At 36.6% G+C, this 60,343-nt stretch overlaps 9 protein-coding genes and 1 pseudogene across 19 annotated transcripts; 2 read left to right on the forward strand and 8 right to left on the reverse strand.

Moving 5' to 3' along the window:
* The first annotated feature begins 1,640 nt into the window (after positions 1 to 1,640).
* LOC120001357 (S-adenosylmethionine decarboxylase proenzyme-like) lies at positions 1,641 to 4,752 on the forward strand. The gene is made up of 4 exons (XM_038849638.1): positions 1,641 to 1,790; positions 1,888 to 1,948; positions 2,747 to 2,895; positions 3,204 to 4,752. Exon 4 carries the CDS (start codon positions 3,492 to 3,494, stop codon positions 4,557 to 4,559), a length of 1,068 nt encoding a protein of 355 aa, XP_038705566.1. The 5' UTR covers positions 1,641 to 1,790; positions 1,888 to 1,948; positions 2,747 to 2,895; positions 3,204 to 3,491; the 3' UTR covers positions 4,560 to 4,752.
* Positions 4,753 to 4,905: 153 nt separating this feature from the next.
* LOC120001355 (serine carboxypeptidase-like 47) lies at positions 4,906 to 8,230 on the reverse strand. Of its 7 annotated transcripts, none has more exons than XM_038849633.1 (9): positions 8,082 to 8,230; positions 7,123 to 7,297; positions 6,852 to 7,020; positions 6,634 to 6,753; positions 6,411 to 6,554; positions 5,971 to 6,333; positions 5,606 to 5,867; positions 5,362 to 5,495; positions 4,906 to 5,279 (listed from the first exon to the last, which is right to left on the reverse strand). In XM_038849633.1, exons 3-9 carry the CDS (start codon positions 7,017 to 7,019, stop codon positions 5,160 to 5,162), a joined length of 1,311 nt encoding a protein of 436 aa, XP_038705561.1. In that variant the 5' UTR covers position 7,020; positions 7,123 to 7,297; positions 8,082 to 8,230; the 3' UTR covers positions 4,906 to 5,159. The 7 variants fall into 7 exon arrangements, with proteins under 7 accessions (XP_038705561.1, XP_038705560.1, XP_038705564.1 ...); XM_038849632.1 differs by having other exon boundaries at positions 7,123 to 7,289; positions 8,082 to 8,211; XM_038849636.1 differs by having other exon boundaries at positions 7,123 to 7,289; positions 8,026 to 8,191.
* Positions 8,231 to 8,418: 188 nt separating this feature from the next.
* LOC120002515 lies at positions 8,419 to 11,348 on the reverse strand (annotated as a pseudogene).
* A 2,028-nt stretch (positions 11,349 to 13,376) lies between these two features.
* On the reverse strand, positions 13,377 to 15,736 carry LOC120001341 (F-box/FBD/LRR-repeat protein At1g13570-like). Its single transcript, XM_038849613.1, has 4 exons — positions 15,615 to 15,736; positions 14,182 to 15,048; positions 13,936 to 14,094; positions 13,377 to 13,846 (listed from the first exon to the last, which is right to left on the reverse strand). The coding sequence occupies exons 1-4, from the start codon at positions 15,624 to 15,626 to the stop codon at positions 13,547 to 13,549; spliced, it is 1,338 nt and encodes a 445-aa protein (XP_038705541.1). The 5' UTR covers positions 15,627 to 15,736; the 3' UTR covers positions 13,377 to 13,546.
* Positions 15,737 to 18,148: 2,412 nt separating this feature from the next.
* LOC120001833 (coatomer subunit beta-1-like) lies at positions 18,149 to 23,984 on the forward strand. 2 transcript variants are annotated; one of them, XM_038850316.1, is made up of 6 exons: positions 18,149 to 18,375; positions 19,427 to 21,485; positions 21,977 to 22,486; positions 22,698 to 22,783; positions 23,320 to 23,566; positions 23,687 to 23,984. In XM_038850316.1, the coding sequence occupies exons 2-5, from the start codon at positions 19,440 to 19,442 to the stop codon at positions 23,522 to 23,524; spliced, it is 2,847 nt and encodes a 948-aa protein (XP_038706244.1). In that variant the 5' UTR covers positions 18,149 to 18,375; positions 19,427 to 19,439; the 3' UTR covers positions 23,525 to 23,566; positions 23,687 to 23,984. The 2 variants fall into 2 exon arrangements, with proteins under 2 accessions (XP_038706244.1, XP_038706245.1); XM_038850317.1 differs by having other exon boundaries at positions 18,149 to 18,341.
* A 776-nt stretch (positions 23,985 to 24,760) lies between these two features.
* Positions 24,761 to 32,405, reverse strand: LOC120001409 (inorganic pyrophosphatase TTM2-like). 2 transcript variants are annotated; one of them, XM_038849728.1, is made up of 12 exons: positions 32,197 to 32,405; positions 30,164 to 30,524; positions 28,567 to 28,681; positions 28,080 to 28,275; positions 27,866 to 27,979; positions 27,548 to 27,721; positions 26,858 to 27,052; positions 26,553 to 26,675; positions 26,362 to 26,483; positions 26,030 to 26,150; positions 25,625 to 25,897; positions 24,761 to 25,448 (listed from the first exon to the last, which is right to left on the reverse strand). In XM_038849728.1, exons 2-12 carry the CDS (start codon positions 30,498 to 30,500, stop codon positions 25,230 to 25,232), a joined length of 1,989 nt encoding a protein of 662 aa, XP_038705656.1. In that variant the 5' UTR covers positions 30,501 to 30,524; positions 32,197 to 32,405; the 3' UTR covers positions 24,761 to 25,229. The 2 variants fall into 2 exon arrangements, with proteins under 2 accessions (XP_038705656.1, XP_038705657.1); XM_038849729.1 differs by lacking the exon at positions 32,197 to 32,405 and having other exon boundaries at positions 28,567 to 28,646; positions 30,164 to 30,291.
* A 4,927-nt stretch (positions 32,406 to 37,332) lies between these two features.
* On the reverse strand, positions 37,333 to 39,433 carry LOC120002899 (peroxidase 11). The gene is made up of 4 exons (XM_038851758.1): positions 38,688 to 39,433; positions 38,407 to 38,598; positions 38,150 to 38,315; positions 37,333 to 38,076 (listed from the first exon to the last, which is right to left on the reverse strand). The coding sequence occupies exons 1-4, from the start codon at positions 38,907 to 38,909 to the stop codon at positions 37,652 to 37,654; spliced, it is 1,005 nt and encodes a 334-aa protein (XP_038707686.1). The 5' UTR covers positions 38,910 to 39,433; the 3' UTR covers positions 37,333 to 37,651.
* A 10,827-nt stretch (positions 39,434 to 50,260) lies between these two features.
* LOC120002738 lies at positions 50,261 to 51,357 on the reverse strand. The gene is made up of 2 exons (XM_038851524.1): positions 50,998 to 51,357; positions 50,261 to 50,540 (listed from the first exon to the last, which is right to left on the reverse strand). The coding sequence occupies exons 1-2, from the start codon at positions 51,272 to 51,274 to the stop codon at positions 50,485 to 50,487; spliced, it is 333 nt and encodes a 110-aa protein (XP_038707452.1). The 5' UTR covers positions 51,275 to 51,357; the 3' UTR covers positions 50,261 to 50,484.
* A 312-nt stretch (positions 51,358 to 51,669) lies between these two features.
* LOC120001496 (chaperonin 60 subunit beta 4, chloroplastic-like) lies at positions 51,670 to 57,715 on the reverse strand. Of its 3 annotated transcripts, none has more exons than XM_038849856.1 (14): positions 57,638 to 57,715; positions 56,878 to 57,003; positions 56,128 to 56,265; positions 55,848 to 55,943; positions 55,420 to 55,662; positions 55,109 to 55,343; positions 54,415 to 54,584; positions 53,882 to 53,959; positions 53,708 to 53,779; positions 53,526 to 53,630; positions 53,174 to 53,266; positions 52,962 to 53,054; positions 52,257 to 52,404; positions 51,670 to 52,170 (listed from the first exon to the last, which is right to left on the reverse strand). In XM_038849856.1, the coding sequence occupies exons 1-14, from the start codon at positions 57,683 to 57,685 to the stop codon at positions 52,106 to 52,108; spliced, it is 1,710 nt and encodes a 569-aa protein (XP_038705784.1). In that variant the 5' UTR covers positions 57,686 to 57,715; the 3' UTR covers positions 51,670 to 52,105. The 3 variants fall into 3 exon arrangements, with proteins under 3 accessions (XP_038705784.1, XP_038705783.1, XP_038705785.1); XM_038849855.1 differs by lacking the exon at positions 57,638 to 57,715 and adding an exon at positions 57,102 to 57,318; XM_038849857.1 differs by lacking the exons at positions 51,670 to 52,170; positions 52,257 to 52,404; positions 57,638 to 57,715 and adding an exon at positions 57,102 to 57,318 and having other exon boundaries at positions 52,962 to 53,072.
* A 1,399-nt stretch (positions 57,716 to 59,114) lies between these two features.
* LOC120002970 (basic leucine zipper 43-like) lies at positions 59,115 to 59,918 on the reverse strand. Its single transcript, XM_038851849.1, has one exon. It carries the CDS (start codon positions 59,867 to 59,869, stop codon positions 59,255 to 59,257), a length of 615 nt encoding a protein of 204 aa, XP_038707777.1. The 5' UTR covers positions 59,870 to 59,918; the 3' UTR covers positions 59,115 to 59,254.
* Between the last annotated feature and the right edge of the window lie 425 nt (positions 59,919 to 60,343).

A 60,343-nucleotide genomic window follows, 5' to 3' on the forward strand; every position in this document is an offset into this window, starting at 1 on the left:
GACTCATAGACAGCCGTAAGTAAGCAGCAAAATGTGTTTTTCACGTGACAATAAGAAAGTTGAGCCAAAATACAAAACGTGATCACAAATGTATTGTTCTTAGTGAGAATTGAACTGAAGATGTCCCAAGTCGAAACAGTTTGACCCTAAAAAAATCCACCAACTAGTTTAACACCCAACTGTTATTAATGAACACACAAACATGAGCAAACGAGCTAAGGTCTTGTTTGGTATCACCACTGTTTTTTATTTTCTGTTTTGGTTTTCAAAAAAAAAGAAAACAGGAATTAAAAATAGTGTTTGTTTGTTTTTTTTTTTTTTTTTTTTTCGTTTTTTATGAAAACCTACAACAGTTTTTAAAACACCACACATATGATGACCTCCTTTCTCTCTCACATGACATGTGTACCGACCTTTACCTCATTTTTGGGTTGGGTTCGACCCGGGCTTTGGGCGTGGGTTTGTCCCGGGCCAAATTTCTAGCCAGGTCGAGTTTCCGGCTCAAGTTGATCCTAGGCCTGGCTATGGGTTTGGGCGGGGATTCCAGGTCTGGTGTATCATGGGATGATCTTCGGGTCCGCGAGGTCTCTGGGGTAGGGTTGGTCTTGGGGTGGGTTTCAGGGTTGGGTTGGTCCCGGGACAGTCTTTGGGGTTGGTCGATCCCGCGACGGGTTTCAGGTCGGGTTTGTCCCGAGAACATCATTAGGGTCTGGTTTGTCTTGAGAAGATCTTTGGGTCGGGTGGGCTACGGGCCTGGGACAGTCGTCGGGGTCGACCCGACCCCGGGGTGATCTACGGGCTCGGGGCAGGCTTCGGGGTCTTGTCGGGCTTGGTCCGAACTTCGAGCATTGATTTTTTCTTTGAATCAATAGTAGAACTTCACGACAGCTCGCATGACTATCTCATATTGAATCATTTTTATGTTTTGATTTTTTTGTTTTAAATACGTAACCAAACAGGTGGTCAAATTTATATTTTTATGATTAATTTTATATTTTATGTTTTTGTTTTCATAATCCGTGGAAGTAATACCAAACAAGATTTAAATTATTGGTTGTTTTTTTCAATTAGACAAGGGGATGAGACAAGAAACTTGGGGTTGGTGATTATATACGATCCAACTCGTGAATTCAGCTACTCGGGATTGATAAATTATTGGTTAGCTAAATAATTGAAAAGAAAGAGAGTGGTCACTCTTCATGCAGGCCCTACCTTCAAAATCTTATCATTATCAATTCATGTCACAACCATATCTTTATTTGCCATAAAAAAAAAAAAACAACCTTATCTTTATTTATTTTGTCCTTTTCTACAATAATGAAAGATTTTTTCCCTTGCCCTTTCTCCACCATTCAAAGTTCTGCATGCAAAAGCTAAATCTCTATATTACCCTTACGTTTCAGTGGCTCTGACAAAAACCCAAATTTTAATAATTTTATAATTAATATTTACCCTTACGTTTTACTGGCTCTGAAAAATACCAAATTTTAATAATTTATAATTAATATTCCTGTCGAAACTCCAAAGGACTTCCACTCCAGACTCCAGATGATTGAGCAACGGAAATTTCCGAGTAAGTAAGGAGTGGAGGGACAAGACGGTAATTCTAGCTATTGTGGTGACATCACATACTCGTTCTACAATAGCTGGCCCTAGAACACGACGCCTATTTAAAACAACAAAATACTCTCAGAGCCACCCACGAATCGTTCACGCATATAATCGATTCCTCTCGATTACTCGGAGTTCTGTTGAATCTTTTATGCAAATCGCTTGATCACAGAATTTGTGTGAGTGCTCATCCGGCATTTTTCTCGTTATCGTCTTGTATTTTAGTTTGTTGTAAGTGTTGATTCTGATTCTGATTTGGATTTACGATGTCTCTAGGCTTTGCTGGGAAGATTAAACGTCTGGTTTTCTGGAGTAAGGGTTTAGAATTTTTAGATCTGTAAGTGCTGTTACTCCCCGATTCTCTTTTTTTTTTGCATTGTGTATTGTTTAGTTTTAATTAAGCGAGGTTAGGGTTATTTCTTTCTTAAACGTTTGTGATCGTGATGGATTATTCTTGTTGCTCATAATGCGGATTTATGTGAGAGTTGTTTGAACTAATGTTTGTTGCTGATACTTTGTGTTGTATATACCATCTTTATTGTGTTTATTGTTTTTGTTTGCTTGTGATACAAGCGATATATGTTAATTTCTTTTGTTGCGTTTTTCTAAATAGAATTTTAACATGAATTGATTTTATCTTTGCGAGATCTGAGTTCCTTTCATTTGCTCTTGTAAGGAGTTAACCTGAGCAGATGTTATGATTGAGATCTGGGTTGGTTGGGGTTAGATCTGATTGGATTTGCAGATCCAAGCCTTTTTTAAACCTTGTTATTTTTTAGTTATAATATAAACATTTATGCAGTTGTATAATTTTATTAGTTGTGAAATTTATTTTTCTTCACCTTATATCCTAGTTTTCTTATGTTTCGGAGATCAAACTACAGCAGGAGATGGCATGTATTTTGTTTTATCTCATGTTGTGTTTGTTGTGAGCACATGCAGATGTTTATAATTGATTGCGTGTGGTGGTTATACATGTAATGTGTTAAATTTCTCTTCAAACTTATGTTTATGAGACCTTTAGCTGTTATGCTGTAATTATTCTGGACAAATCCTCAATGTTGATATACTAATTTACATCTTGTCTGTTAGCAGCCACTCTAATATTTGATTTTCTGCTTGAGAATTTGTGCAGCTAGGACTGAATGTTCTAATCTAATGGAGTCTAAAGGCGGGAAAAAGACGTCTAGCAGTAGATTCTACGAGGCGCCCCTTGGTTATAGCATTGAAGACATTCGACCCAACGGTGGAATCAAGAAATTCAGATCTGCTGCCTACTCCAACGTGAGTGTCTTTCCCAATAGTATATTGGAAAATGCTTTGTCCCCCCATTTTTTTTTTACCCCCATTTTAAACCCCATTCAGCTGGCCGGTTGGATGTTTAGGGTGACCTACATCTGTGTTTACAATCAATGGTATCCCACGTTTCACATGGATTGGGGGTTAAAGTGGGGGACAATATTTGTGGGGCTGTACCATTACTCTAGGATTTTTAGCATTATAATTATATGCTTTTATGTGTTATTCTATAGGAATTCTTGCAAGATGACATAATTTTAACATATTCTTTATGTTGTCTTATATCTTTGCAGTGCGCTCGCAAGCCATCCTGATATTCTCTAGCTAGCCATCTCACCACTTAGTGTGGTTACTAAGCTTTTTTTTTTTCTTTCAGTTAGTTTGATTTCCTTTTTCGAGTATTGCGTCCTCTTCCTCACTCTCCCTTTCCCTTTTATCTCTCCCCTCACTATCTCTCACAACTCTCATATCTTGCAATTGTGACCTCCTTGCATATTGAGCTTGCTTGCGACTTGGATTTCTTTGCCATTGCTACTTTGTTGCTGTGATATCCTAGAAGTTCCAGTCAATTTGTTTTCAACATGGCTGTAGAATCCTCGGCAATTGGTTTTGAAGGTTATGAGAAAAGGCTAGAAATTTCTTTTTCTGAGCCTAGTATTTTTGTTGATCCTGAAGGAAAAGGACTTCGACGTCTGTCCAGGTCCCAGTTGGATGAGATTCTAGGACCAGCTGAGTGCACTATAGTTTCTTCATTGTCAAATGACCATGTTGACTCCTATGTCCTATCGGAATCTAGCCTCTTTGTTTATCCTTACAAAATCATCATCAAAACCTGTGGGACTACAAGGCTACTCCTCTCAATCCCACCCATATTGAAGTTGGCAGACACGCTCGAACTTTCTGTGAGGTCTGTGAAATATACTCGTGGGAGTTTTAATTTCCCTGGCGCTCAACCATATCCTCATCGTAATTTCTCTGAAGAAGTAGCTATCCTTGATAGTTATTTCAACAAGCTTGGTTTGGGCAGCATGGCTTATGTGTTGGGTGGGTTGGATAAACCACAGAAATGGCATGTCTACTCTGCATCTGCAGAGGCAATGGACTATAATTATGCTGTTTACACACTGGAGATGTGCATGACTGGCTTGGATAGGGAAAAATCTCGTGTCTTTTACAAATCCGAGTCAGGCTCAGCTGCGACAATGACTGTTGAATCTGGTATTAGAAAAATTCTTCCAGGGTCAAAGATCTGTGATTTTGAGTTTGATCCTTGTGGCTATTCCATGAATTCTGTTGAAGGAGCTGCAATTTCTACAATTCATGTGACCCCAGAAGATGGTTTCAGTTACGCAAGCTTTGAAACTGTGGGATACAATCCAAAAATTGTGAACCTGAACCAGTTGGTTGATAGGGTTTTGGCATGCTTCAGTCCAAGCGAGTTCTCCATTGCTGTGCATACAGATCTCGCAGGTCAGCAATTTGTGAGGAACTGCAGTCTAGAAGTGAAGGGATATTGTTGTGGAGAGAGGAGCCATGAAGAACTTGGAATGGGTGGTTCCATTGTCTACCAAAAGTTTGCTAGGATTGGGGACTGTGGGTCTCCTAGATCGACTCTGAAATGCTGCTGTGGCGAGGAGGAAGAGGATTAGTTTGTTTCCTTTGTCGTTTTAATCCAATAAAGTAATCATTGCTGTCTTTGGCATGATTGTCTGTGTTCTTTATTGTCGCTGGAGGCAGTATTTGCCTTTGGCTGTCGTGTTATTTCGTTTCTTTTGAAGAGATTGGCCTTGTATGCTGAAACTCTATTGCTAATAATATGTTAATCTTCCGTTCTTTGTTGTAGTTTTCAGCTCCAATGCTTGCTGTCATGTGTTGTCAAATGACAGCAACTTCAATATTACCCTCAACAATCTGCATAGTGCAAACAATCAAACCCAGAGCCAGATTTTCCTGCACATCACTGAAGTTTTGGCCTCACAGAGCAAAACCTCCGAATAGCAATGAACAGAACCGGTATATTGGGAAACTCCTTTATTCGTTCAATAAGAGGGCATTTGGAAATTAAAGCGTGAAAAGTAGTAGCAGCAATGGAGACAAGGAGCTGAACACTTATGAGCTTGCTAAACCCCCTTGAATTCATGTGGAAGCTTGAATTTACAATACGACAGATACTTTTTTTTTTATTAGTTTTAATACAGAAAAACAGAGCTGGAGGTACTTTGCAAAAGCCATCATCAGTCGGAAAATATCTATGAAGAAGAAAAAAAAACGTGTTTACTTACTGAAAGACGGTCTTGCATCCAGGTTTCTATCATTTGTAGAGCTGCCTTTGGTTGATCCATCGGTACCAAGTGACCAGCTTTATTTATCTAAAGGTACAATCAAGTTAGAATATTAATTTATCAACTAAGCATGCACTCATTTACACAAACTGTGAGACCAATTATTAACCTTAACAAAAGACAGATGTTTGTGAGTTCTTAACTCGCCTACTTTGTCTCCATCGACAAAAAAATCAACAGGTCTTAATGCTTTGAAAATTTTGTCGCCATACCATTTCATTCCAAGGACCCACTTCAAGTTTCCTAATCCAACAGAAAAGAGACCAAATAATATGTGAAATTATAATCATTTACCCTAAAAGCTCGAGCAGTCGAGCTTAAGCCTTTGGTCTTTCGTGTGGAGGCTTGCTTACCTTGCCAATTGCACAAAACATCTTTATCTCCCGCATAAATAAGAATCTTGATCCCATTTTCAAGTAGTGCAGGTATTCCTACTTGATAATTCTTCATGAAATCCCCCTTCATGTTGTCTGATACGGTAGAGTTGCATGAAACAAAGTGTATATCTGCACCTACTCCCAGGGATTTCTTTATTGATTCATCATTCATTAGTTTCTCCATGTTTGAGAAGTCATAGCATAAGCGGCCTTCACAGTCTTTCCGAATATCGTAATACTTCAAATTTCAAATATATTATGCTCAAAGTCTTCCAATTTTTCTTAAGAAATAACGTATAGTCATGCTTTTTTTTTTCTTGTTTTTTTAAAAAGTTTCTTACATTGATATTTCCAGTAACACTTAGAATCTCATCCATTATTTTACTGCAAACATCATATGCAGCAAGAAGACATCTAACATGATCACCATCAGCATCTAAAAAGAAAGAAACAGGCTGCAGGGTATAAATACCAAACAAATAATAGTCTTGACTAAAGAACACCAAAAATAAACGGAAAACATAAAGAAGATTAAAAGAATACGCACCGCAAGTTTTTAAAGAAAGTTTACATTTTCTAACAATACCCCTAATCCGTAAGTAATCAGAACTACCATCAATAATTAAAGTTTGACTCAAAGCATAAGATAGTTGTTCTGGGTATTGAATTCCAGGATTTATCAATCCATTACCAATGGCAATTCCCTGTAAAACAACAAAGTTAAAAAATATAATACTGTAAAATCATTAGAATTTAGAACCTATGGATAGCAAATAAATACCTTCAGGTGTATGTATATTCTCCTTTTGTCTTTGTTTTCTTGAAGAATTTTAGAAGCAAGAGCAGGAGCGTAATGCCCAGCATATGATTCTCCAGTTATAAAAAAATCATGTTTATCAAATTCACGATACTCCGTAAAGAAATCCTATTATTATAGAGAGAGAAAAAAAGAATCAAATACAATTCAAGCGAAAAAAAAGAATACAATAAGCTAAAACGTCAACCTGTAAAAAGTCATACAAATCATTGGTGACATCGTTTTGATTTTTTCTTAAATCACTATCATTTGTTGTATAGCTAAAGCCTGTTCCGATAGGTTGATCAACGTATAGAAGGTTCGACACCTATATTGCAAAATAATTAGCATTTGATATACTTAAGAGGGAAATACTCTAAAAGGACTAAAACAAGACGGGGAGACAATTATTTTAAGACATAGCACCTTGTCCCAGCCATACTTATTCCAAACAAGAGACAAGTTTTTTGCAAAATGGAAAGGACCATTTTCATAAAACAATGCTATTTCACCACCGCATCCAGGCCCTCCAGCCAACCAAATCACAACTGGGTCATTCTTGTTGGTCCGTGATTCAAAGAAGAAGTAAAACATCCTAAAAATCAACATATATAGCAATTCCTCAATGGAAACATCAAAATCCTTGATATTCAAGTTGGTATAAAATAACAAAATCCAGAAAGGCTGGCTCAATTACCTTGCTCCTCTAGTATGAGGAAGATGATAGTAGCCAGCATAATGACCACGTTCTTCTACAGGAGGGCCAGAATCAACAGCAAAAGGAAGCCGCAGTCGCTTCTGAACTAGCCTTGGATGAGCATTATTGGTAATGTTGATATCAGCTTCCGAAAACAATTCGAGCCTCTGTAGTTCTTGCGTAGTCAAGAACAAGTGAAAAAGGAACAGAAAAGGGAAGATATGAGAAAATTGTGATGCCAATGCCATTGTTGTTGACAGATTTCTGGTTTGCCTGCCTAGCTACAACAATTTAAAGATGCTATTAGCTGGTGGATTTCGACATAATTTGTTGATTTCGATGTTTAATTAATAAATTAATGAATGGAATTTCTTTGAGGCCACCGAAGCATTTGGTCTGCATGTGAAGAATGAAAATGCGAAACTGTTGGCATCAATTCAGTCCAGTTTTTCTTGGCGTGACTGCCTTTGGATAGTTTCTCAAAGCAAACACAAAACGTGTGAAGTAATTTCGTTTGTTCTGTTCTTTTGGCCTAATCACAGTATCAGAAAATTCCATTAGAGGACAGCCGATCGAACGGATTTAACCGCTGATTTTTATTAAAAGATGGAAGTCGTGAAGAATAACCACTAAACCAACATGAAACAAATAAGGTAAATCAACAGTGTGATCATGGCGCAGTCCCCGTAGGAACTGACTATCAAGCCAGCAAGCTGGAACCAGGGATTCGAAATAGCAGAGTTTAGTAACAGATATAAGGCACTCCAACAAGAACTCAGTAGCAGTAAGACCAAGCCAACTATAACTCACACCATGGTACTAAGGGCCAACACTATATAACTTCCAATTGTTCAAAACAAGGAATCAACTCCAGCAAATACGTACATATCCATAGATACTAACCCTCGAAATACCATAACGAGGAGATGCAAAATCAAGAGAGGAAGGAAATTACGAACCAACGGGGAAGACCCCCAATACCGATGGACTCTTGATGCAGCTCGAAGGGTAGAGAACCGAGAAGAAACTAAGAAGAACTAAACTTTACCAAGATATTTATCCAAGCTTCCCCTTCCACGCCCGACTCCCCTCTTGTGTGATGGAGACTGCTAAACTTCCTGGGCCTGGGCCTGGGCCTGGGCCTGGAGTACTAACCAAACCGAATTGCAACCGATTTTCATTCTCAAATTGGCTTTAAAAACATAAGCACATAAGCCCACTGCATCAGGATTGCGGTGGCTTTTCATATAAACAATGCATTTCATCATTTCCACCCACCAGCAACTATACTTTTAAGAACATAAACATCTCATGAATAAAAAAAGATAAACAATTCTCGTGCATAAAACTCCTGCATTGCAATGACCAGAGTCGTGATAAACATGATATAGTCGCCATCATCGCTTTCTATCACAACAGTTAAAAGTGGAAAATTTCTCAGCATAAATGTAAAGCACAAGTCCCTCAGAAAATTCCCACATTGCTACAAGCCCGCATCATTTGTTTCCCGAATGAGATACAATGATACGCTATCAATGGAAACCCCAAGTTCCTGTTGCTGTTAATTCTTCAATTAGGAGATATATATCACTTGCTATTTTGCTGAAAATCAATATCATTAAAAGAACAATCACTAATATCCAAATTTCTAGATCCGTAGAATACTCTACACATTTCTATTGATGCGTAATGTGTTCCAATCTAACCAACAAATTTTGTTTTTTAACTACTTTATATAAAGACACAGTTTTTAATTTACATGGCAGCACTATCACAACTTACTATGAAAAAAGAAAAACCATGTTTACTTCGAGAGGTGTACTGAAAGACGGTTTTGCATCCAGGAATCTATCATTTGCAGAGCTGCATTTGGTTGATCCATCACACCATGTGACCAGCTTCATTTACCTGCGGCACAAATCAAGTTAGATTAAAATTTGTCTACCAAAATTGCACTCATTTACACAAATTGTGACAATAATTATTAACCTTAATAAAAGACAGATTTTTGTGACTTCTTAACTCCCCTACTTTGTCCCCATCGACAAAAAAATCAACAGGTTTTAATCCTTTGAAGATTTCATCGCCATCCCATTTCATTCCACGGACCCACTTCAAGTTTCCTAATCCAACACAAAGAGACCAAATAATAGAAAATCAATCATTTACCCTACAAGCTGCTCGAGCTTAATCCTTGGCTCTTTCGTTGGAGGAGGCTTACCTTTCCAATTGCACAAAAGATCTTGATCTCCAGCATAAATAAGAATCTTGATTCCATTCTTAAGTAGTGCAGGTATTCCTACTTCATAATTTATCATGAAATCCCCCTTCATGTTGTCTAATATGGTAGAGCTACATGGAACAAAGTGTATATCTGCACCTACTCCCAGGGATTTCTTTATTGATTCGTCATTCATTAGTTTCTCCATGTTTGAGTAGTCATAGCATAGGGGGCCCACACAGTCTTCCCGAATATTGTAATACTGCAAATTTCAAATATATTATGCTTAAAGTTTTTCAATTTTTCTTCAAAAAAAAAAAATATACGCAAGTGTATAATAGTTAGGGGTGACAAAATTCTGTCTGGTTCGGATGATCGAATTTGTCCGACCCGAATTAAACCAAGTTTGGACATAAGTTATATGTCCGATAGCTGAGTCCAAACACAAAATTATTGTCCGGTTTAAAACAATGTTAGGGTCCAACACACAGAAATCTTGTCTGATTTATTTGTTTGAACTCTAATCCGGATTAGGTTATTGTCCGTATTAAAAACAATCTGGGTTTGGTCAATTAAGTACATCCGAAATCTAATCCGGATTAGGGTCTAAACATGTAAATAATTTATAAATATGTGCTGTTGTCTGACCTAGAACTGACCCGATATTGATTTTTTGCCACCCCTAATAATAGTCAGGCTGTTTTTTTTCTTACATTGATATTTTCAGTAACTTTTAGAATCTCCTTCATTATGGTCATGCAATCATAAAATGCCTCAAGACAAGCAACTCCACCATCAGTCTCTAATAGACAAAAAGAAGAAGAAAAAAAAAACAAGTATCTTTAACATTTTAGTAGTCTTGATTAGTTTAGTCAATTATGAGATATTTGGTGTTCTTTAATTTACCAAATAAATATGCCAAAACAAAGATGGAAATGTAAAGCATAAGAAGATTAAAAAGCACACACCACATATGTCTATAGATGCTTTACAATTTCGAACAACATTCTTATAAATCCGTAAGTAATCAGAACTTTCAATTAAATTTTCATCCAAAGCATAAGATAGTTGTTCTGGGTATTGAATTCCAGGATTTATCAATCCATTACCAATGGCAATTCCCTGTAAAACAACAAAGTTAAAAAATATAATACTGAAAAATCATTAGAATTTAGAACCTATGGATAGCAAATAAATACCTTCAGGTGTACGTATATTCTCCTTTCGTCTTTGTTTTCTTGAAGAATTTTAGAAGCAAGAGCAGGAGCATAATGCCCAGCATATGATTCTCCAGTTATAAAAAAAATCATGTTTATCAAATTCACGATACTCCGTAAAGAAATCCTATTATTATAGAGAAAAAAATAAGAATCAAATACAGTTCAAGAGTAAAAAATGAATACAATAAGCTAAAAGGCAACCTGTAAAAAGTCATACAAATCATTGGTGACATCGTTTTGATTTTTTCTTAAATCACTATCATTTGTCGAATAGCTAAAGCCTGTTCCGGTAGGTTGATCAACGTATAGAAGGTTCGATACCTATATTGCAAAATAATTAAAATTTGATATACTTAAGAGGGAAATACTCTAGAAAGACTAAAACAAGACAGCGAGACAATTATTTTAAGACATATCACCTTGTCCCAGCCATACTCATTCCAAACAAGAGATAAGTTTTTCTTGATATGGAAAGGACCATTTTCATAAAACAATGCTATTTCACTACCGCATCCAGGCCCTCCAGCCAACCAAATCACAACTGGGTGACTCTTGTTGGTCCGTGATTCAAAGAAGAAGTAAAACATCCTAAAAATTAACAAATATAGCAATCCCTCGATAGAAACATCAAAATCTTCAATATTCAAGTTGGTATAAAAATAATATAAATTCAGAAGGGAAAAAAATATACAAGGCTGGCTCAATTACCTTTCCCCTCTAGTCAGAACTAAATTTTTGCCAACCCTAATAATGGTCAGGCTCTTCTTTTTTTTTCCTTCTTGCATTGATATTTTCTGTAACTTTTACAAGCTCCTCCAGTATGGAAATGCAATCATAGTATGCATCAACACAAGCAACTCCACCATCAGTCTTTAAGAGACGAAGAAGAAAAAAAAAAGCAAGCATCTTTTACATTATAATAGTCTTGATTAATTTAGTCAATTGTGAGATTGTTTGTGTTCTTTAATTTACCAAATAAATATGTCAAAACAAAGATGGAAATGGAAAGCATAAGAAGATTAAAAAGCACACACCACAAATTTTTATAGAAGCTTTACAATTTTGAACAATAGCCTTAATCTAAGAATTTTCAATTAAATTTTCATCCAAAGCATAAGATAGTTGTTCTGGGTATTTAATTCCAGGATTTACCAATGACAAGTCCCTATAAAACAACAAAGTTAAGAAAATGTAATACTGTAAAATCGTTAGAACTTATGGATAGAAGCAAACAAATACCTTCAGGTTTATGCGAATTCTCAATTGCTTTTTGCTTTCTTCAAGGATTTTAGAAGCAAGAGGAGGAGCATAATGTCCAGCATATAATCATTTTTAGCAAATTGATGGTACTCTTTAAAGAATTCCTATCATTGTAGAGAATTTTTGTTAAAACAAAAAACATATGGAGTGATTTTTATTTTTTATTTTCTTTTTTGCCTAATTAACATGTCAGATTATCAGGGATTCCATTTATCGATATTCTCCTTTTAAAAAATATATATTTTTCAAATCCATCTCATTAAATTTCTTTTGTTCTAAATCCGTTAAACATACCCTTAAAACTCACTTTGACCTCTCTGCAAAATCCACAAAAACCAAAAACCTAAACCCACTTACCCTTGCTCAATTGCTCTCTAGCCTTTCTCTCTCGACTCTCAACACTCAAGTCTCAAATACAACAAACTGATAAAATAAGTCAAATGACGATGACGAGTGAGTTGTGGGTTTATAAAAATAAGTCTTCGTCCTAAAAAAAATTTCGAGAGCGTTGCCTCTAAACTCGTGCACAATTTTTTTGTTCCCCTTGTCTAAAATCTTGACTCCAACCCTATCGATCGATGGGTTAATAAGCCAAGTCCACCAACACAAAACCGTGCAAGTCCAATATATTCACGGGAATCGAATAACTCAAAATGGACAATAATGAAATTCACAATATTAAACCGCGACTATTACGCTGACGTTTGGCGTGGCAACAACTTTTCGTCGACACACAAGTAGGGTAAAGATATAGCCATTTCCTAGACAAAAAAACTTGTCCTCACCGCATCCGCATGTCGTATTGGCAAGCATGAAAGGATGTTATCTATGAATCATGATGCAGCTGGGTAGGTCACTTATTACATCAGACTAACAAGCACAAATTCTTTTCGATGATTATGAAGACTTTGATCATCGATCGCATTTACACTATAAGGTAACCTCGAAACACAATACCTTGATGAGGCTAGCTATGAAGCTTTGACGACTCCTCTCTTGAGCTCTGTTCTGTTGTTGACTACTCGAATTTGAAGGTTTCGTCCCCAACCCTACACACTCACAAACTGGGGCTGTGTTGTGTTGTCTTTGAATGACTGGGAATCGGCAATTTGAAATTGAGGTACCTAATAGTTTTATTCTGCATTCCAGTGGAACGACGCCGTCTAGCTTCTATGCCATTAGCTGCTGATATTAATTAATTAATTAATTGCGTATTAGTTTATGCTTAATTAGACGTCTGATGGCCGAGAATGAAATGCAGCAACGCCTGGGTTTGGAGGCCGAAAGAATCTCACTTAGAAATACTCCGCTCCGAGGTAAACCAACATCTCTAACGTCCTTCAACACTTCTAGCCCAATAAGGGCAGCAGATTCGGCTCATCTGTTGGAAAAAGAAGGTGCACAAGGAATTACTATAAGCTTATTCTTGGCAGGAGGGAAGCCTTCTGAACCCTCCTCAACCAGCCCAAACCCTCAGGCAAGCATGGCCAACAGTTTATTTATCACGTATTAGGGGCGACCACCGTAGGATGCTTGAGGAAAAGACCACAGGGTGTAAATGATTTCTCTATATAAGGAAATAGCAACAAACAAAAGACAACAAATTCTCTTACATATTTAAAATAGAAATAAATGTTTTGGCAACGAGTTCAAAAAATGCAGTGAAAAGGATGGCTTTTTACTCTTTGGAAACACTATTATGTCTTCATCAAGATCGTTAGAATCACCAAAATTCCACGTACATAATCTTTGCCCTTGGCGATGCTCGTTCAAGTTGAGTTACCTCCTTCAAAATCTTTAATGATTTGCGAGGTTCAGTTCCAAAAGGTGGTTTAATGTATATATTTTCAAGCGTCAACGATTTGGCTAATAAGAGTTCGAGAAACTTCAATTCAGTAATTGCACCTCTGAAGCATTCCATCCTCAGTTCTCGAAGCCGATTAAAGGTATAGTCTCCACGGCAGAATTGAGCTTCCAAAAGTTGGAGTATGGGATCTATATTATCATCCACGCTTTGGAAAAGCTGCAGATAATGAGTATAAGGCCAACATTAACATAACTTTCCAAGGCACACAGCATAAAAAGCAGTTACATAATGAAGCAATATCTGACCTCAATTTTAAGCTTCTTCAGATTAGGAGAGCTTTTAATCAAGCAAAGTGCAAACCGGACGTCATCAATGGAATTGAAATATATTTCAGGCAGCTCCAGAGATTTCAGGCGGTTGAGAGTAGTCGGGAGCCTCAATGGTATATTGCCTACAGACAAGTACTTCAACCAAATGGCAGAACAACTAAATAAGATTCATGGTTTGCAAACCATATGGGGAAAAAAAAAGGAGTAAAGAAGTTAGCTTACCTTCAGAAAGCTGCAGCTAACAAAAAGTTTCTTTATAGCGGGTAGACAACCCAAAACCTCAACTGCATTAGAGTTTCCCCTCCTCTTCCACTTTCTGTACTTTACATTCCCATTATCAACACATTGGATACTAACAGTCGCGAGAAGGGGGGCATTTTTGAAAGAAATAGGCTTAAAAGTGCCAGAGAAGCAAAAGAACTTGAGATTGGGAGCATCAATCTCAAGGTGACCAATGTCAGCTGCATTGTCCAGCTTTAGTTGTTGAAGTTGAGGGCATTTTGATATGAAATTATTAAAAGCATTGGCATCAATTATATAGACATCATCGAGTTCAAGACTAATGAGGTTGCTAAGCCCCTGGAATGCATGTGGAGGTTTGAACATGCAAGAGTATAGGTTTAAATGCCTCAGATGCATACATGAAAACAGAGTTGAAGGCAATTCATAATAGTCATGATCTGAGACACAGAGAGTGAAATCCTGAACATTCTTTGCAGTCAAGAAATTTATCACATGATTTATCTGATGACAGCTATCCAGCTCCGGAATTGACAGATCAAATTTATTTATTGATCCGCGATGAAGTAAGAGGACTTGATAAATCCTAAAAGCGATTTCACTTTTTGAGAGTGATGCTCTTCCAGCTGATCTTTTTCTGAAGTTGTAGTCAAACACAAGTTGCGAAAGATCTCGCCACTTAAATCTCCATTTCCTAGACAAAATACTAGTCCTGACAGCATCTCGAATTGGCAAGCATGTCAGGATGTTATCTATAATGTTGCCTGGTAAGTCACTGATTATATCTGAAGCTGACAGACAAGAAGCACGCATCCTTTTCCGACGATAATGAAGATTTGAATTGCCCGACTACAAATCAAAATCAACCCAATATTTTCAAAACAAAAAGACTTGGTGTATTTTCAAAACAAAAAGAATGTATACATGTATAATTCATTTAAAAACATCAAGCCATTACCAGAATTAACTAAACCTAAATTGAGTTTTCCCCCAATCCCCACATAAAACTGAAATGTTTTACGCCCCTCAGAAGACTTTCCCAGTTAAAATACACCAAAATTCCTCTCAAGGCAAATTACACCATGAAATTGGCATATATAGTTATCAAAGACATTGATCTGGAACACAAAGAAAGACCCTTTCGTGTAAAATCTGCAATTTTCCAAGACCTATATGACATGCTGCTTTCAAGAACTTATCTTTCTCAATCAAAATTATGGATTTTGTTCAAATAGCTCACAGATTCTATACAGAACCTAACCCAATTGCAAAAAAACTACTGAAGCGCAAAGCAAGGGAATCGAACATCAAAAACATAAACTTGATTCACATATCTAATGAACTTCAAAGGCTTGTGATTGGCGATTAATACACAAACAAATAACCAAAAACAAGTAATAAAGACGTAGTAATACCATTAACACCATGATAAAGCCTCACGATGAAGCATTGATCGAAGTCCCTCTTTGTTCTCGGCCTCCTTGTCCGCTTTCTCTTCTTTCTTGAAGAGTGTCCCTATCCAACTCGGAACCGTCGGATTTATCAATCACTGAATTATTTTAGTTTAATAATTTTACTATAATTTAATTAATTAATTATAAAATTATTTTAATTTCCTTTCTAGTCTTACATGATTTTAGATTAAGAACTTTAGTGTCCTACGTGGAAACATTTATTTCTTAAAATGTAACTATATTTTTTTTTTTAAAAAAAAGAAAGATAAATTGAGCGACTCTAACTTGGTTCTGGTGGTTTAGGCACAAAGAATTCAGAATTGGGTGCCGGTTTGGATTCCTAGGACACCCTTAAGCTAGTTTTTGTCTCCTGCGCTTCTCTGGTTGTGGCTTCTGCTTGGTGTTTTCCTGTCTTGGTTTGTTTCCTTCGTCTTACCTGTGCGAAGAGAAGGTGTGTTGGTGTGTTTGCTGGTTGGGTTTGTTCCCAGTCATAGACCTTCCAACAAAAAAAAAGGTCTATATGCTGCTACTTTCACATAGTTGACTGGAACATCAGACCGATTAGAATTTAGGACTGCCGATGAGCCGAGCTTATAAGGCGAAGAGATTCATATGATCAAAAATATTCTCAAAAAAGATGAACACCAAAGGTCCAAAACCTAAGACAATCAAATCAGCTATCTATGAAGGTGTATGGAGGATTCCTTATTGTTGAAGAATCTATTATTCCTTTCAAGTCAAATCATCCACGTAACAGACATTGAAAACCAATTGAATGAAGCTCTTTTCATGTTTGTCCCCGCTTTTAGACTTTCAAGCCATTAATTTCTTGTCCACTTAAAGAGCTTGAGACCTAAGAAATGTAAAATATCATCATAGCATTTGTCCAAATTTTTGTAGACCGCCGGAAATACAAAGAAAAGATGGCTAATTGATTCCATACTTGGCTTACAAAGACTGACATCTATTCACCAGAGAATAGTCCCTCCTTTGTAAATCACTGTTCTGCTGTATGGACCAACCACTGTTATCTGTGCCATACATACAAGCAATTACTTTTCGCCCAAGTGATATTTGTTGATGGCAAACCTTACCATTTACCAAGTAAAGCCTTGTTAAAAGTGATCATACATTTGATCCCAAGGCCTCCAGTCTCTTTTGGGAGCTTGACACGGTTCCAATTTACAAAGTGCACTTTCCTATTCTCCATAGAATCATCCCTTAGAAATCTGTACATGATTTATTCGATTCTACCCACAATGGAGAATGAGATGGGGAGAGTAGACAACATATATAAACAGGGAGGTTAGATAGCCTTTTTTTAATAAGTGTCAACCTCCTAGTTTTTGAGAGACAATTTCTCCTCCAACTTGAAAGTTTTTTGTTGAAGTTTGCTATCAAGGGATTCCAAATATTTTGGTCTTTATATTTAGCACTCAAAGGAATGATCTTATTTTTGCTCAAGTTTACCTCAAACTCGGATAACTTCAAAGCCTAACAGGATGGCACAAAGGTTGACAACTTAATCCACACTTCCTCTACAAAAACACAATGTATCATCAGTGTACACAAGATTTGAGATTAAGACCGAATTTGACTACTGTTGATTTTGACCCCATCAAGCTGATCATTTGAGATTGTTCCATTCAGCATAAAACTCAAGATATCCATACGAAGGGCGATAAAAGGTCACCCTGCCTAACCCCCTTGGAGGAATGAAAGAAGTCAATTGTAATACGATTTACTAAAATAGGAAAGGATGCATAAGTCACACACTTTATGATCCATGAGATCTATTTTGATCCAAAACTCTTCTCTCGAGACCTTTGAATAGAAAATTCCAGTTCATATTGTCGAACGCTTTCTCCATATCAAGCTTGCACATAATACCAAATATCTTGAGCTTACAGTAATGATCCACGATCTCGTTTGCTATCAAGAAAGCATCAAGAACCTGTATAGGTTCTATTTACGCATGTTGAGCATTGTTGATGATATCTCCCAGAACTTTTCTTAATCTTTTGGCAAAGACCTTTGCTAATCATTGTTACCAAGCAAACTAATGGGTCTAAAGTCTCTTATGTAATGAACATTAGTTTTTTTTACAATCAAGGTGATAAAAGTGGGTTCAATGACTCAATGAAAGTCGCATTCCTTGTGAAATTTATTGAAGAAATCCATTATATCAACCTTTATGATAGGTCCAGAATTTTATGTACAGGCTCACAAACTTGAACCTAAAACCTCCAAAACTTGAACCTAAAACCTCCAAAAAGGAAAAGTTTTCTCCTAACCAAGTAGGCTAAGAGTTAATTCATGCTACAATATAACCCCTTGCATCTTTGGTCCCCCTTTTTTTTCCAAGTATAGGTTTTTCTTTTCTAGTTCAAACAATATGCTTGTTAAATAGCCCTTTTTCGAGTGGGCCTTTTATATATGGGCTTTTATACATGGCTTATGATGGCTGACCCACTACAGATGAGAACCATTTCCTCATGTTGACGAGTAGAGATCCACCTTTCCAAATCTAACCATCAGTAACGAATATCAGACCTCCGATCCACTTCTTCGCTTTCGCCATAGACTCCTCCAACCTCTCTCTGTGCTCCACAGATTTTGGGGCATCGATTCACAGATCGGAGAGTTCTCTTCCTTTTCAAGCTTTTCGGCGGTATTGCGAGGGAAAAGGTGAGCTGCTTTGTTAGATCTACGCGCCATTCAGGTATCGAGCGATCCCGATACACTTCTTCCGTATGTCTGATCTATAACCGCCGTTCTGGATCATGTACATAAAAATTTTAGGGGTTGGTATTTGGTGCGTCTCGTATGTAAACTACGATGCCGAGAACATAACATTTTAAAGCAATTAACATTTGTAGGTTGGATTGGTTGGGAAGCTGTATGTTGTATAGTTTCAGTTTCGATTTTCTCTGGTCTGAAATTGGATAATTTAAATCTATTGCGAGGAAACAGCGTAATTGTTAGAAGTATTTTCAGTTCCTACATTTTGCTGGTGATTGTGCAGATCTATAATGTGTGTGTGTTTTGAGTTCTTACCTTTTGCTAGTGATTGTGCAGATCCATAATGTGTCTGTTTAGTAATAATGAGGATCTGAAGTTAGGATGGTTTTGCTTGTTCGCTTTAATGGTTGATCTCATTTTGTTAGCACTTAGCAGTGTAGAATTGGACGTGCATTGTCTTACAAACATTTCCATTGTTTCTTGACTTAGAGCGGGCAATGTTAATGTGGGGCAATGTTAATGTGATACCCTGGCACGTCGGGGTAACTGGTCATTCTGACTTCCTAATGCATGGGATCGGTTAGGCATGCCGAATATATAATTGTTTTTATTTCTTTACACCTATGATTCTTATAGCAAAAATGTCAGAAGTGATGGTATGGTAATTTTTGAACTGTAAGACCCACGATGTTTAGCCCAGGGACTAGAGATGGTGAGGAGTGAGGACTGAGGATGCAGGGACAGTTACTATCTAAATTCACAATACTATATGTAAAGCCATTCGGTTTTCCTTCTTTTTCTCATATGCTAAACAAAGTTGATGCATGTATGATATATTATAAATATTGACTTGTAAGGTGTATGGTATATTCTGAAGTTGTAAGGTTATATGAAGGATTATGTTGTTTTGTTTATCTATTTTCATCAGAATTATGTATTTTCTTTCTACTTTTATTCGCAAGTTGTACTTCTTGTGATATGATTATCTTGTTAATGCGTCATTGACTTGATAAAATCACATGTAACACCAGCAACCCAGCAAGAATGGAGAAATCTTGTCCACTACTCATTCACTTTGACAAAGGAACACCAGCTATTGCAAATGAAATCAAGGAAGCTCTTGAAGGCAATGATGTGCCTGCAAAGATTGATGCAATGAAAAAGGCAATTATGTTGTTACTGAATGGTGAAACATTACCTCAGCTTTTCATCACGATAGTTAGGTATGTTTTACCTTCTGATGATCACACTGTCCAAAAGCTTTTGCTCAATTACTTGGAGATCATTGAGAAAACCGACTCCAAGGGGAGAGTCTTACCTGAAATGATCCTGATATGCCAAAATTTGAGGAACAATTTACAACATCCAAATGAATATATTCGTGGGGTGACATTGAGGTTTCTTTGCCGCCTGAATGAGACAGAAATAATTGAACCGTTAATCCCTTCAGTTTTGCAAAACTTGGAGCATCGACATCCTTATATCAGAAGGAGTGCTATATTAGCTGTGATGTCTATATATAAGCTTCCTCAAGGTGAACAGATTTTGGTAGATGCGCCTGAAATGATTGAGAAAGTTCTTTCAACAGAGCAGGATCAATCAGCCAAGAGGAATGCATTTCTCATGCTCTTTAATTGTGCCCAGGATCGAGCTATCAACTACCTCTTGACTCATGTTGACAGGGTAGCTGAATGGGGTGAATTGCTTCAAATGGTTGTGTTGGAGTTAATTCGGAAAGTGTGCAGAACAAATCGGGGAGAGAAGGGGAAGTATATTAAAATCATCATTTCTTTGTTGAATGCCCCATCAAGTGCAGTAATTTACGAATGTGCTGGTACACTTGTCTCTCTTTCATCGGCCCCTACAGCTATAAGAGCTGCTGCTAACACATATTGTCAGCTTCTCCATTCTCAGAGTGATAACAATGTGAAGCTTATTGTGCTTGATCGGCTGAATGAGCTCAAGTCTTCCCATAGAGAGATTATGGTTGATATGATAATGGATGTGCTTAGGGAACTCTCCAGCCCTAATCTTGACATCAGGAGAAAGACACTTGATATTGTTCTTGAGTTGATAACTCCTCGGAACATTAATGAAGTCGTCCTCACGCTAAAGAAGGAAGTGGTTAAGACTCAGAGTGGAGAGCTTGAGAAGAATGGTGAATATCGGCAGATGTTGATTCAAGCGATTCATTCCTGTGCAATTAAGTTCCCTGAAGTTGCAAGCACAGTTGTTCATATTTTGATGGATTTCTTGGGAGATAGCAATGTCGCTTCAGCTGTTGATGTGGCCGTTTTTGTCCGAGAGATTATTGAAACCAACTCTAAATTGAGGGTTTCCATAATAACAAGGTTGCTGGACACTTTCTACCAAATTCGAGCTGCCCGGGTTTGCTCTTGTGCTCTTTGGATAATCGGAGAGCATTGCTTGTCCCTTTCAGAAGTTGAAAGTGGCCTAGCAACTATTAAGCAGTGTCTTGGGGAGTTACCCTTTTTCTCCATGTCAGAAGAAGGGGAAGCTACTGATTCTACAAAAAAGGTTCAGCCTGTGAATTCCATGGCTGTTTCTTCTAGAAGGCCAGCTATTCTTGCTGATGGGACTTATGCTACACAAAGTGCTGCCTCTGAAAGTGCTTTCTCCCCTCCTACTATTGTTCAGGGGTCCTTGGCTTCTGGGAATTTGAGATCCCTTCTTCTAACTGGCGATTTTTTCCTGGGGGCAGTTGTGTCGTGCACTTTGACAAAACTTTTACTGAGATTGGAAGAGGTGCAGCCTTCAAAAGTTGAAGTAAATAAAGCAACCTCTCAGGCACTGCTGATCATGGCCTCCATGCTGCAATTAGGTCAATCTCCAGTTCTTCCGCACCCTATTGATAATGACTCCTATGATAGGATTGTCCTGTGCATCCGACTTCTATGCAACACCGGCGATGAGATTAGGAAAATATGGTTGCAGTCTTGCCGCCAGAGTTTTGTAAAGATGCTATCAGAAAAGCAGTTACGTGAAACTGAGGAATTAAAGGCGAAGGCTCAAGTTTCTTATGCTCAACCGGACGACCTTATTGATTTCTACCATTTAAAGAGCAGGAAGGTAAGAAATATATTTAATTGTTTAGAAGTGGATTGTGAACCTTGTGGAACTCCTATTTCTTTAGAAATACATTTTGTTGCTTTCATATTAAAGTGTAATTTATTTTCCAAACTATGCTATATAACTCAATTTATTTTTCTTCACCCAGCCCACCTGCCCCCTGTGGGTGGCCTTATCTGCACATGATCCTTTTTGCTTTATCATAGATCATAATATCAGTACCTGTTGATACTTCACCATCTTATTCACTTCATTCAGTAATTAGGCATTTCCTTTCCCTTCCTTTAATTCAGTCTTCCTTGCATGCCCAAATTAATTTTGCATGTTTGCTTATTTTTTTCTTTTCGTGGGGAGGGGGATGTGAACCTGGAACCAACAGTTCAAGGGCAACCAGTGGACCATGGTTTCCATGGAGGTTCCCTTTTGATCTGTCTTGAATTTTTGTTCTAAAATTGTGTCATGCTATTGACTAATTTGTAATTAAATTCCAGGGTATGAGTCAGCTGGAGTTGGAAGATGAGGTTCAAGATGATTTAAAGCGTGCGACTGGAGAGTTTGTCAAGGATGGGGATGATGCAAATAAGCTTAACCGCATCCTGCAGCTCACCGGGTTCAGTGACCCCGTATATGCTGAAGCTTATGTAACAGTGCATCACTATGACATAGTGTTAGATGTCACTGTTATCAATAGAACCAAGGAAACACTCCAGAATTTATGTTTGGAATTAGCAACAATGGGAGATCTGAAACTCGTTGAGCGTCCACAGAATTACACCCTTGCTCCCGAATCAAGCAAGCAAATAAAGGCCAACATCAAGGTGTCTTCAACTGAGACTGGAGTCATTTTTGGAAATATTGTCTATGAGACTTCAAATGTGCACGAGCGAACAGTTGTTGTTCTCAATGACATCCATATTGATATTATGGACTATATCTCTCCTGCCGTTTGCAGTGATGCAGCTTTCAGAACCATGTGGGCAGAGTTTGAGTGGGAAAACAAGGTATTTATTTTATAATTTGAGTTATGTTATATGATGTTTTGTTCCATTTCCATCTACATGCAATTGATCTTTAATTTGTCTTAATTTCTTTTCTTTTTACATGAGTGCTTCTCATTTTTAACTTCCCTGTGTTCAAATGATCATTGTGATTTTATTTTGCATTTGTTGGCATCTTGGTTTCTAACTTCTAGTTATCTATTTTGTGTTGCAGGTTGCCGTTAACACTGTAATTCAGGATGAGAAAGAATTCCTTGGCCATATTATTAAATCCACAAACATGAAGTGTCTAACAGCACCGTAAGTTTTTAATTGTTTTCTGGGTTGCTTTGTCCTTCAATGACCTATTTCATTCTAAACTGAAAGGGCGGATATTATTCATGAAGTCTAATTCAAGCTCTCGTCAATGCATTCTTCACAGTTAACTAATTTGTAAACGTAAGAAACCACTTGATATTGGACCATGTGTCAGAGTTTTGGTTAAAAAATGTTGCATTACACTTACAAACTTGTTAAGTACTTTTTAGGCTTCAATCTCGGTGGTTGGCACCATAGGAGGCCCACTACTGATGCAAGTTGGGGGTTTGAGAATAATTGTGGCCGGATGTTAACAATTGCGTGATTCAGGGATTCTGGCCGTATATGAACAATAGATAATGAAGGCACACATCACAATTGTATTTGTTTGTGGCCTTCAATTCAGTTTCCTTCTTGACTTTCTTTTTATAAACAGATTAAATCTTGAAGCTGGTCTTAATCTTTTGATCTTTGTGCGCATTTGTACTTAAAAGTGATCAACTTCTCTTCCTATTCTTGTTGGCTGGGTTAAACTTCAGGTCCGCCCTAGATGGTGAGTGTGGATTCCTTGCAGCTAACCTCTATGCGAAGAGTGTCTTTGGCGAGGATGCCTTGGTAAATGTCAGTATTGAGAAACAGGTGGATGGGAAGTTGAACGGGTATATCAGGATAAGAAGCAAAACCCAGGGTATTGCTTTAAGTCTCGGTGACAAGATAACTCTAAAACAAAAGGGAAGCAGTTGATACCGAAATCACAGCTTCATTTTATTATTCTTTACCATAAAGGTAAGTAATTGCCTTTCCTTTCATTGGCTCATTGTTTGCGTTTCAATTGCACATCATACATCATCCTCAATGCAGATTTGTTTATAGGTTTTTATATTTCTCGCTTCGAAACTAATGCAGGTTCCTCATGTTTAAATTGAGAGATTGCTGGCATTTTGAAGATCACTCTTTACCTAAAGCAGGTAGTGACATTGTGGAGATGGCCTTGGTGTAGTTGCAGGGATTCTTTTACAGTTAAAAGCGCATAGAAGGATCATCGGATTCCTACATTTTGACTTTGTTTAAAACAGTATTTTGCTTTAATTTTCTTATACCACCATTGAATGTAAGCTTTGTTGAGCATGTTATTGGTAACACTCAGATGTTTATGTTTGAATGACGCGGCAACTTCAATTTTGATGTCCATTTCTGGTTTTAATTCTGATGCTTATGGCTGGTTTTGGATTTCAGACTAAAATAGCAGCCTTGACACGAAGTGCTACCTGCATATTTGTGATAAAACACATAAGAGTTTATGGACAGAGAGAAGTAATGATAATAAAACAGAGAATTGCCAACTATAGTTCATAGATTATCAAGTAGCAGCAATGTTAGGTAGGCTGCTAGAAGAATTCAGCAATATGTTACTACAATCCAATACTATTATGTCCCAATCGAGTGTACTACGTTTAAGGTTAGGAACAACACTGGGTGGAGGTGGAAACCCTAATCATGATTTGTTCGAACAATGCAACTTTCTGGTATTGACAATTTGACTCTATATATGAATACACAGACAGACAGACAGACAGCCCTCGTAGTTTACGCTATTTTTAGGTACACCTCCTGTCAAAAATTTTGACAACCATCCCCCATCCCTTTCTTTATTCATTGTCAGAGGTTAAAATCACCTCCCTCATATAGATGGAAGGACCTCACAGGAGATAAATTTAACCATTGAGATGTTTCTCTAACTCTTAGAAGTTGCACTTAGAATTGACCAAAACCAGAAGTATTTGGCATTGAGAGATCTATAACAGTATAGTGTGTGACAATATAGGTGTTATAGCTTAAAACAAAGAATCTCGTTATCCTGGTAAAAGAAAACATATTGAGCGTAAATTCCACCTCATCAGAAAGTTCGTTCTGCGAAAGGAATTGGATATAACATAGGGTGTTTGTAACATCTATCCAAATATAATTTAGAGAATTTAGTTTGTTACTCTTTTAATAATAACGGATAACCCTTTTTTTTTAGCAAGAATTGCCTTAAAAAATAAACATGTACAAAGTCCGAGGGACATACCCCAGTTAAAGCCGAAGGCAAAGGGTGGCTACAGGCCTAATAAAATGAGTAATAAACCAACCCAAAGAGAAGGCAGGCTCACGGCCCAATGAAACCAACGCCCCGCAAGCACATGAGCCCAACGACGAATAACCCATCCAACACACTGTTACCCGTCCTACATGGTAAACCCTGGACACTTTAATCTGCAGAGCTATTATTTTCATTCTTTTCCTCTCATAGACATAAATTAGTCCAGTCAGTCAAAAGGACCAGACCAATTGGTATGACTGTCTTCCCCGCACAGAAGAAGGGCATTAGTGCAAAACATTTAATGGGACCTAATTGCCAAAGGACAATCAAGAGACCAAGAATCTGAAGCTGAACCTTTTGCAGAAGTCAATTTCGGTTTAGAAAACCCCTCAACAAATAAATTCCTAAACCACCAATCGCTAGCGTTAGCAAGAAAGGAACGTTGATAGGTTCGCTGTCGTGAATTATGCTTTTCCGGTTTGATCTTACTTGGCAATGCCTCTCCCCCATACTCTCACGTATCAGATTGCTCAGATTGTCCAGTTGATGTGTAACTTGCCGCTGTCCTCGTGCAATTCCAGATATCTGATTGAATGAGAAAAAGATCAGAAAATTGTGGGCAACCAACAGGACATGTAATTGGAAAGTGACTACTTATGCAACTAAGTTGAAAACTATATATATCACACCCAAATCGCCAAGGATGCTGAATAGGGAATGAAAATTTCAAACAGGAGGAATAGAGAGAGTAGCTACTGCACCTCTTCAATTAAAGGCAATTCATTTGCCAATTGAGAGGAAGATAAAGAATTGGACATTTTGGATCCTGTCAAGGAGCCATTGCCCAGACCAGTTATAAAGTAAGATGTGGGACCAGAACCATTGCAGGCTTCAGCTTGGAGAGCCATGTTTTGTTGGCTGGGAGAATTTCTCTTGCTTGTTAATTTAGAGCTCAATTCTTCAATACGGGTCGTAAACTCATCCATTCGATCATTCAGTGAGGACATCTGCTCTGAAAGTTGAGTGATGACTCCCTACAAAGTGAAAACTTAGATGCTCAACAGTAGAGATCCAACTTGTTTCACCACTCCCGTGGCAAAACAGCAAAGAACAAATTGTAAAAGACCTAAAAAACAATACAAACCGAAGATATCTCAAGTACATACCTGATTTGCTAGTGTTGCAGCTTCTGTGGTCCTGTCACCAAACCTTCGGTTGTTTGAAGAAAATTCAGTAAGCTTGGACATATTCTTGTCCCTTTGAGTTGAGTACGAATGTGACATTCCACTATTCAATGTCAATAGTGATCATTAGAAAGGAAGCCAGCTTGTAAAGCAGAAGCGTTACAAGTAATAGCAGAACACAAAAAGAAAGAATAACAAGGGGGAAAAAGAGAGAGAGGATAAAATTCAATGCTGGAGGAGGTGGGTTGAGAGAAAGGAGAAGTAAAAAATGCTTGGTACACCGTACACCTATGGAGATGGGACAATGAACACACCTTTTGAGATTCTTATTTCGCATGGAAGCTCTTTCAGCAGAGGCTCGCGAAAGTGCTTCTTTGGGGCTTGATACAATATCCTCATCGAGGCTTAGCTTTGTCTTCAGATCATCTGGCAATGCCTGCAAAATGACCAAGGATCAGGACTATAAAAGTAGAGAGAGGCATAATAAGGGTGGAAGTCATCTTACCATAACTTCATTTACAAGTTTTTCCAGTTGAATCTGTTCTATATAGGTACGGGGAATGTATGAGCCCTCCAAACCTAGCTGCTCCGCAATATATTGTACAACTAAACGATCTTTCCCTTGCACCTTTTTGTAAAACATTTGGTCATATTAGATGTTGAAAATAGCAAGGGAAAAAAAAAAGGAAGCAAAGTACCTTTTGATTCATAGACTAGATAAAATAGCTCAGAACTGGTTTTACAATGGTAAAAATTTTCATGGTAACAACCTGTTAGAAAGTAGATACAACTGAAGAAACTATTTAGTACCTGAATATACTGACGCTTTAGTTGCTCAAGCCAATCAATTTTCACACACACCCTTTCATCAGAGAATACATGAGAGCTCCTTTTCAGGATCGTTGCTATTGTATATCCTAATGCCATTAGCCCACCAAGTAGACGCACACTTACTTCAAATGTGATCCTTGGTGATATGACAAATGGACTATCTGTTACCCATTCCTGAAAATCGAAAGTACAGCTAATCTTATCAGATAATACTATCAACATTCTGGTCAAATCCAACATTTAGGCATCCAGATCAACCCACAAGGACTAGGCAGTATATTTCGAATACACAGACATCCTCCCAAAGTGAAGACGAGGGATCTTTTGCAATCAACTACAAATTCATGCCACCCTATGTTGTCAATCAATTTAAGATATGTATACATGATTGTATCATGTACAGTACATTAGGACTGAATACGAGCGTGCACACACACATACAAAACAGATCTGATTATATGAACTCCTTAAATGTTATCATGTCTGTTATTTTGCTGGAGAAGCCACTAACTGCTCAAATAACAAATAAGAGAGACCTCTAAGACCTCAGGTTGACTGGTGAGCTTGTGCATGTCTACTTTTAAGGACCTCATTATTCCTCAAAGTAAGATGCTTACTCAAGTTTGCTGAACCAGAAATTTTGATAGGGGTGAAAATTTGGAGACAAACCTCAAACATGAGACTGTATTTTCCATCTTTATTTCGCATCCTTAGATATGATTGACAAGATTCTGGATCTTCACCAGGTGGCAAAAGATATATGTCATAAGTCTGTTCTGTTGTTTCTGTACCTTCTTCAGACAAAATAGCCTTGATTTGATCAGGTTTTACATCTCTTGCTGACTACAAAGAAATAAATCAGATATCATCGTCGATAAAGAAATATCCACCAAAATTACTGATTAGTTAGTAGAAAAGACCAGTATAAGCATGAAAATTTGATAAGATAAAGAAATAGAAAACCAAAGGGGATATTAAGTCATTAACCTTTAAGATGTAAGTTGGGCTCTGGAATCCAGTGAATGGATTGAACTTGTTTCTAATTTTAATATGAGCTGTCTCCAGATCTGGCTCAATGAAGGCCTTGTACATTGGATATACCTGTATAAGTGAGAAAAATATGTATTTCAGGTATAGCTATATATTATAATGCAATTCATACTCAAATATATCATAATCGTAAATCAGATCATAAACAAACCGTTTCAGATATTTGATAAATTATTTCTTCTGGTTCTTGACCAGCACGTTGTATGTCCCGTAGGACTCGTTTGACAAGATCAAAATGAACTCCGCCTGTGACAGATACTCGAAGGTCCAGCAAAGGTCGCAACTTTTCGCTCAAGGCATAGATGCCCTCAATTATTACTATACGAGAGCTTGGAACCTGAAGAGTCCTGTCAATGGTGCATTACTGCATTGTTAGGTTAGAGTAGGTTTAAAATGTCTTAAAATATACCAACAAGTCCTAATACAATAATTTTGCAGTGTTTTTTTCTGAAAAAATGAAGGAAACAAATAATCAAAAGAAAAATCCACAAGGTCCACAACAACAACAAAAACCACGGTTACCCTAGTCCTCACATTTAATTTCCTGTGGAATTGCTCCGATGATTGAATCTCTATTTTAGTTCGTTGTATAAAAATAGTAATGGTGTTCATATTTATATCATTGAGCAATAATCAACCTGTAGCCAGTACGGGAGCTCGACTTGAAATCATAGATCGGAACCTGGACTTCTTTTCCTGTCCTTAAATCATGGAGATTCTGAAGAAGGGTGTCATAGTCTGTTAGCCGTGGATCTGTTAATAAAGGTATTAGAAAAAGAAAAAAAAACAAGAGCCAAACCCTCAGGACTAGCATAGCAATGCACATCAAGGAAATGTAACCATTCGGTTATGATGAAACCAATATCAAGACTTGAAACCTTTATAATTAATTCAATACAGAGGCAAAACGTTTGCCTTTAAAGAGGGGTTTTTTTTTTTCAAAAGCAGGACGTGCTTTCTAATATGCAAACTGGAATGCCAGTCATTGTGATGTAGTGATTCGGTATGAGATTTTAAAAAAAAAAAGAAAAAAGAGTCAAATGTGAAAATGCATTTTTTTTCAACATTTTAACTTTTTAAATTCCCACCAAGTCTAAGAAAATAGAATATAACTTGTCCTAGGACCTGAACTGGAGAACAACTGGTACCCAATTCAACAAGCTGATTCAGTTCAGAGAACAAAGAAGAAAAACTACCAATAAACTCAACGAGCTGTAGAATTCAGCTAATCAACAAAGGCAGGGTAAATAAAGACCTCGAAGGGTGAGAACAAACTTGATGAAAAAATGGTTGAATATTTAGGCATAAAAAATCATCACAAAATAAGGGAACATACCACATGAGTGACATGAGGCAAGGAACTCTAAAGAACGCATAACTGATGTTAACAGAATGTGTAAACAAGCTTAAAAAAACCTCCTCAAGGGGAAAGGTAAGGTACAATTACATTACATATTACCCTAGAAAAAGCATGTATCTATCTTAGGCCATCCCACCAGAAGCCCTATTGTACTCCGTTTGTTGCTTCTTTTACATAATTGCTGCTTATCCAAAAAAAAAAAAACTTATTACCCTAGAAAACAAGAAAAACTGACAGCCATAATTGACCTCCCTGCTTCTTTTGGATCTAATCATGAAATGAAAACTAGAACCACTTTAACTGCATTCATATTAGTGTTTGGTGGAATATAAGTTGAGAAGATTTAGTCTCGAGTCATCAACCAAACAAAGAGCCAAAGACTACCTTTTCAGACAGCCTGACAAACATAAACACAAATTACCAGAGCTTTCAATCCTATTTTCCTGACACTGGAATGACCAATGGAACTCCTTTGCATCAGTTTCATAACCATAACCTGCAATATGTTCACGAGTTCTCTAATGCTAATGCATGCTATAAAGTTGTATTAGCGAACAATACATCAACTGTTTTAAATTGCTTCTCATTTCAAAACCTAATGTGTATCGTTGGAAGAGGATTGTCATAAATACTTCTACTGCATGTCAGAAAACAACCCTTCCAAGCAGAGTATTCAATAATATTTTTTATTTCAAGATGCAACAATTTTATTGAGGGACAGAATGGAGTATTCAAAGTATCAACTACATTATTCTTAAAAATCCATAAGAAATTCAAAAAAGAAAACTAAAACAAAAGATTGCTTCCAAACAAGCACTTATCCCCAAGCATATCAAGTTTAATCATGAAGAAAACGAATAAAAATACCAAATTACCATCAAAGTTGCCATCGACAACTCGACTTGAATCATTGTAGTTGTCCATTGATATGACAGCAATGCTCGGCATAAAGTTAAGTATCTTTTCTGTAAATACCGTCTTTCCAGCTCCAGAAGGACCCGCTAAACCCACCAATATTATTCCATCATTCTTTTGAGTTAACAATTGACATGCACGGATAACAATAAAGAAACCCTTCTCAAATGACAAAGGATCTTGGATTGTAACAATCTCATAACGATCGGAATCCCTTCTCTTGACCAACCGGACTTGATCCTTCAAGAGACCAGTCCTTTTTTGCTGTGATTCAGCAGCAGAAGTATCTTGAGCCATTTCAGTCTATGCAGATGCCCCTCACTGATATGATAAAAATATTTAAAAAAAAAAAATGAACCAATTAAAAAAGTTTGGATAAATAAAGTTGCAAAAGTAAAAACAAAAAAAAAAAACCCTTCAAAGGCAGAAAGCATTAAATATGAAAATTAGCCAGTTGCAGAAGCAAAAGCTTCTACAAATAGCAAGCACTAACTATAAATTAAATATGATACTTTCTTTATGTTCCATCACATATCTTTCTGCATAACTTAGTCGTATATGCTTTGTCAAAAACATATATATGACAAAGATATTCATCCACAAAAATATAACAAAACACATATTAGATCACAAATAAATACCCTCAGTGCCAAACTAAAATTTTATCTAATATCTTGTTCAGATATGATACAGATCCCTCATCTAGTACATATCAGTTGAAAGAGAGAAATCTGCAAGATGGGAAAGGACTAGGTCTCAAGTTAACAGAAATATGACTGGGGAATCGATTGGGTTTGGGGAAATGAATTTTCCATGGGAAAAAGGTCTTGTTCAAGGGACTAAAGTTAGAAAACAAATGCCTTATTGACTGCTGATATATGTCTTCAAACTATAGCAAGAATCTACCAGATAGACAAGTGAGGTAACTCACGAAATAAGTTCACCTAATATGAGAAGAATTAGGTTACAAGTCGAGCACAAAGACCATGCTGCATAAGCCACTCACATTTCTTTCCACGCCATGTTTGTGGCTTCCAAACATGCTAGCATGCTCATGGGTTTCCACAGGATACCTCAAAGATAATCACTAACCTTGAAGCATTCTGGCCTGCTCTGACATAGCCAAAGACTCGAGAACTAAAAATATGGTCTGACATAAATCGAAAAAGTGCTAAGTTTTCACTAGGCCTGAACTATGGCATGCCTCAATCTTTCAAGATGCAAAGATGAAGAAGCGAGAAGCGAGCGACAGTTTCATAAGAAACAAAATTTCAACAATCTATTAGTCAGTCCTGAAGCACGCACAAACAACATTAGAAAGTCATACTGAAAAAATATAAGTGACCATATCAAAATATTCACAATACTAGCATATTTGTACTGCAAAGGTTTTATACCAGCAGTCATATTTTTCTGATTCTAGATATTTAGATGAATCACAGAGCTTTTCACATTTATCGTCAACACATCAAGGGACGCTTAATTTAATGGTTCCAAAGAAACAGTTTTTTTCTTGCTGCCCTGGATTCTATAACTTTTCTTTGAACTGTAAGGACATGTTTTTTGAGGAAAAACCAAAGCTATATCATAAAGAATGATCAATATATGATATAAAAATACAAACAAATACATTCTTTCTAGCGTCACTCAATAAAAACAGTATGTGTTCCACTAATACCAACCACTAGCAAAGCAAACAATGACGATCACCTACAAAATTCAATGGCAAAAAAAGCAAACATACCCAGATAAGAAAAACATAAAAGAAAACAAATATTCACATCACAAAACCCCACAACTGGTCTAGAAACTCTGTGCGAATCGTTTGTTTGGATCTAGGAACCGCCGTAAGCAAACCGTAAATCAACTATCCAATCAAAAAAGATAGAAACATAAAATACCCAGATAGCTGAATGGCAAATCAAGAACATCATGAAGAAAAATGCATCAAAATCAAGACAACAGAGAAGACTAAGATGGCGCGAGTACTAACCGAGTAACAGTGAGTCAGTTCTGTTTCGGCAAATCAGTAACAGTTAGTTGAGCGATTAAAAACAAAGAAGCCTGTACATTCCGAGATGGGTTCGTTTCTCGGTGTATATAAATATGTTAGGAAGGTATTGGATTTTTCTCGAGATTTTTGGGGGGAGTGCGAATTCTGGAGATTCAGCACTGCAAAAGAGTTTCCCCTAGGATTAAAAATACTTTGATTTTTTTTTTATTTTCTTATTTTATATTCAAAATTTCCGATTTTTTAAATTTTGTTTCCATAATGGTCCGTTTGGCATTTAGCATAGCGCAATCAAAACGCGTATTTGAAAGAACATAAATAGTAAGTTGAATTAGCTCGGTTAATTATTTTATTTTAAATTAATGTATAATGTAAACGTTAAGTAATTTTATATTAATATTATTAGTCATCTATTATAATCGTAATTTAACGTCAAACGCACCTCTCAGAACCGCACCACAGTTTTAAAAGTGATGCGCCAAACAGCTTCGCATTTGAACTAACCTCACAACATCACAGTTTTAGACCTCACAGCACCTCACCGCACAGCACGCCCAAACGAACACACTATGTTTGGCAGTGTGTTTGCATTGCTTTTCTTGGCTGTGGTGAGGTGCACCACAGTTTTTTTGTGATACGTCAAACGCATTTTGTCAGCAGAACTCACCTCACAGCATCAAAATATAAGCACTCCCAAATGCTTTATACAGTAATGTAAAGTACTTTAGGTCAAGTACTTTATTTTAGATTAATGTACAATATAAACATTAAGTGATTTTATATTAATATTATTAGTCATCTAATATAACTAGAATTTAGCTACGCCAAATGCACCTCACCATAGTTTTAAAAGTAATACGCCAAACAGTTTCTACGTTTGAACTCACCTCACAGTACCACAGTTTTATACCTCACAGCACAACACAGCTATTCACAGCACTCCCAAACGGCCACAAAGGCAGCATTTTTTAAAAATATTTCTGAAATTGTTTATGGGACAACCATTTGAGAAACATTTCTTAATTTTAACCCCCAAAATATCCCATCACTTTCAGTCATATTCTAAAAATACCCTGCTATTATCTTAAATCTTCACTACTATGCTTCTCGCGTGGTTAGGGGGTTACAGCTCTCTAATGAGCAGTGAACTAAAGCAAAAAAAAGAAAGCATCGACGACTCTTCTTCATCATCAATTTCAACTAGGGTTTTGTGCTTGAAGATACAAACATAAAAATTCTCGGGATTCAATTGCCAGACAAGTTTTTAATGGAAAATAAAAAAAAATTATTTAATTTTTTATATGTAATATTTTTTAGTGTGAATGTCTACAAATGTGTAACAATTTGATAATATATTGCTTCTATTTTATGATGAATTGTGTAATGCCCTCGTATGTAATGTATCACAACTAGACAACATAAATGTTATCATAAAAAATCGAACCAAATAGTTACAACAATTTAGGCATTATAAATGATATCATAAAAAGTTGAACTAAATAGTCACAACATTTTAGGCAGCATAAATGTTGTTAAGAAAAATTGAATCAAATAGTCACAGCATTTTGGACAACATATATACTAACATTAAATACATTATTTTGGACAATATATATACTAACATTATAATATTTTAAAATAGCATGTATACTAAATTTTAATTTGTTTGCCAACACTACGCATTGTCAGATGCCAAAGTCTACGCCTTACCTGGTACGTTTGTACCTTGACACTTTTGCTCACTAATTTTCTTAATAAACGAACATGAATAATGCAAACCTCAGCTCGATTCAGTTCATTTACATCCACCCAAGAGCCAAATTTATACTGTAACACACAAGAGCATGTATATATATATAGAAATTCTCCTATGTGAATTAAAAATGTGGACCAACTTTGTGGACTTGTTTTTCAATCATAAATGTGGTGGGTCCCATAATAAATTTGTGGCCCCTACTTATATTATGTTTTATTACAATCATTGGATTTTGATCCACATTTTTTGATCCACATAAGAGAATTTTTATATTATATATATTGCAAAGGAAGAAAAGGACACGTTAATGGCAATGAATGTCGCAACTTACAACCTAGTTGATTCCTACACGCTTGGAACATCACATGTCAAAACCCAAAAGCATCCTCTCCAACAGCATAAAGATTAGGCAGACGACTATGAGTAGTTACTTATATTGCTATAATGTTTCTAAGACAATGTTTTATCTCAAGTTGTTGTGATGTTTGAATTCTCACATGCACACCAATTTTATGCATTTAAAATTTAATGACTGTAATAAAACATAATAAAAATTCGGACCATCATTTGTCATGGGACCCATTATATCTATAATTGAAAAACAAATATGTAAAATTGATAGGCATGAGAGAAGTCATTTATATGTGTGTATATATATATATACATATGTCACTATCTTTCACTTCAATATATATATCTCGATCATTGACCAAAAGCAATAGAATTCAAACGTCGTTGAACGCTATTACACGAGTATTATGCTACGCCTACCTAACCAATCAATTAATATCCCTCAAAATAATAGGGCAATACCATCCCTACACGCATACAAATAAGTTGAATTAAGAAGCTAATTGATTTGAAAACAAATTAATGTCCATGTCCATTACAAATAAGTTGAAGAAGATTAAGGCAATTGTATAAAAAAATTTCCCTCTAAGTGCCAATCAATGAATCGCAAGTAATCGTTCGATAGATGCAGTTGGGTTGCACCCCTTCATTCGGTTCCATACCATATATGATTTTTTTTAATGCAGTCGTCACTGCGGTGCATTAATTTCTTATAAATTGTACATCTCTACTTGCATGCATTGAAAAATGTTGCATGACCGACGGACGATTCTGATTTTTTTGAGAATATTCCTTTTACACATTGTTATTACTTATTATTCAAAATCCCACGTCAGTTGGGAGAAAACCAATCAAATGGTTTATATGAGCAAAATTCATTTTTAATATATAAGAAGACATTTTCTTAATCCAAGTGAGTTGGGGTTTGATCCTTAATAATTGAGCTAAGCAAGAACAGATTGGTGAGGACTCAATATGTCAATGGGAATTAGACAATTCAAAATAGATAATATTATTCTTGAAAAAAACATTTAGGCTTTGGGTTACTTTTTGACTTGTAATGCTGTTAATTTAATTTTCTTTTTGGTACGGACCAATATTAATATCTTTGTCAACCAAACCTATCTATCAGCCTATCACCTCATAAAATGTCCTTTCTTTGTTTTTTTTACTTGACCATTTCAGACACAGTTGTTATTTCCTTTGACGAGGTAATTTCGTTAGAAATATATATATATAAAGGGCTAAAGAAGAAAAAAGTGCCAACCATGTTGCATCATGCATTTGTATATTCCCTCAAAACAACTTTTTTTTTTTAAATGACATGCTATTTTAATTCAATGATGGAGTGACATCGTGTTAAGACATAATTGTTTTTTTTTTTAAATGGGGAGGGGGAATTCGAATATTGATCATTAGGGTGATACACACAATTCTTACCATTCTAATTAATAGTTCGGGTGTAAGCAATTGATCCAAAGCTGATAAAATTTTTTTTATCATAAAACTCTTCAAATTTAAGAGAGAAAATAGTTATCCTAAATATCCTCTCTAATCTAGAATTTAATATTTTTTAATTAGAAAATCAAATTATATGGTACAATAATATTATTATACTACTTGATATTGTTTTCAATTAATTTATAATTGAAAATTAAATTGTTGATATAATAGTCTCCTACATTGTACGGGTTAGCGTATATATACTACTAATTAATTTAAAAAGCTATTTGATTTGAAAACATATATCCCATACAAATAAATGAAGAAGATTAAGGCAATTGTATAGAAAATTTCCCTCTGAGTTCCTGTCAATGAATCGCAAATAATCGTTCGATAGATGCAGCTGGGTTGCACCACTTCAACTTTAATACAGTAATCTCCTTTTGATCACTGGCGTGTAATTTCTTATATATAAATTCTACAATATCGTTACTTGTACGCATTGAGAGCAATGTTGCTAGTCCGATTGACTTTGACTTTTTGATATTCTTTCTACACAAGATTCTGGAAAAAAAAAAAAAAAAGGTTTTGGATTACGATTTTGACTTTTAATGATGTCAATTTAATTTATTTTTGGTCCGACGAATAAATTATTAGACTTTGCAAGGATAATGAAGTATAAAATCTCCCATGTAATTAAATTCATCAGACGCACGTTAGTTTGATTATTTCATCACGATCATGGCCGAGTTCGCGCTACATGCATGACATTGACGTGAACAATTAGACTAATTTAGTAATTTTTGACTTGACTATTTGTTAGTAATTATTTAATTTTTAAAATTCATTCAGTTCTCTAATTGTCTTTAATATTCAAACAAAAATATAAACATCATAGTAGTTAGTATCTCATTTATCTCAACTGCTGAGTTCGATGCACAAAATCGAGGTGAATTCGTGGACCCTACATGTTCCACATAATGCACATGAAATCATGTGCGTACAACTCAATTGGGATAACTGATAACTAAAATACCAGTTGCTAAGAGATCCTATCATAATTGATGTGGACGTGGACAATTAAACTAATTTTTTACTTGACTATTTCTTACTAATTATTTAATTTAAAATTCATTCAGTTCTCTAAAGTTTAATATTCAAACCAAAAATATAAAGATGCCATTAGTTAGTATCCCCGTTATCCAAACTTTTGAGTTGGAGGCACAAGATCCAAGTGAATTCGTGGACCCCTCGTGTTCCATATGATGCATATGAAATCATGTGCGTACAATTCAATTGGGATAACTGATAACTAGAATACCAACTGTTAGGGTTGTTTAAATTAAGTGCTTGGACCAAACCGGCCGACCACCTGAACCGATTGGTCGTTTATTGTCAAATATTTGTTAGTGAGGACCGACCGACATCTCGAAAAAATTGACCAAGCCACCAATAACAGACCGATTGGTTGATTATTTTTATGTCAAAAACCTTAAAAAAAAAAACCAACTAAAACCGACCGTGGACACCCCTACCAGTTGCTTAGAGATCCTATCATAATTGTATTCAAACATACATATTTTTCACTTACAGTTTACAACAACACCGAAGGGTAAGCCCATCATACAATATTGGGCTTAAAACTTGGGCTGGGCTAGCTAGTTCTCAAGTCACTTGAAGGCCCAAAATCATTCATTCATGCATATATTAATCAATTTTAAACGAATCCAAGAGAAGTACAATTTCCAGCTGCAGCTGTGCCATACAATTAAACCCTTGATTTTTCACTTCTTGACATCACAAACAAATACAAAATAATGACAAACAAATATGTGTATGATAAGTATATATAGTAGTCATTGCAATATCAGTCCACTTTGCTACCTCTTATGTGTTAACAAATCTGCAATTCTTCCTAACTTCCCCAGTAGCAAACGTATCAGGATCAGTTATATTCCCCAGTTTGACCATCGATTCCGAGAATTGCTCGAAGAAACCAACTGGATCATGAGCATATTTCTTAACAAGCTCCTTCGTTTCGAGTCCAAGGATGCTTGAGTACAACTCCTGGTCTGAATTCAGAATTCCTTCACCTTTCAACAGTACATGGAAGTAGCTGTTGTCGAAAAGGTTAGGTGTGACATTGTCCATAGCTGATACATTATTGTCTCCTCCGCGAATCGGTGGACACATTGACCTCAGGTTGCTGGCATATGACTCAGACATGGGATTTATCCCTGTAGTCGTTTCAAAGTCCCCGTAAATCCTTGCTCGAAAGTTCTCACATCGCGCCATGCCAATGGTGTGAGCTCCTGTAAAATTCAGTTCAAGATATAATCTTTGACTAATATGAAGATTGACAAGTTGATTGAGGAGATTGATTACCTGAGAGAGCAACCATGTCAGTGACAGAGAGGCCTTGGTAGATAAACTTGGATATAATAGAGAGCAAGCCTTCATTTGCAGTTGGAAGATTAGAAGCAGCGAGCTCGGAGCTTGCGGTTTTAGAATCCTTTCTTCCTAGAGGGACATCCCAATAAGGTCCACCAACCTGAAAACATTGTCATTAAGGAACTAAGACCATTATAGGGTTCACATTCTGCATATATATTAAGGTACCATACGGTTGGTTCTACTCATACCAGAATCACAGCATCTCTTGCAGCAATTGTGAGGATATCTGCACAGGATACGATTCCGGGGCAATCTGATTCGACCTTGTTCTTTATTCTGTCAATAAGCTTGTAACCCTTCAGGGAGTTTATGTTGTTGGAATCCTTTTTCTCTCCTTTCAAGGTGAATGTGTCATCAAGCAGAACTGACCCATCACAACCCTGTGTCCATAAATCCATACCAAAAGTTATTTCCTATTTCAATAGAACAATATATTTTTGCACTGACTGTTACAAATAAAACGACAGACCTGAACAAAACAGTCATGGAAATGCAGTCGAACCATCAAGGCAGCATTTCGCGGATCAGAGAGCACAGCACATTCAAGTTCTTTCCTGATAACTTCGAAAACAGTCGGACACGTAGATGCATAGTAATCCATTGTTAATGGAGGGTTACTTGCACCCAAGCTGGTGCAGCAGATGCAGACAATAACTAGCATAAGCAGAAACTGCAAAATGGGTTGTGCCATGATTTCTTGTCTGCTTTTTTCTTTGATTGATGATAGTGAAGAGAGTGGGAGAGATGGGTAGGACTGGGAGATTTATAAGTGAAGTGAAAAAGTAGAGCTTTGTAGTTTGCTTTTCATGCATGAATTGTTTTGAGTATTTTTGTGCAAAAATGGATTGGAGTCAAGAGAGGATGCAACTAATCTAGGCCTGGTCGTTGGGTATTTCCCAACCAAAATCACCTAATTTAATACAGAGAAACACAAGTAATATAAACATGGAGCTGCCGCCTAATTAAAACCTAAAACTGATGCCATTCCCTCAGAGTAAAAAATGTACTCATATCTAATTAGATAGAACATGTTGCAATTAACGTTATTATAATGAATAACAATTTTTATTTGGAGAAGACTTGACTTGAGCAGCTCATTAAGTTAAACCAATTAAGTTGATCTAATCATCTATGACTTTTAATTTTATTAACCAAATGTGTCACTGTTTGATGTCATATAGTATGAGTGTTCCATTCCTTTTTGTTTGTTATTTTTTTGGTTGTATTTGAGGGGTATGCTTCTTTTATTTTTTTGCATTAATATAATAGTTTGGGACGATTTTTTTGGTATGTAAGTGGGAATGGGGTTCGAATTTGGGTATCCAATTCGAGTATCCTTGGTTGAGCGGTTGTTGACTTGGGACACATTACTTTTCATGCTCTGAATAGGAGTGGTTCTTTATCAAAAAAAAAGAATAGGAGTGGTAAAACTCTATCCGGTCCGGATTACTGAATTTGTCCAACCCAGATTAAATCAAGTTTGGACATAAGTTATATGTCCGAAATAGAAGTCCAAACACAACATTTTTGGGTTTAAACACATAAATCTTGTCCGGACCCTAACCCGGATTAGGTTAGTGTCCAGTTTACTTGTCCGAATTTAAATCAATCCGGGTTTGATCAATTAAGTACGTTAGAAATCCAATCCGGATCAGGGTCAATACATATAAATATTTCGTAAACACATGATATTGTCTAACTCGGAACCGATTTTTTTTTCCCACCACTACTAGTTGTGAAGATCAAAGCACACGATATCTTTCTCAGTCATTCTTCTTGAACAAGAATGAAAACTCTGTGTCATTCAATTTCGGTTACTTTTCAATGACAGAAAATCTGCCAAATATTGGTCTTGAAAGGCAAGATTATGAATAAGACATCAGCAACCGTGTTATTCAACTTGACTTTGTGATGGCCATAGGATCAGACACTATAGAGTAGGTAAGAATAAGATGATGTTGTTTATTTGTCGTGTAAGCTTATTTTGACAAACACTGAACATTACATCGGCCCGATCTTTCAGAAAGCATTAAGGAACTCCATGTATCAACTAAATAATGTAGTTCAAAACACTAGTTCATGTTAATAGAAATCCTTACGAACCATATTCATGAAGTCAAACAATCAAAAAAAGTCTTGTGAAAAAGAAGGGCATAATAAATTAACATTATTTGCATCCCATTTTCTACTAAGTATACCCCACTCTAGTGTGTTTTTAAAGGGTTAATGAGGTGTACTTAGTAAAAAATAGGGTGCAAATAATGTTCATCGGCATAATAAAAGGACTTACGGCAGACCCTAAAATCCGGTACTAGTTCGTTACAATATGAAATTTATGAATTATCAACTACATAAAAATTCTTAACTTATTGTCTTATAGAGGAATGTTGGAATCTCTGTTGTAGCCACTAGATCCTATGTCAGAAGGATTGATGCTGCTAGAACCTCTGTTCGAGTTAGGTCAAAGATGGCAATGAGTTTTTTTTTTTTTTTTTTTTTGCTTCAACTGAGATTTCATTTTTTTTTTTTGATGCACTAAAAATTTTTCAATGACTATTTCGTCACAGTTAAACAAAGATATCATATGCAATTGGTTGATCTCATCGTTGTCAAGAGCATATGTGCCACATGAAAATGAGGAAACGAATAAATTCTACATGTGCAATGCCAATTGGAAAATTGATTTTTTATTTTTATTTTTTTTGTAACAAGTCAGCATGTTAACTGCCCTAATCCAGCAGAAAACCTGACTCAATTACTCCAATGATAAATTGTTACATTTGAAATGTAAGGAACTGAGTTGTAACAGACGTTATATGACCAAAAGTATCATTTACCTCCTAAAAAAGTCTTGTTGCATGAAGATCAAATTTGGTAAATTGATGTGCTGGGCCCATTCTGCCTTCCAAAAAGTTCACGCTGGCTGGCTTGCTATTATATATTAAGCCCATTCGGGTTTGGTCTTATGAAAAAGCCCATTTGGGTTTGCAGTCTGGATAAGGTTAGCCCGATTTGGATTATGGACCTGGGCTTTGAATATGTTTAAGCACATAAATGAACAAATCAAACAAACATACAGGTAATTATAAGGCTATAATTATATGCCTGGCTAAATAAGGTAATTTATTTTGATTTCTTGCTTTGCTGCTGCTGCCTGCCCCAATGAGTGCAATGGTGTCAGTACGTTAAAAATATACAACAATGGGGGACACTTAGCCTAGGTCCTTGTCTGCATTGCATTGGATTACTCCAATAGAGGTCATTTCCATCCCAGCAGTACCAAGTCTTTATCAATCATGTTACAAATTAAAACAAGTTGAGGCCCCCCACCCATGGGGTTCTCTTTACCTTGGCCAAATTTGGGATTGTCTGGGTAAGAAATAAAGTCTCCAAGATTGGATTGGGATCCCCTATCAGTTCATTTTTGACATACGAACCAATGTTTAAAATTCCATAAAAATATTATAATAATAAGTATGTAAGATTAAAATTTTATATGTATGGATGAATCTGGTGATATCTCTTTTCTTATAAAAATAAAACATTAAAAATAGACATAATAAATCTGAGCTGTTGGATACTGAATTTCATGTTCTTTCTTTCCCAACACTTGAAAACATAATGTTATCATTTGGCGCTGTGAATATAAGAATTAACGAAATTAATGGCGCTTGTACGACATTTTTTAAAGCGTCGAGAGATAATACTAACGTCGCTTTTTAGGTTTTGGCGATGCTTTAGAAGCGCCGGCGCTAAACCAGTTGTTGTAGTATCAAGTTTCTCAAAATGTATCAGAAGCTGGACAGGAAAATCAATCTGTTGTAACCCAGGTCTACATGGGGGTTATCTGCTCAGGGTTTGCTCCAAGCCCCCAACATATTGATATATAATGACGTGAAATGCTATTGTTAATTTCAATCTTTTATATATATATATATGGAATTTCAATCTGATAATTCATTGCAAAGAGTAAATCAAATCATTGCATAATTTCAAGAATTGTCACATCCTTGGTAATAAGTCATTATTTTTGATAAGAATGTTGGCAGCTTATACGACCCACTAAACATAACATGTGATTAATCTCAAAATTAATTATCTATCTATCTGTGCTTAGTGTTTTCAAGGTACAGCAACTTGATTGGTGATAGCACTCATTCTACAATAATTGATCAGCAATTTCTTTGATCCGTACCTGCAAATAAGCAAGATGTTTTGTATATTAAACTAGAGTCATGTCAAACTGAGATGCCATGACCAACAAATCCTGTACAAACCTACAGAACAGTAGCAAATTATCAGCGACACTCCTCTTTTTAGTAACCTAGAACAATACCATATAAGTTTGTCATTTGAACATCCGTTATGAACCTAAACTCGGGTCGTCAGACTTGTACATATACAAGTTTCCCACCTAATGACATAATAAGTTGAACCGAAACCTAGCGCGTGGCGTGACTATTATAAGAGTATTGTAAGTAGTTTTATTAAAGTTGTGACTTTATAAGTAGATTTGGGGGAGAGCCCAAATCCTAAGGTAGGTATATGTTGTGTAATCTTTCAAAAAGAATGCGTCCAAGGGAATAGTATTGACACTGATAGCAATTGAGCAACTGCAATCCAAAATGCCAAGGAACTTTTTGAAAGCAAAATCGATTCATGGGACCTATATGATTCAGTGTTACAAGAGGATTAGACAACAAGCCAGCTGACAAGGAACAGGAGTGGGAAATCATACAGATGCCTGCCAAATGATGAGAAAAAAAAGATATGGCATGGCAGGTGTCATACACTAAAATAGAGAACTTACAAAAACATGTAATTCTAGCGCTTCAGTCAATTTGCTTACTGGAGGAGTTGGGAATAAAGTTAAGGTGAAAACAACACAGTCTTCCCAAAAGACACAAACCTGCTTTAAGATGCATGAGACAGCAAACAAGTCATATAAGAACAGCAGAACAAAAGCAAAATGAACCCTTTTCTATTCTCATCCAATGAAACCTACTGCAAAACGCCAAAAACCCCAGTTGGCTTATCTTGTCTGCAATTCTCTCAGTGAAAGGCTGCACTTATTTTTTGTTTTTTTTTTTTGCTGACAAGACATAACTTGTTAGTAGTATGAAAAATAAAGCCATGATATAATGAAAAAAGGCAATGAGAGCCACTATTATAAGTATCTAAACTCACATAAAAGAGTTTCATAATCCCCTCTTCTTGTTTGTGGAAAAGCTGCTATTTATTTATGAGATGGTCAGAGAAGTAAATTTTCAGGTGAGAAGTCAAACAACCAATTGAACTGCCACAGTTGCTCCATATTAATGAAGGAGATTGCCATCCTATCCTTCTTTCAAAAGTACTATATATTTCCTTCTTATCATCAGCCATTAGCTTGTCTCTAGTCATTGAAGTGAAAGAAATAATGGTAGCTAGGATTGCCAGGTGGTCTGCCATTCAATAATTTATGATGATTTTATTTGCATTGTCCTATCTGAGCAAAGCTGCATATGGTTGATAGAGGGGTTCAGAGGGACAAAGATATAATAAGTCTAATGAGGAACACATACAGAAGGGCTGTAATAATAATGGTATTACCTTCTCTTTGAAGATTCTTAAATCTTTGTTCAGTTTGTTTTGTCGCCTCCTGCTTTTCTTTTCTTTTTTCTCTAGCTACAGTGATGGAGTCCTCCCAAATTGTAGGGAGTGGAGAAGATGGTAGTGTCAGTGAGTCTGGGTGGACAAAATACATTGATCTCCCACCCATGAAAAAGAATTACAGTGAGGATGGCAATGATAGCGATGACTCCATGGCTTCTGATGCCTCTTCTGGCCCAAGCCATCTTGAACTTCCATGTGAAGAAAGGTTTGACAGTAGTCCAACCAAGCATACAGCAAGAAAGAAATCCTCAGGAGGAAAACTTCACAAACAAGTGAAGACAATAAGAGATGGGAGAAAAAACAGAACTGAAAAGGAAGAGCCAGTTCGTAAGGCAAAAAGTGCAGCCAGTCAAGTTCAAAATGGCCCCAAGGTAAGGAAAAATGACTAGAAAGACCAAAGCCAAATAGTGCTGCTCTGTTGGTGTCTGTCTGTGTCTGTGTGTGTGTGTTTTTTAACTACAGTCCTCCTGGAATTTTGAGAAGTTGTCTCTCCAATGTTTGTGCCTCCAGGGTTTCTAAGATTTTCAGTGTTAAATGTTATATATATCAAGAACTGTAAGTATTAGTGCAAATATGATTTATTAAGTCTTGTATGTCAATTATTTCTCCTAGACTTCAAATTCATGAGAATGTAATGACAAACCCACAACCCATATTTGTTTTCTGTGTGTAAATGAATCTACATGAGCAAGCACAAGAATGGTAAAAGTTACAAATTTGAGTTTTCAACAAGGTAAGATAACAATGAGACATAAACTCTTGTTGTTAAACCAGAGACCCAATAATTGGTCTCAGCCTTTTGGTGCAGCATAAAAAAGGACAAAACATGTGGCTAAATATATGGTAGGCAAATCAAATGTTGCAGGATGGATAAATCCAATTTTCTTTCAGTCAAATAATGTCCACATAGAGACACAGCTAGAAACATGATTGTATGGAATTTTTTGACTTTGCAATTAAGAAGTGGCAAGACAATAACTCAATATGTAAGAGAATTTATCAGTAGTTTTGTGGCCTAAAAATTCTACCTTCTTGGGATGATCTGTGAAAAATGGGCATGAGGATCGTTTGGTACCTTGTTTTATCTTTGGATACCTGAAATAAGACAAAGTTAGTGAATCCGATGTTCGACGTAGTGGTGACCGGAGACACTCCCACACTCAAGTCAATTTCTTATCTCAAGTAGTATCATTGAGTAGTAAAAAATTCATCTCTTAACTTCTTTTTTCTTCCGATTTACATAATAGTGTCATGTTCAAGATTTTGGAGATCTTGCTTGATGTAGAACAAATTGCAGCTGAATTCTATGAAGCTTGGGATCGAAAGTAAGGGTTTTAACGGTAAAGCTTTAAGGGCCCATAACTTTCAATCCGCAAGAAGTTACGGGGCCCATAATATGTTTTCGAAAAGGGAATTTTGTGCCCTACACAAAATATGAGGACTTTATCCTCCATAACGGCAGAGTTCGGCCCAAATTCTCACGTTTAAGTGGTCTATGCGGCACATTTATTTTATTGCACATACTTTCCTTATTTAATTCTGTTTCATTTGTTTGCTTTTCTAATAGGTTTAGAGTTTCTTTTCTAGTATAAATACCCCTTTAAATTGTAATTTGAGGTACACTTGAATATGATTAATATCAGCCCAAAGATACTTGTTCTCAAATTCTCTAAGTTTATTTGATTTCCGAGGTATTGACGACGATCGTACATTTATTAGTTTCCGTTCTGGGTTATTACTTGATTTGGGAGAATAATTGGTTCTCCTGATTTAATGACACAAAATCAGCCACTAAATTAGTACAATCGACCCGAGTGGCCGATTGCACGCCTTAATTATGCGATCTTCATATCTATCTCACCCCTTCATCCGCTCCTCATGTGACACGAGTCCCTTGGTTGACTTCTACTTGGGCGATTTTATTCCTCTACAAGTTATCAGCTGCATCTGCACCAACAACAACCAAAGAAGCATTATTACTTCAAGAGTTAGGAAGATCATCTCTGATAGCTAGGAAGCCACACTTGAGATTTGCCATAAACTTCAATGACATTTAGGGTAGCCATTTGCATGCTGCCTGTTTCAAAGGAAAACCAAACTGTTCTGCGTCTTGTAGTCATCCTGAAAAAAAATCACAGGCCTTTAGTGTGTCAACTCAAGCAAACAATAATATGACTTATCCAAGTTAATCAAATCAAGCAAACAATAACCCAAACAGGTATAGCAGCACATAGGGAATAAGGGAATTAATAAGAACAACAATACAGCTTCGGACTCAATATGAGATCCTCCGTCCAGTAATAATGGTGATTCAGTCCACTGATCTTGCAATAGTTTATAATAGATTGTACTCCCCTCTAAGTTGTCTCTCTTTACACTCTCTTTCGAAGTACGCTCCATTAGTCGTCCTATTGTCAACCTGGATCAATTGCACTATGCATTGGTTTTCCAACCCCAAAATTTTGAAAATTTTTAGAAAAAAATCATAAATCTGGATAAATGTATGATATTTCATATAACCAATCAAATGATATATGTTTTGTTCGAAACAAAAGTCAAATTTATTGCAATCATATCGGATACGACAATTTTAGACCGTCGGATATAAATTCAAAACATTAGATGTCTCGATCGTGCTGAATTTAATTTTTGTTTCCAAAAAACAAATACAATTGGATTCATTATGTTAAATACTACATATTTATAATTTTCTAAAATTGTTTAGTGTATGTGCGCCTGTTAGAGAACCAGTGCATATTTAGTGTACTGATCCTCCCTTGGATCCACCAACCTCAATAAGGTATCATGATTCAATTTTCCTTAAACACCATTTATATATATATATAAAACTTGGCTTGATCGTCGGAGTTTATAAAAAAAAGTGACGCACCAGGCAGTCAAGAGTGATTCTACGGTTCCCAACACCCACACTCACCAATATTTTAATTGCATATTTCATCAGCAAGTAAATAAAGTTTCATAATTTTTCAGTTACTATATTTTATGTTTGAATTTACTCCTATATGTATATCTTCTCTGATTTAGAAAGTAAGTAACTACAAAAAAAGAAAAGTCATTAATTTTACTGACAAAAGCAAAACACATGTATATAATATATCCAGTATACGTATACGTATACATTGATGGTTGGCTGAACCAGGACGCACTGCCCGGTGTTCTTCTCTCTCACCATCACTCCCTCTTATATACACACAGCCCCTCCGCACCCATCTAAAGAATTACTCCTAATTAATATGATGAACAGCTTCTTTGGTTGGAGGTCCATCTTGTTTTTGGTCATTGTGACCATTCTCTTGCTGTATCTGCCGCCGTATATGCCGCCATTGTCGCCACCACCGACGGTGCTTCTGATGTTGCCGGTTCTTCTGATGTTGCTTCTCATTATGCTAGCATTCTCTCCCATCCCAAGTGTTCCTCCAGGAATTTGCCAGAGTGAAATACTACTACAATCATGATCATTTGTGATATATGTCGCTGTATGTGAGACAGGAAATAAAATTCATTTTTCTTTTATTTGCTTTTATCATTAAATAATTATTAGTTATATATTTCTTCTATTTTTTATACATTGGATTAATGGGAGGAGATCGAACCCTAAACCTAATGTCTTGGTGTGATAATGCATTATCAGCTAAGCTCGAGGTTATTCCGATTTTTTTTTTCATTTATTGTAGCTTAAATTAGTTTTTTCTTTTTCCTCTTTAGTTTGAAAGACAATGGAAGTGGAGAGTCATGAATTGGAGATTCATGAGGAGGAGCAAGAGATGTAGAGAGAGTTGAAGCGAATATGAACTAAAATGGTGGTAGTAGACAAATGTCATATTTGGTAATGCCACGTATTAGTGGAAACAATAGGAGCCAGACAGGATCCACCAACCATACATTTGTACAATTTTTGGTTGGTTCATAAATGTGATCAAGCCAGTTGAAAAAAACAAATGGGCTATTTATTTTATATTCCAAAAATTAGGGCAACACATGAGACCAAATTCCTTTAATTAAGTATTGAAATCTCTCGCAAACACTTTAAGTATACCCATGATAAAATGATTACGATTTACTTTGATCCCGGGTAAGGAATTTCTGAGGCTCCGCAATGAAAAAAGAAGAAGAAGATGGTATTACACTATGTTAAATACATGTTAATTTATGTATTAATAAGTGAAAAACAATCATTAGTAGCACAACACTTTTTTTTCTTTTTGGATAAGGTAGTAGCACATCACTTGAAGGAGGAAACAAATATTTTTCCAAAGGGATAAAAAAATATTTTTTCGATGTGGGATTTTCATGCACTTTTCGAAAACCAAAGAGACTGGTAGTTATGGTTTTGATTAAAGATAAATATTAATGAGTGTCCTTAAAACATTAGATAATGATGAAAAATATACTCCCTCCGTCCCATTTTAATTGTCCCTTTCAATTTTACACACAGTTTAAGAAAGTGCATTACTCCTCTTCAATTTGACATTTATACCCTCATTTATTGAATTGGTTGTTGAGCTCTTCTAGCTTTTCAATTTAAGGATAAATAAGGATAAGATGAGAAAAATGGATGAAATTAGTTTTAATTAATGGAAATGGGCAATTCATTTTGGGACATCCCAAAAAGTAATAGACGACAATTAAAATGGGACGGAGGGAGTATGTATTTTAAGTTTTAAAAAAATATATGAGAGAGTACTCATGACACTTGGCATAATGTGATATGTGTAATCAATCCTTAACAAGTGTTCTTAGGGTTACCGGTTATACAATTTTAAAAAAAAAATTGGAAAGGAAGGAGAAGTCATAATAAATTAATTAAATTGATGTCTACATGTCTTCAGAGTTTTGAGGATGAGAGAGAAGAAGGAAGACAAGTGGAAAAACGAGACATGCAAGCAAACACGTGGAAGTGGAGGCCAAAAGGTTTACAGTTTGGTTTAATAATCCTTTCTAAAACCAAGAACGACAAAAGGAAATAAATAATACGTTACAAATTAACCAAGTTTGACTTTTAAGTTTTAACAGTAATTTATATATATAGAAATTCTTTTATGTGGACGTCCGCAATTTAATAACTTATGTAATCTATTTTTTAGGTATTTTCAAAAGTAAAATGACAAGTGAGGTTCATTATTTTTGATCCCATATATTTTAAATTAATGATTAGATTAAGGTGTGTGAGTTAATATAACTTATGGGTGCTCACATAAGAGAATTCTTGCCTTTATATATATATATAGAATAATGTTTGATACCCCTAAAATTTGACCCTCATTTAATGTATAAGATTGAATGTGAAGTGGACCCTACATGTGTGTTTTTAATCATTGGCTATTTTAATGTCACATAGATTTGGAGGACTTTTGGGAATCAAATTTTAGGGGTATCTAGCATTATATATATATATATATATATATATATATATATTTGACTTTTAAAACAAAGTTTGTTTCAAACGGACATGTAAATGGGAAAGTCTTGTGGGCCTTTTAAGTCCCATTTAATAAACGGTCGGCAGTTGGGCATTATTCTATTCAGATTTTGTTGCTCAATGGGCCCACCCAAGGCTTGGAAGCCCAACTCGCTCTGTATTCAGAACCCAGAGTTTCGAATTTTACAGCCTTTGGGTTTTGTGTCCGACCCGGATGGCATAAAAGGCCCAAAAAAACAAGAAATGGCAATTGTTATAATTTGAAGAAATTAGAGAAGCATAAGAAGGGGACGAGAGAAAGATTTTGACTCAAATCATTTGAGATTTTGTCCACTCTTTGAGCCCATGGTCTGTCTGTTTTTGTCATTCTAAAATGCGTCTCAAAGGTTATTATGTTGGGCCACGTTTATAAACCACATTACTTGGTTTTCACCAAACGAGGTAAGACTTTAACACTCCTCTGCACTAGTTAGCTCGGTTATTTGACACCCAACGAATGTACTATATAGATTAGGATCATTGTGGTACCCCTAACCTTGTTAGTGTTGTATCCATAAGGACATTCGAAAAGCCCAATATACAACCCAAACATGAAAAGTTTCTTTTAGGATTGAACATATGTTTCGATACCACACTATAACTTGAAGAAATTAGAGAGAAATAGAAGAAGAATGAGAGAAAAACTTGTTGACCCAAACCAAACCACTATAAGTATTGTTCATTCATTGGGTTTAAGACGCATGTAGTTTTTATCATTCTAAAAGACGCCTCATAGGTCACGTTTATAAATCACATTACTTGATATTCCCCGAATAGTCCGAGACTTTCAGCACATAAAATAATGCCTATTATCACTCAATGTCAACGATGGTGACCAACCAGATTTCCTAGGCAGAATCGTGATTAGAAGTAAAACAAGTCAAGATAAAACCAAAATCAAACCAAACTGAAGATGCAAAAAAGTGCTTTCAACAACTCTTATTCAGTTTGCGAATCGTACACTAAACCAAACTGAAGAAAGCATGGCCTTTGTGTTGTGAAGCCATTTTTGAGGCTCAATAAAGGAGGATTTTAATCCTACACTCTCTTGAACATATACAAGTATGATAAACTGGCACTCACATTACAAGCATTATTACATTACTTATTTATATATCTAATCCCAACCAACTTATTTATTGCTAGTCTCAGAAACAGCATTTCCGAACTCCACTCGGTGAAGCTCCTCTGCAAGAACCATACAACAACCCAATCAAATCAGATAAAGTAATTGAAAAGGAATTCAAATCAATGCTTATTAGAACAACTTAGGCTTTGCTCAATTCAATTGGATTGCATGATTGGTCATTCACGTCAAAAACAAATTTTTAGTGATGTATAACTCACCCAGCAACTCCATAATCCATGGGCCGAGATTAAGTGCGGAAGATGACGTAGGGTGCATTCGCAATTCGCAATTGCGATAATAATAAAAATACTCCCGCTTGCGCTAAGAGTTAGCGCGGTCGAGTCAAAATTGATGAAGAATCATATTATCAAACAACTTGCAAGCTATGAGAGTGGTTGTGAAAAAGCACACCGAACCCCAACAATTATTTGATAAATTAACCAGATTAAGCCAACAAGATTAAAATATGTTCTGTGTTAGCTGAATTGGGAGAAAGAAACAGAGTATATGGCTTGCCTGGAAAAATTGGGATCAAGAAACGTCCTTGGCGTTTTGGATGAAAGCAGCGGTGCAAAGAATGGAAGCGACGAAAGCGAAGATACCCAAACCAATCATCAGAGAAAACCCTGCCACCACCAGATCCAGTATGCTCTGCAAACTCAAACCCATCAACAGCATCATCTTCTTCACTATATTTACCTCTACTATCTAACACTACTCTCCTAAGATGGTCAAATCTGGGTTTTCTACCTTCCTTTCTTAAATCTGATGCTTGAATTAGGATTTTCTCCATATATTATATTGATAGAGGAAAGGGAACACATGTTTTGGGATGTGTGATTTTTTTTTTCTCTGGAAATTACGATGACCAGGCCGATGGTATGATTCGATGAATAAACAAATTAACAAATGCTGACCGTTGACGGGCTTACGGGCCGGAATATGGGCTTGTATATAAGGCCCTGAAAAGCTCTGCTCCCAAAGTAATTCGGCAAAGGTACCTGCCGTGGAGACTGCAGGCAGTTTCCTATCTCACCATCCAATTTTAGCACCACTCTCTGAATCTCTCGTATCCTCTTAAAATCCTAGAAATTAAAATTACTTGGCACTTCAGAAATTGTTTTGGGTATCCATGGTTACTTAAATTGGGTTCTTATGCGATTGCTGATGAATTATTGCCAAGCGATTCAAATTTCTGTAGGACAGACATTGGAGCTCAATATAGTATGAGATTCATCAATTTAGAGAACTCCTCTACAATAATATGAACCAATATAAGTGCTCATCTAATACATATACGTACATGCATGGTCAAAGAGGAGAAATTTTCCCATCTACATACACCCTCAACATGATAATCTGCTGGAGCCTCCTAACACAAGATGGCAGATTATATATCATCTTGCTACAATGCATAAGTTCGCGGACAAACCCCTTGGTGAAAATTTGGGTATATGCTTGCTTCTTGCAGACGATAGGCCACTAGACGTGAGTGCTGAGAACTCTGTGACTGATCAAAGTGAGTATTTTGTAACTGCAACCGAGAGTTTCTGGTTGGCCAGCTACAGTCATGAGTCCAGTGAATTTTCTTTCGACTTTTTACACGAGGGATGGAAGCCATGTTTCATTGAAGATTAAGTGGCATTGCTTCAGAACGTCTACCAGAATTTAAGCCAATGGGTCCAATTCCTGAATAATGAAACATTATCACTGCTTCAGCTAGCAAGATTAGGGGAAGAGTTGTTTGTGCTCGCATTAAAAAATATGGGTGTTACCTGGGGTTGACATCGGCATGGGCATTGACATTGGCATGCCTCTTCTCCTTGGAATGGGTGTCAATTCTTTGATGTCAACTACAACAGCATCACAGGTCAGAAAAGTCTTGGCAACTGATGCTGCATGCTCCAAACAACATCTGACCACCTGTTCCAAATATCTAGTAAGAACCAGTAGTAATCTTTACCATCAACCTCCCGGAAAGTAAGACAAATATAGTCAAATTAGATATGTGCATCAAATATTTCAATGAACATAATAATATCTATCGTAAAAACTACTTTGATATGAGACAATCAGACAACACATATGGTGCCAGGAAACACGAGTGCCTGTGAAGCTTTTATACATCAAGTAAATGGGGAAAAGAAGCCACCATTCCATCTTTCCACTTCAGTAAGTTCCTGATTCAGTTTCATCTAGCTAAAGCCTCTATGAAGCAGGCTAGAGATTACATGTTCAATTCCAGTAAACTGTCTCTCCACTATTATATAGGGGTAAAGTCTACGTACATCTTGCATGTCCTCGAGAGCCTTGCGTGGGTGTTGTTTACCTTTATATTGGCTGCCATATATCTATGTGCATCACTTACACATTTCCTCTTCATACATACAGCTTTAGCACGAATCTATTGCCAACTTGGCTATGTCCTAAAAGCAGTCGACAAGTGCACGTATTCTAAACAAGTCGATTTTGCACTGTACCTTTGTTGGGTCCATTACCCCTGCTGTCATCAGATCCTCATAACACCCTTTGGCAGCATTATATCCATATCTTATATCCTCATTAGATAGAACCTACAATACGTTTAGTTACTGGATTCAAAACATGGGATAAGGAGTAAGATCAGAGATCAAAATCATGTTGAATATAAATTTATGTCTTAAGAAATGTCAATGAATTGACATGGAGAGACCTGATTTATAATGACGTCACCATTTACGCCGGCATTTTTGGCTATTAGTCTTGCAGGATAGCTCAAAGCTCTTTTAAATATCTCGGCTCCAAGCTGCAGAAAATGTCATGAAAAGTATGATCATAATTCTTGAGAAACAATTCTGCATGTACGATGGCATACCAAGGAAGATAGTGAATTCTTGACACAGCAATCTAATGCTAGATTTTGCATATGCCACTTTACCTGTAGATCAATAATCTAATAATAAACAACAAAAAATCCATTGCACTTCAATCAACCAAAAACAGAGTTCCAAGGTTTTAAATCAGAATTCCTTTTAAGTAGGAAAAGAATAGCAATTAAAAGGTACCTTCTGCTCGTCATTGTCCAAAAGTTCTTTGATTTCACCAACCTTTTGAGATAGTCTCAGAAGGCAACAGCCACCACCAACTACAACACCTTCCTCAATAGCTGCCTGCATATATGAAATTCAGATCTTTTAACTACTAATCGAACAATATAATTAAAATGATAAATCAGAAAAGCAGTCACCTTTGTTGCATTTAAAGCATCTTCAATCCTCAGTTGTTTATCCTTCAACTCTACTTGTGTTTGCGCTCCTACCTATGATTAAATTGAACCATGTGAATAAAGTCAAATTAAGTCAATGTGTCAGTTTCCAAATCTGGAAGATGAGTTGTTGTTAAGCGCTAAACTCCAGATTACCTGAAGAATGGCAATTGCCCCAGATAACCTTGCTATTCGTTCATTTAGTACCGTCTTTGGAAATTTTTCTTCAGTATTCTGCATGATTAAGATAATGCTGTTGGTATTTTAGATACAGCATATGCCAAATTGTTTCAAAACACTGGCAGCCTTCTCTTAGTGACTAGGAAATGCACTGCTTCACATCATTGAGTTATGATTATTAATAGGCAAATCCACCACCTCGTTTTAAAAGAAGAAGTGGGAAGGAAAAAGAAAGAAAGAAAGAAAGAAAGTTCCGTTGTTGTGATACAAACGTTGGACTCTAACTGGCATTGGTATCCTACGTTTGCCAGCCTGAAAGTGAAAATAGTTGTGAAATCTTCATATTGTTGCTTATGTTTCATCTGACTAATCCTATGGATTATGGGACGTTACCGACACCTCCACCCTTATATGTGTGCTGTGTCAGCACTACTATTCAGAAATTATGCAGATTGAACCTGAAAACTAATACAATAGCATAGATCACATTGTAGAGAAACTTAATGCACCTCAACAAGCCTTCGGAGCTGCAAAACCCTCTTCTCTACAGCTGCATGAGTGCTTCCATCAGTAACTATTAACGTAGAATTGTTACTTATTACCACCTTGGTCGCTGCGCCCAATACCTCCTTGCCTGTGTTTTCTAGTGTCAACCCCTCCTCATCTCTGATTACAGTGCCTGTAAAACACAGCAAGATCTCAGCACTTGAAATTGTGAAAACCACTGAAGCCAAATATCGAGTGGCCCAAATACATTATCAAATTCATTCTGTCCTGTTTCTTCACCTTAGATTGATAATAACCTCTATTTGCTTTCATAAGGAGGATTACTTCTCAAATAAAGAAAAGTTCATTTATAACTTTTATAATAAGCAGTGCATTTTATGAATTCCCCATGAAGCTGTAATTACTTTGAAAGTCGTTCTCTAATGCACTAATCAGAACCCATAAACAAAAAAAATAGACCGATTTTTATCTTTAGAAAAACTACTTCAAATGGGAGTTGAATACTTGTACAGCAGTAAGTGGATCGGTGCAGGATTAGGCTCATTGAAATACTCAATCTTCCATCAACCTTCTAAGGTAAAAGGAAAGTTTTTAATCAAAAGAGCTTATAAAAAATAGGTAAAGGAAGGTTCTTTGATTGATATGCACTTCTAACAGAAATTTCCCTGTGTCTATATAAAATACTCAATTTTCTACCTCCAGTCAAGATAGCAATGTCATCTAAGCAGTGGCTCTTGAGTTCATTGAAAGCTGGAGCCTTAATAGCGGCTGCCTTCAGCACACCCTTGAGTTTGTTTCTAATTACTGGAGCCAAAGCTTCCGGCTCAATGCCCTCTGCAATTATCAAAATTGGATATTGCTCTTTGACTGCACTGTCCAGTATTTTAAACATTTCCTTTGGATTCGTGACTTTTTTGTCGACCAAAAGTAACTGCAATCAAAGAATTATCACTCCCTAATCACGTCACTGAAGTATATGCAGACCATACAAAACCGACAGTTCCTACCTTGCAGTTGTGAAACTCCACTATCATCTTTTGTCTATCAGTGACAAAGTGAGGAGACAAATATCCACGGTCAAATTGCATTCCTTCTACAATTTGCAGCTTATTTTCAATGCATCTCCCGTTTTCAATCGTAACCACGCCACTCTTTCCCACTTGTTGAAGTGCATCAAATATCATGTTTCCCACAATATAATCATTCCCCGCACTAACAGCAGCAACATCTGCAAGCTCATGATTTTCAACCTGCAGAGGAGTGTTCATTATATTCCCATTGATTAGTTAATCATGATTTCATTTAAAAACTATTCCTATGAACATAAATAAGATAAACCAGCTCACTGCTCATAACTTCGCATGCAACCCTAATAGCATGATTTCCAGTATCTTTAAAATTTTTAGGCAAAAAGAAAAGGACATAATTATTTCACCTCTCTGGACATCAGTTTGAGTTCAGATACAAGGGCCTTTGCAGTTTTCTCAATCCCACGAGCAATTTGAACAGGATTCATGCCAGCTGAAATGACCTGGAATGTGAATGGTAGGCTAAGCTTTGCATGAGATGGGGAAAGATGTTTAAATTGTAGTGTTTTCAGCAACAGTCATCACAACATTATTGTGACACATGATGTATTGATCCTAGATCAAACAAATCAGACTGAGAATATCTTTATTATAAGACATCTCAGCATCATGGCATTCAATACATACCTTCACACCCTCAGCAATTAAACCCTGAGCCAGAATTATGGATGTAGTGGAACCATCGCCAGCAAGGTCATTTGTTTTTGCGCCAGCTTGCCTCACTAATTTCACTCCAACGTTTTCCACGGGATCCTCCAACTCAATCTAAATAAAAGACTCAAATTCAGTAGAGGAACAGTGCCTGAGAGGAAAAGTCATTAGTAGAAGGAGAATTTCAATGTTTCTACAATTTTTCTTAGAAAGACATCTCTTTCAACCCTATAATTCTGCACCAAAAAGAGCTTATAACACTTCAAGTAATTGAAAGGTCTCCCCCAGCTGTGAACTTAATCATTGTAATGTGTTCAGGCATGGAGTAGCTGAACTCATCTACAATGTGCCGTATTCAGCAAAGAAAAATGGATCAAGGAAAAAGTTATATATAATATCAATAACTAGAAGCCACAAGGGCACTTCAAGTCATTACCAATCCGGGAAGAACATGCAATCCTACGCAAAACTCAGCAGCAACCATTCTCCATGCCAACAAATTAATTGTTGCAGTAGAAAATTATGTGTCAACTGTGTTATCCAGTCAACAGTAGCAATTTTACAAACACTAACTATGCAGGCAGGGGCAAACAAACCCAAAGTAGAAATCTTTCCCACATAAAATAGTTATACTTGAAATTTGAACAGTAAGTCCCCAAATTAACAGCCATGTCATTGCAATCAAGAAGTTGAGAATCAAGTTACATATGGTGAATTGATTAGTACCTGTTTAAGTACAGTTTCCCCATCATTAACAATCTTGGGAGGTCCGTACTTGTTCCCCAACACCACATTCCTTCCTTTTGGCCCTAATGTCACCCCCAACAGGTCCGCCACCAGGTCCACCCCCGCCTGCGCCACAATACCCAAACCAACTCCATTAACACAAATTCTCAAGCATTAACACAATATTCTCGATATTAAACGCCAATATATGTCACATTAGTGACCTTAAGCTTCTTTGTAGTTGAGCCATCGTGGTTGAAGTAAACCTCCTTGGCCACGGCTCTTGCATTTAACATGGAACGCGAAGAAAAAGCCCTCTCGGATGGTATCGGATTGGTGAATAATGAGAGCGTTGAAGTTAGTGCGCACGCCATGGCTTCACCAACAAATGTCTGCCACAGTTTTGGGTAATAGCCTTCGGAGAGGTATGGGGGTAAGACAAAATATCTATAAGAAGCCACATTGGCGCAATACCAATTAATGAAGATTATTTGCACACCTTATTTAACTAACTACATCATATTCTAAATAAAATCTAGTAAAAAACATAACATTTATTATTACACTTCAATTTCAATTTTTTTTTTCAAATTTAACAGTTTACACTTGATAATTTCAACGGTTGGATCTCATCAACAATTGAGATTAAAGAAAATTAAAAAAAATAAAATTACACAATTCATTTTCTTCATCTAAACTCTAAATTCTCAAGTGAGTGTTTGAGAGAGAGGAATGGTAGAGAACAAGAAGGAGAACTCACTTGCTTGGGCTTGTCAAGGCAGTTTGGTTGCTTCACTTGCTTGGGCATTTGGTTGCTTAGGTGTTTGGTTGCTTCACTGGCTTGTCAGATTATGAACATTGTGATAGCAAGAATCGAGGATCATATATGCATAAGTGAAAGGAGGTTTGTAAATTGGGATGTTTGCAGGAGCTTCAGGTTCACGGCCTCCCATGCGACCTCGACGACCTCGAGAATAGTCTTGGCCACCTCCACAACTTCACGGGCTCCCATGATTTCTTCGGCACTGTGATTTTGTATCGTTTTGTGTTCATCATCAACCGCTGGTTTATAGCCCATATCGTCCCCATCCGACGTCTGCATTACTCCAGTGAAAGCTCCGTCGAACACTTCGTTGTCTTGGGGAGTGATGGGTCTGGCGTTGTAAGGGAAGATGGAGAGTGAAGGAAAAATAGGAGAAAGGAGGGAAATGAGAAGTGGTAGGCCAGTTGAGATATTATGAGATTGAGGCTTTTTTGGGTGTCCTTAACCAACTCTAGGGTGCAACTAGTCCCCATCATTCCAATTTCTAGGTAGAGTTGATCATGAGTCGGGCTACCTTTGAGGCCCAGAACATCCAGCCCGTCAAATTTTGGGCTTCAAATCCTTGTAGAGACATCTAAAAATCATCACCAACTTTGTTTATTTTCCTCTACAAATGACAAAATCAAAACATAAACTTTGTTTATTGTTCTTTATTCCCATTCCCACGACTAACCAAAGATAACGTAGAAGTATACAGTGATTGTGTATAGTAAGTCAACTATACTACTATCAAGAACCTCATCCACAAAATTAGTGCAGATATCATGTGTGAATATTCCATCTCAATTAACCGATGCAAAGCATATTCACACCCACATAAACAAAACAAGATCACAAGAGAATAAAGCAATGGATAGAGTTGATATATGATATGAACATACATATGACATTGTCTAAATCCGCTCACACAATGTAGTCTTTTCCAGCACAAGTTAGGCAGGCAGGAACCGATTCCTCGCAAAACTGTTTTTTTCCTTTTCCTTTTCTTTTCCTTTTCTTTTCCGGGGTTAATTTCTAGTGGATACCCTTTTTCCAATGTCCTTCTTCTTCCAATAGTATTAATTTCAATGATGAAGCCACTACCACCACCAGTACCCACCACCACCAATTGTCTTCGCCAGACCAGCAATCATCGACCTTCGTTGGGTCCTCTCTTCCGCGTGGCTTAATGCGTCTTCATAACGTTTTCAACACACCTGAAAAAAGTGGTACTGTTACTTCCAACACAAACAAACAAACGAACAGTTCTCTGTTTGTGAGGATAAGACTGCGTACATCTGTCGTTCACAGACTCCTGTAGTGAATATAGGAGTCTAGTATTTTGTAGTTTGTACTCGTGTTTAGTAATTTTTAGTGCGATTTTTTATTTATGGACAGATTGGATACATCATTGTCAAGTAAATAAGATCTTCAATTTGTGCATAAAATTGGTCAAAAACATGTTATTTCAGTACCCTTTTTTCTGATCTCATACAGGGAAAAGAGACAAGGAGAGACGTAGATACATAGATTAGTACTTAAATAAGGTTAACTTAAAACTGCCTCATCATGGCCTCAATGAAGCAAGTTTACAGAACTAGTAATATTGGACTGGATTGATGATGATGACTCTGCTCTAAGATGTGCTGTGTTGCAGGGGAGCTCTTCAAGCACTCTCAAAGCAGTGTAATTGCTCGGACTCCCAATCTGTAATTCAGTGAGCATTTGACGAAGATCCGAAGTCTCTTCTTTGAGCTTCGCATTCTCTTCAAGTACCTTGTCATGGGACTCAGAGACATGGTTCAACTTGTCAATCAAATTATGGTTCTCTGTTCTGAGCCTAAGCACTTGTGACCAAAGCTCGTCTAGGTGCTTCTGTTTACGCATCCTGGAGCGACGAGCGGATTCTCTGTTGGAAATCATTCTCCTTTGCTTCCTCTCGTCGATGATGGTTTGTGGGAGGTCGTCACCCTCATCAGAGGTGGAGTTGTTGCTCACAGTACTTGAGGACTGTTGAGTGAATTCATGGACTGAGAGTGGAGGGTATGGAGAGTCATTGTTGTTGGTGAAGAGATTGTTGAAGTTGAAGGATTGTGGGTTGTTGCTTTGCGTCAAACCAAAACCAAAGTCTGGGATTTGGTTTTCTTGTTGTAATAAGAAGTGGAGTTCTGAAATGTCAGCAGGAAGCATGGCTCTTGAGTTGTTGTAAATTGTAATTGAAAATGGTATGAGAGTTGGTTTTTTTGGAGGAGAATGGTAAGAGAGTGGTGAGTTTTATAGGGGAGAGTGGGCCAATCTGAGCCACAATTAAACAAGAGTAACAGTACTCTTTAAAACATTCATGGTTGTCAATGAAAATGTCTCTATCTATGTGCTTACATCACTACTATTCTATAAAGGCAATGTGTGATATATGTTTTTGAATCTAAGATTATGAGACTCACATGTATGTATGTGTATGTGTATGTGTATGTGTATGTGCAAGGGATCATGCATGAGCAATTGAGCATGATGAGGAACCACCATATAATGGTGTGAAAAGTCACATTCAAATGTATCTTTAACTTGTGAAGATCATGGGCAGATACATAATTTTATCAAAGACAAAGTCATGCGGAAGTTCGGGAGCAGCGTTTTCAAATTTTTTTTGAGTTATTTATTAAT

This window comes from Tripterygium wilfordii, chromosome 7, assembly GCF_013401445.1.
Source record: "Tripterygium wilfordii isolate XIE 37 chromosome 7, ASM1340144v1, whole genome shotgun sequence".
NCBI classification, from domain to species: Eukaryota; Viridiplantae; Streptophyta; class Magnoliopsida; order Celastrales; family Celastraceae; genus Tripterygium; species Tripterygium wilfordii.

Excerpts from the sequence above, each read along its gene's own strand:
- LOC120001357 (XM_038849638.1), top strand. The coding sequence starts at position 3,492 with ATGGCTGTAGAATCCTCGGCAATTGGTTTTGAAGGTTATGAGAAAAGG.
- LOC120001355 (XM_038849631.1), bottom strand. The coding sequence starts at position 7,370 with ATGGCATTGGCATCACAATTTTCTCATATCTTCCCTTTTCTGTTCCTT. Across the intron at positions 6,754-6,851 it reads ATAAGTATGGCTGGGACAAG|GTGTCGAACCTTCTATACGT; the intron begins GTGCTATGTCTT and ends TTTGCAATATAG. Across the intron at positions 5,280-5,361 it reads AACATCTGTCTTTTGTTAAG|ATAAATAAAGCTGGTCACTT; the intron begins GTTAATAATTGG and ends TTGTACCTTTAG.
- LOC120001341 (XM_038849613.1), bottom strand. Across the intron at positions 14,095-14,181 it reads TTAGCTGCAGCTTTCTGAAG|TACTTGTCTGTAGGCAATAT; the intron begins GTAAGCTAACTT and ends ATTTGGTTGAAG. Across the intron at positions 13,847-13,935 it reads TGAAGAAGCTTAAAATTGAG|CTTTTCCAAAGCGTGGATGA; the intron begins GTCAGATATTGC and ends CATTATCTGCAG.
- LOC120001833 (XM_038850316.1), top strand. The coding sequence starts at position 19,440 with ATGGAGAAATCTTGTCCACTACTCATTCACTTTGACAAAGGAACACCA. Across the intron at positions 21,486-21,976 it reads ACCATTTAAAGAGCAGGAAG|GGTATGAGTCAGCTGGAGTT; the intron begins GTAAGAAATATA and ends ATTAAATTCCAG. Across the intron at positions 22,784-23,319 it reads ATGAAGTGTCTAACAGCACC|GTCCGCCCTAGATGGTGAGT; the intron begins GTAAGTTTTTAA and ends GTTAAACTTCAG.
- LOC120001409 (XM_038849728.1), bottom strand. The coding sequence starts at position 30,500 with ATGGCTCAAGATACTTCTGCTGCTGAATCACAGCAAAAAAGGACTGGT. Across the intron at positions 27,722-27,865 it reads GCCCAACTTACATCTTAAAG|TCAGCAAGAGATGTAAAACC; the intron begins GTTAATGACTTA and ends ATTTCTTTGTAG. Across the intron at positions 26,676-26,857 it reads TAAAGCGTCAGTATATTCAG|GTGCAAGGGAAAGATCGTTT; the intron begins GTACTAAATAGT and ends TTTTACAAAAAG.
- LOC120002899 (XM_038851758.1), bottom strand. The coding sequence starts at position 38,909 with ATGGCACAACCCATTTTGCAGTTTCTGCTTATGCTAGTTATTGTCTGC. Across the intron at positions 38,599-38,687 it reads TCCATGACTGTTTTGTTCAG|GGTTGTGATGGGTCAGTTCT; the intron begins GTCTGTCGTTTT and ends TTATGGACACAG. Across the intron at positions 38,077-38,149 it reads TGACATGGTTGCTCTCTCAG|GAGCTCACACCATTGGCATG; the intron begins GTAATCAATCTC and ends TGAATTTTACAG.
- LOC120002738 (XM_038851524.1), bottom strand. The coding sequence starts at position 51,274 with ATGGAGAAAATCCTAATTCAAGCATCAGATTTAAGAAAGGAAGGTAGA. Across the intron at positions 50,541-50,997 it reads CTTGATCCCAATTTTTCCAG|AGGAGCTTCACCGAGTGGAG; the intron begins GCAAGCCATATA and ends TGGTTCTTGCAG.
- LOC120001496 (XM_038849855.1), bottom strand. The coding sequence starts at position 57,251 with ATGGCGTGCGCACTAACTTCAACGCTCTCATTATTCACCAATCCGATA. Across the intron at positions 56,266-56,877 it reads GGGAAACTGTACTTAAACAG|ATTGAGTTGGAGGATCCCGT; the intron begins GTACTAATCAAT and ends TCTTTTATTTAG. Across the intron at positions 53,055-53,173 it reads GTGACGTCATTATAAATCAG|GTTCTATCTAATGAGGATAT; the intron begins GTCTCTCCATGT and ends AACGTATTGTAG.
- LOC120002970 (XM_038851849.1), bottom strand. The coding sequence starts at position 59,869 with ATGCTTCCTGCTGACATTTCAGAACTCCACTTCTTATTACAACAAGAA.